The sequence below is a fragment of the Artemia franciscana genome, chromosome 10 (genome assembly GCF_032884065.1).
Source record: "Artemia franciscana chromosome 10, ASM3288406v1, whole genome shotgun sequence".
NCBI classification, from domain to species: domain Eukaryota; kingdom Metazoa; phylum Arthropoda; class Branchiopoda; order Anostraca; family Artemiidae; genus Artemia; species Artemia franciscana.
The window spans coordinates 39248076-39320164 of NC_088872.1; the positions used below are offsets into that span (position 1 = coordinate 39248076).

General features: G+C 35.1%; 1 protein-coding gene across 1 annotated transcript; it reads right to left on the reverse strand.

Annotated features, from left to right (window-relative positions):
* Nucleotides 1–16389: 16389 nt before the first annotated feature.
* Nucleotides 16390–39138, reverse strand: LOC136032176 (protein bowel-like). Its single transcript, XM_065712367.1, has 3 exons — nucleotides 39000–39138; nucleotides 29346–29948; nucleotides 16390–17238 (listed from the first exon to the last, which is right to left on the reverse strand). Exons 2-3 carry the CDS (start codon nucleotides 29921–29923, stop codon nucleotides 16599–16601), a joined length of 1218 nt encoding a protein of 405 aa, XP_065568439.1. The 5' UTR covers nucleotides 29924–29948; nucleotides 39000–39138; the 3' UTR covers nucleotides 16390–16598.
* Nucleotides 39139–72089: the final 32951 nt, after the last annotated feature.

The following is a 72089-nucleotide window of genomic DNA, read 5'->3' on the forward strand; positions in this document are numbered from 1 at the left end:
CTCAAGTCATAGAATCTTAATGAAAATCACGACATCAGATTAAACGTATCAGAGAACTCTACTGTAGAGGTTTTAAGCTCCTATCTGAAAAAACATGTGGGATTTTGAGTTTTTTGCCAGAAGAAAGATCACGGATGCGTGTTTATAATTTTTTTTTTTCCAGAGTGATCAACCACAATCCAGTGAAACAACCACAATCCAGGTTAGTCCAAATACCCCCTCCCTCCCGAGAAAAATAAAAAGCAATTGCCTAGTAGCGCATTTTTCGTGTGTACGTTTCTGTTTTACCTTGCTGTTTCGAGATTGTCCAGTAAATTAAACAAAGAGGCTCGATTCCGCTCGAGATGTAAATCACAAGAGAACGAATTAAGATGATTTGACTCGAAGTAAACAAACACAGTACGCCTAGAATAGATTCAGTTTCAAACCGACAGCTCAAACTAAAAAGATTAGTGAGGCCCGTAATTTTCTGAAAAAAAAAAGAAGAAAAAATCTAACACCGTCTTGCTTTCCAGGACATAAATGCTAATTATACATAACTGTAAGTCACTAATGTAATAAATAATAAAACTCGTATTAAAGTAATAAATAATATTTTAACTAAAATAAAATGACTTGGTTTTAAAAACATATCTGGGCAAGGGAAGGCAAACCAACAGGGGCCTAATTCAGTAAGTGAAATCTTTGTTTTTTTTTACCAAGGAAGGGGATCAGGGGTAATACCTAAGGTTTCGTACTTTGGGGCACCCACGGCCAGCTTATTGGCTTAAACAATCTGATAATGTTACTAAATAGTCCATTAGAGGGAAGAGAAAAGCTGAACCCCCTCACAGGAGGTTGGTTCCATTCTGTAGCCTATAACCTCCTTCAGCTTTTCGTGAGTTTGCGTTCCTGGTGTTTTAAGGCTCATTTACATTAAGAAACTTATTTGTCCATTCAACTACAATATTCGATTATTTCCTGATATAAATTTAAACATTTTCACTGCATTTAATAATAAGCCAACAAGCAGTATTTTTAACCTGTCTAGGAGGTACACATAAATAAATCTATTTACTCGCATTTAAATAGGCTCAGCAAATGACTGAATAAATTAAGAGGCTAATTTTTCGAAATTTTACTATGAGAAAATAGTTCATCTTTAAAAATTATGTAAGTTATGACTTGTAATTGACGCTAGTTGAACTTGTATTCAATTAAACAAGAACTAGGAGGGTGAAACTAATTTTCTTGAAACTGGACTTAGAAAAAGAAGAAACAACTTCTTTACCATTATCTTTTCAAAAAATGTGTATTAAATGTTGAATTCCTTGTTTTGGAATTGAGTAAAACTTTATTTAAAATTAAGTGATCTCAATCTGGGTAAGTACTTTCAGCTGTATCATGTGTATGAGTTACAATAGTGAAACTCAAGTAACTACAAGTTTAAATGCTACTACTTACGATGCCTAAACAGAAGGGTGCCCACTTTCAGAGATCACGCACGCCAAATGGCGTTAGCCAAGTGTGGTGGAAGTATGTCAAGCGTGGCGGAGCTGTGCGGCATACACGGTGTTCTAAAATGTACGCCATGTGGTGAAAAGTGGATATCCCGCCGGCCTAAGCGGGAAATAATCAACAACAAACAAATAAAAATAAAACGAACATCACTGCCAGAATAACAAGTTCTATGCAAATACCAATTTTCGTTCCATTTCAACTTTTATCAAATAGGATTTATAATTAAAACAACCTTCCAAACAATGGAAAATATCTAGTTAAGTTTTGGAAAATAGACCTCTTTGATCCAGCTGAGGCCTGTAGTAAAATAAAACGAAGTTACGTTTTATACAGAAGAGATTGCTATCTTTTCCAACTGAGAAACTGTTTAACTCGTTGTGTAGTGTAATGAACTCTATCAGAATGAAAGGGGTGTAATTTCTTTTGAAATTGATATCCTGAAAATAGAGGGGCGTTTTGATACAATACCGACATCGATTCATCTAGATCAATGACACTAGATGTTTCTTTTATGGAACTGTTGACATGAAGCTCTTAATTGGTCAGGTTTTTTATAGTTGAAAAAAAAGCCTTAATATAAAAAGCTTTGATATATCGAGTAATACACTGCTAAAAATTTTTTTTTCATTTATCTCAGTAAAAAATAAAAATGAAAATCTTAAAACTAAAAACCACCCATAGGTTTTGCATTTTTTTTTTTCAAAACTTGAATCATTTGAATATTAGCATAAATATAGCTAAATTTGTACAAAACTTTGCTAATTTGACTTCTTAAGCCAGACTGAAACATATTACCTCATTTTTTTTCTCACAGCTACACTATTTGAACTACAGTTTTTTGGGAGGTTGTTGTGAAATTTTGGGTGCTAAAAAGTAAAGATAAAGTAAACCATTCACATCGATTTAAAAGCTCTTTTAAAATCATCAATTATTTTCGATGACTCAGTAACAAAAACAAGCTAAATTATTATTAGTTTAACTTGTAAGGACTTGTTATTTTAATTTTTAGGATTTTCAGGATGAATTTTCTGTACTTCTTTGCGCAGTAATATGAAAAATAGAAATATTACTACCATTAAATTCCTATTGATCGAGTGATGAAAATGTTTTTTTTAAGTCTATCTTCATTTTTAGTTACGTTTTTTCTTGAGTTAATCCCCAAACGTATGTATTGCTATCCCTTTACCATTATCATCAGAAATCAAAGTCGATCGATGACAATGATGTGGAACAATATATAATAATTATTGAACTCTGTACACTCTAGCCTATTTGTTATAACTCTTATATATGTCTGCTATCTTTTGTTTAAAAAAAATGGTTTTCTCATAGAAAATGTTTTTATTTTCTTTTTTATTTATTGAGAATCACGGGTGAATTACACAGTGAGTCTTTTACTGTCCTATTTATTACCTTTTAATGTCTTGTTAATAGTGTCCACGCATAAGTCATGCTATTTCGAAACCCCTCTACTATTTTATATGATCTAACTTTACCAAATGAGATATAATTTTGTACTTCGTAGAATTTGCGTTCCATAATAAAAGCTGTATTTCATGGGCATCTCGTAAGATGGCATCTTCATCTCCTTATGATCTTAAAATTTAAGCGACCCTGAGGAGATAGCCAGCAATCTCACTTTTCTACTTTTTTTTTAATCACTCTTTTGCTGACCAAATTGGTTATAGATCAGCATCCTTTGGGCATTTTGCAATATTGTATTACATCTAGTAACTGCAAAAATATTAGCTACTAAAGAATTAAATAACAAGCAAAGACGAGTTTTTTTGTCCCACGAAAAGTTCGAACCTCTACTCTTGGGATATTGCTGTATTTACAATTAAAAATTAATTTAGTTTTTATAAGATGATTTTGTATAATAAATGAGCTACATACTCTAACCCCCAATTCTTTTCAGGGGTGCCGCTTGAGTGGGGCTATTGCCCTCTCCAAGCCCTCTGAAAATAGCAAATAAGCCCTTATTCTACCAAAAATGGGACAATTTTGGGCATAAGTATGCTACATGCAGCTGCCAGGTTTTTCAGAATTTGCGTTTAAAGTTCTAACAGAATATAATCTTACATTTAATTTAACATTACATTAATTTAATTTATACATTTGATTAACATTTAATTTCAGCTCTTGCAATGTTTTTCTTACTATCCTTATGCTTCATTTCATCTTCAATGTATATTCTTTGTTGTTAAATTAAATAAAAAAAACTAATTTTTTTAGCTGAAAGTAAGGAGCGACATTAAAACTTAAAACGAACAGAAATTAATCCGTATATGAAATGAGTTGTCCCCTCCGCAATCCCTCGCTCTTTACGCTAAAGCCTTAAATTGTTTTAAAAAGTAGAATTCTGGCAAAGAGTCAAACTTTAGCTTAAAGAGCGAGGGATTGCGGAGGGGACAACTCATTTCATGTACGGATTAATTTCTGTTCGTTTTAAGTTTTAATGTCGCTCCTTACTTTCAGCTAAAAAATTAGTTTTTTTTATTTAATTTCTGAACGTTTTTGAATTAATGCATGTTTGGTTTTGGCTCTCCGCACATAAATTATTAAAATGAAATTTGAATATTAATTCTTTTTTTGGCTAAATGGCTTTCTCTTAGTTTTGATCCGACAATATTGAGAACTAAGGGGTGGAGAAGGAGGCCTAGTTGCCCTCCAATTTTTCGGTTACTTAAAAAGGCAACTAGAACTTTTAATTTTTAACGAACGTTTTTATTAGTAAAAATATACGTAACTTAAGAAGTAACTTACGTAATAAACTTTCATAACCTTATATTTTTATTATGTATGCGAGGGGGTTTGTACCCTCGTTAATACCTCGCTCTTTACACTAAATCCTAAGTTTTGTCCCAATTCTTTAAGAATGACCCCTGAATCAGAAATGCCGTAGAATAAATAGTTGAAATTACTAAAAATACTTTAGCATAAAGAGCAAGGTATTTATCTCCTCCTAAATACCTCGCTCTTTATGCTAAAGTATTTTTAGAACCCCTCATATGCGTAATAATCTCTGTTCGTTTTAAGTTTCAATGCTACTTCTTCCTTTCATTTGAAAAAACGTTTTCATGTTTATTTTTCACTGTTTTCTTAGAGTAATGCTAGAGAATCCTGCGCCCTTGTCATTGAATTTTTCTTCCCCCATGACAGATTCCTCCAAGGAAAGATCCTCCAACATAGCCTCCTCTCCTCAGCCCCACCCCCAAACAAAATAAAATCCCCCTGAAAACGTCTGTACGCTTCCCAATAACCATTACTGTATGTAAACACTGGTCAAAGTTTGTAACTTGCAGCCCCTCCCCAGGGATTGTGGGGGAGTAAGTCATCGCCAAAGACATAGTTATTATGGTTTTCGACTATGCTGAACAAAATGGCTATCTCAAAATTTTGATCCGTTGACTTTGGGAAAAAAATGAGCGTGGGAGGGGGCCTAGATGGTCTCCAATTTGTTTGGTCACTTAAAAAGGGCACTAGAACTTTTCATTTCCGTCAGAATGAGCCCTCTTGCGTCATTCTAGGACCACTTGGTCGATACGATGACCCCTGGGGAAAAGAAAAAAAAAAAACAAAAAAAAAAAAACAAACAAATAAACACGCACCCGTGATTTGTCTTCTGGCAAAAAATACAAAATTCCACATTTTTGTAGATAGGAGCTTGAAACTTCTACAGTAGGGTTCTCTGATACGCTGAATCTGATGGTGTCATTTTCGTTAAGATCCTACGACTTTTAGGGGGTGTTTCCTCCTATTTTCCTAAATAAAGCAAATTTTCTCAGGCTCGTAACTTTTGATGGGTAGGACTAAACTTGATGAAACTTATATATTTAAAATCAGCATGAAAATGCGATTCTTTTGATGTAGCTATTGATATCAAAATTTAATTTTTAGAGTTTTGGTTACTATTGAGCCGGGTCGCTCCTTACTACAGTTTGTTACCACGAACTGTTTGATATTTAAATAATCTCCACAGAATTCTCAAGTCCTGGAAACATTCTCTTGAACGATTCTTCTTATTACTGTCTTATATTTATTTGGCATGGTATCTAATCCTGAAATACATTTTAAGACTATTTATGGATTCTAAGATTCATGTCGAGAATAGATAAAAAAAAAAGTGTGGGGAATTCGTAATAGAGAAAGCTCAAACTGAACCCTAAGGAAAAGACTTTTTCCTAGAAAAGGAGCACCATTAAGCGTTACCCAGCAAAATAATAAAGATAATTACAAAACCTAAACAGTAATGTTAGATAATAAAGATAATTATTGCAATAATATTAATGACACAAATAATAAAGATAATTATAAAACCTAAACAGTAATGTTAGCAGATTCTTTGTTGAACATCGTTTTGAAGATGGACAATTTTTGCCAAAAGGGCAAAATACTTTTTTTTTTACCAAGCCATTGTTCTGCGTGTTATCCTAGCCCAGTCCAATTTATATTTACTAAGAAAAGGCTTAAAAATGAATAGTCTGCTTAGTCTTTGAAAATTTCAAATTGAACCCGCATAAACCAAGACCTCTAATTAAAATAAAAATGTTTAATAAATCAAAATAAGTCTTGTTTTGAAGTTTTCTGGCTCTTCTGAATGGCTCTGCCTCTGCTGGTTCTGGCTTCACTGTCAGTAGCACTAATTTTGTCCTATACTTTTTGGTATAGATTAGCGATTAGTCCAGAAAGTCTCCTATGACTGCGGAGCCAAAGGCAAAAGTTCAAATTATCTTGGGAGTGAGGGGGTCGTATGAGCCACGAGTTTCTGCAGGATTTAAGAATTTTATAGAAGATAAATCTTGTTCTAATCCCATGTCTACACCTGCTTTGCGTTTGAAGTGCACATGATATTAATTTCTTAAATTTGCGACCTTTGTCCTTGAAGTTAGAACATAGAGTATTTAATATACTTTATGTTTAGTTCTCACTTGTAGCTTCTTTTGTATCACTTAACATAACCCTAAAAGTTAATCATTTAAATATTTAAACATAGACGTAAAAAGGAACTAATTTAGGTTGTAATATATCCCTATCAAGAATAAATTTTTAATTCAATTCAAACCTTCATTATCAATCGCTCTGCACATTTTGTGAACCCAGACTGTTCGACTTAAACTAAATTACTGTCTTTAAACAAATATATTGTTACTACTCTGTTACAAGCTTGAACTTCTGATTTCCAATTAATGTCGTTTCCACGAAACCATAGTACACCAGTAGCCCTCCCTGCTAATGCCAGGATATAATTCACACTATATTTAAAAGTTTGCTGTTTTTTTTGTTTTTTGTTTTTTTTTTCGCTTTTTGTTTTTTGTCGCCCTCATTTCTTGAAACAGATCTCTCCAGTTGTTTTTTTTCTTGCTATGCTTTTTTCCAGAACAAAAGTAGCGAAGAGATGTTGACAATATTACTAAAAATGCATACAAGTTTTGATTATAGACTAGTGTGATCTAGCTTATTATCCAACAAGAGACTCTCTTCACAGAATACGGGAAAAACAAACTTTATCTTGATCGATATATTTATGCGATAGAACAAGTTTAAATAAAAAAACAAGTTTTTTAACTGTAAGTAAGGAGCTACATTAAAACTTAAAACGAACAGAAATTATTCCGTTGATTAAAGACGTTGTCCCCTCCTCAACGTCATGCTCTTTACGCTAAAGTTTGACTCTTTCTTACAACTCTACTTTTTTTTAAATAAAAAAAACTTTAGCGTAAAGAGCGAGGTGTTGAGGAGGGGACAACCTCTTTCATAAACGGAATAATCTCTGTTTCGTTTTAAGTTTCAATGTCGCTCCTTACTTATGGTTAAATAACTTGTTTTTTTATTTCGGCTGACCGCAAATGAATAATTAAAAAAAATTGCATATGAATTTTTTTTTTGGCTAAATAACTTTCTCATAGTTTTGACCGGACGATTTTGATAAAAAAAGAAGGTGGGGGAGGAGGCCTAGTTGCACTCCACTTTTTGCCTACTTAAAAAGACAAATAAAACTTTTGTTTTTTTACGAACGTTTTTATTAGTAATAAATATCCGTAACTTACGAATTAACTTACGTAATGAAATTCTATATTTGTATATTTTTATTACGTATATGAGGGGGTTTTCCCCCTCGTCAATACCTCGCTCTTTACTCTAAAGCTTAAACTTGGTCCAAATTCCTTAAGAATGACCCCTGAATCACAAACGCCGTAGAATAAAGAGTTGAAATTACTAAAAATACTTTAGCATAAAGAGTGAGGTATTGTGGAGGAGACGAACCCCCTTATGTACGTAATAATTTCTGTTCGTTTTAGGGCCTAGTGCTGCTCCTTACTTCCACCAGAAAAAACTTTTTTTATTTTCTCATTGTTCTTTTAATTAATGCTAGAAAATCCTGCGGCCCCTTCATGGAAATTTTATTCCCTCGTAATAAATTCCTCAATGGAAAAATCTACCCCCTCCCCCGACCCCCCTTTAACGTGAAAAAGTCCCCCTGAAATCGTCTGTACACGTCCCTATAACCATTACTATATGTAAATTAAATATTAAAAAAACTAGTTTTTTTAACTGAAAGTAAGGAGCGACATTAAAACTTAAAACGAACAGAAATTACTCCGTGTATGAAAGGGGCTGTTCCCTTCTCAACGCCCCGCTCTATACGCTAAAGTTTGACTCTTTCTCTCAATTCTACTTTATTAAACAGTAAAAAACTTTAGCATAAAGAGCAGGGCGTTGAGAAGGGAGCAGCCCCTTTCATACACGGAGTAATTTCTGTTCGTTTTAAGTTTTAATGTCGCTCCTTACTTTCAGTTAAAAAAACTAGTTTTTTTTTATTTAATTTCTGAACGTTTTTGAAGTAATGCATGTTTGATTTTGGCTCTCCGCACATAAATTATTAACATGAAATTTGCATATTAATTCTTTTTTTGGCTAAATGGCTTTCTCTTAGTTTTGATCAGACTATTTTGAGAAATAAGGGGTGGGGAAGGAGGCCTAGTTGCCCTCCATTTTTTCGGTTACTGAAAAAGAAAACTAGAACTTTTAATTTTTAGTAAAAAATATACGTAACTTAAGAATTAACTTAAGTAACAAACTTCTATATTCTTATATTTTTATTATGTATATGAGATAGTTTGTCCCCTCGTTAATACCTCTCTCTTTACACTAAAGCTTAAGTTTTGTCCCAATTCTTTAAGAATGACCCCTGAATCAGAAAGACCGTCGAATAAATAGTTGAAATTACTAAAGATACTTTAGCATAAACAGCGAGGTATTTAGGAGGAGAATAACCCCTTATATGCGTAATAATCTCTTTTCATTAGTTTTAATGCTACTCCTTACTTTCAATTGAAAAACTTTTTCATGTTTATTTCTTCATTGTTTTTTTTATAGTAATGCTAGAAAATCCTGCGCCCTTTTCATTGAATTTCTCTTCCCCCATGACATATTCCTCCAAGGAAAGATCCTCCCACATAGCCCCCTCCCCTCAACCCCCCAACCAAAAAAATCCCCCTGAAAACGTCTGTACACTTCCCAATAACCATTACTGTATGTAAACAATAGTCAAAGTGTGTAGCTGTCAGCCCCTCCCCCGGGGACTGTGGGGGAGTAGGTCATCCCCAAAGACATAGTTATTATGGTTTTTGACTATGCTGAACAAAATGGCTATCTAAAAATTTTGATCCGTTGACTTTGGGAAACAAATGAGCATGGGAGGGGGCCTAGGTGCCCTCCAATTTTTTGGTCACTTAAAAAAGGCAATAGAACTTTTCATTTCCGTTAGAATGAGCCCTCTTGCGACATTCTAGGACCAATTGGTCGATGCGATGACCCCTGGAAAAAAAACAAATAAACACGCACTCGTGATCTGTCTTCTGGCAAAAAATACGAAATTCCACATTTTTGTAGATAGGAGCTTGAAATTTTTGCTATAGGGTTCTCTGATACGCTGAATGCGATGGTGTGATTTTCGTTAAGATTCTATGACTTTTAGGGGATATTTCCTCCTATTTTCCAAAATAAGGCAAATATTCTCAGGCTCGTAACTTTTGTTGACAAAGACTAAATTTGATTAAACTTGTGTATTTAAAATCAGCATGAAAATCCAGTTCTTTTGATGTATTTTTAGTATCCGTTTTTTGAGTTTCGTTTACTAATGAGCCGGGTCGCTTCTTACTATAGTTCGTTACCGCGATCTATTTGACAATGGTCAAAGCTTGAAACTTGCAGCCCCTCCCCCAGGGAATATGGGGGAGCCAGTCGTCTCCAAAGACACAATTATTAGGTTTTTCGACTATGCTGAACAAAATGGCTATCTCAAAATTTTGATCCTGTAACTTTGGGAAAAACATGAGCGTGGGAGGGGGCCTAGGTGCTCTCCGATTTTTTTGGTCACTTAAAAAGGGCACTAGAACTTTTTATTTCCGTTATAATGAGCCCTCTCACGACATTCTAGGACCAATGGGTTGATATGCTCACCTCTGAAAAAAAAAAAATAAACAACCATCCGTGATTTGTCTTCTGGGAAATGGTCGATATGATCAGCCCTAGGGAAAGAAAAAAAAAATAAAAAAATAAACACGCATCCGTGATCTGTCTTCTGGCAAAAGAATACAAAATTCCACATTTTTGTAGATAGGAGTTTGGAACTTCTACAGTAGGGTTCTCTGATAGGCTGAATCTGATGATGTGACTTTCGTTAAGATTCTTTGACTTTTAGGGGGTATTTCCCCCTATTTTCTAAAATAGAGCAAATTTTCTCAGGCTAGTTACTTTTGATGGGTAAAACTAAACTTATATATTTAGGATCACGTAAAAATGCAATTCTTTTGATGTAACTATTGGTATCAAAATTCCAATTTTTAGAGTTTCTGTTACTATTGAGCCGGGTCACTTCTTATCAAGCAGTTCGTTACCACGAACTGCTTGATGATGGGACCAATTATCGGAAAATCTTCCTTTGCTGTTGCTGCACTTAACCTCAAAGAGTTCACAACATTCGTGAATCAATGTTTTTGAAAACTATATACATTTTATGGAAGGATATTTATTAAGTATTATGTGATAAGCCTCTTTTCTCGTTTGAGGTACGAAACTTCAACTCATTGAGGACGGCGTCAAAATTGTCTTGAGCACACTGTCTTTCTTAGGGTTGATCCGGGACTCTACCACCAACAATGGTGTTTTTAACTAGAAGTTATTAAACCGCACTAATGCATAGACTAAAGGCGTATCCATTTGTTTTGTTTTTCATATAACTGTAAATAGTATCCCAGTATACCTGTAAATTGAAAACTGCAAGGGGCTATCTCAATTACTAAAGTAGGAAAGCAGTTCTTTTCTTCTTCTTTCGTTTCCTTTTTTTCTAACAAATTAATTACCTCTAACACATTACAATATATTATTTTACTGCGAAAGGTAAACTGTAAAAATAACACAATTTCGACAAAGTTCACCCTAAGACTCCCTTTAGTACGTGCATAGTATTAAATGGTTTAGTTAACTGCCTTCTTTTTTGCTTTTACATTTTTTGGCAGGGCTTCCCAAGCAAAAAAGAAAATACACAGATTGTCTCATTGAAATGTGATAAGTTTTTTGAGTCTAGCAGGTCAAAGAAGTCACTAAACCGTTTCACCTCTAAGACTTTTCAATCAAACTTTAGTATTTTCCCTATTGAATAACTAGATGTACAACCTTTATAGCAATAAACCCTCCATGGTATCCACAGTTCGTCAGCTTGGTTGGTACGAACAATGTCAAAAGGTACCGCATTTTAGGTATAGACTCACCATGACAAGGTTGAACAGTTGCGCCCAACTGTCCATTTTAGGAAAATGTCAACCCCTTATTCATCCATTAGAGTACATCTATTATTACAAATTTTGTCTGGTTATTGCTTCTGAATGCTTCTTTTCAACTGGACTTCATAGTCATTGTTAGTGATATTGACTCCGAGTTTATCAAAAGAGTGGAGTACCTCTTTCCCTTTGCGAACTCTTTTGTAAACTTGACGATATTCGATACAAAGAAAAACTTTCGATCTTTGACAGAAAGATCGAAGAAAAGGCAGTATATTTTCATTCTATTTTCTTATTGTTAGGGGAAACACCTGCTTAGCCACAATAGAGTTATTGAGTCATATCCTCCTGTTGTTATCGTTTTTATAAGAGAATTGATTGGGACATAGTAACTAACTTACAAAAGAAAGACGAAATCCAAAAAATAAATACCATGGCTTCAGAAATAGCTGGAAGTTAGTGAGATAACAAACCACAAGCCCTAGTATACGAAAGTATAAAACGCGTTAAAAAAAATTTAACAAGGAAAATTGGGGATTTTTGAAAATGATTTGAAACCCATCAAAAATGAATACAGCTTGAAAACAAGAGTTCATCATATGAATCACCATTGTTGAAAATCCAAAGTTGGAGACTTAAATTCCCTTGCCTTGAACACGGAGTAAAATACTTTTTTTTTCATTTTTGGAAGAAGCACCATTGGAAACGAATCACAATATCTAGTGTCCTTTTCAAGAAAGGAGATTTTGCCACGACAAAGGGCCATTTTGTGCCAGATAACATCAATTCTTTCCCAAAGATAGTCAAAATGTCAAAACACGAAGATTCTATGATAGACAATCGGTGTTTCATGGTCTTAAACCCCAATCCAGAGGTTTTGATCCCCATCTTGAAAAAGAGGAAAAATCACTTTTTTGTAGGGCTACGCGGCAGTGAGCTTCGATATCTCCTTTCTTTCCTCATGGCTACCAGGCATCCATAAGATGTTTAGTTGCTCATTTGAAAGCAATTGCTCATATCTGAGTGTTTTTGTTTTCTTATAAATATATCTGGACAACCTCTTGTACATCCTCACTCTCAGTTCCCTTAGTAAGTGAAATGTTAAAAACACATCAAAGAAGACTTCAGTTATTTATTTTCATTATCGTAAAAATGATTGAATTTTTCACCCAAGACATCAAAAAAAAGAAGAAGATGATAATATACCCATCAGACTCCTATCCCTCTGACATTATTTTATATACCTCTAAGGAAAGTTTAAGGTAGGTAGGAGGTCAGTACCTGTTTTAACAAAAACTCATGGTGGTTTTGGAATGTTCATTTAACCGAAAATTTGACTTTGAAAAAAGTCTTTCTTACGGACAAAAAGAGCGAGGTTGAAACTTAAAACGAACAGAAGTTACTGCTTCGAAAATTATCCAAGATATATACAAAACTAAATCCAATACATTGACTCGTAATCTTTCCCTATATTTATAGAATTTTAAAAACTAGCGCTGTACTTATAATTGAGCTTTCTTGAGTTTTTAATGTCAAAAGTTAGTTATACCATGATCTTTCAAAGTCTATTGAAAGCCTTATATATTAGCATTTTATTTTTTACAGGAAGCTTTTCGGCTTTTAAACCTTGGTCCACACTGATGAGATTTTTATTTTATTTATTTTTTAAGCTAAACGGCTCACGGATGCAGGAAAATCTTAAAAATAGTCACGCAGAGACAGTTCATTGCAGCCCTTGAAGCAGGAAACTTATTTAAACAGTTTAGAAATAGGTTGAATGAGTTCTAGAAGCCAAGAAAATTGCTTAGACGGCTAGCCTGAATTACCCTATGTCAAATGAATATAATAATTATTATCTTTTAGGTTCATTTCCTTGGAGATGTCCTTGAGGAAAGTTTCTTTGAGTGACCCTCGTGCCCTTTTGTCATATTAAATGAAAAGAAAGGGTTTTTTAACTGAAAGGAAGGAGCGACATTAAAACTTATAACGAACAGAAATTATTAAGTATATGAAAAGAGTTGTCCCATCCTCAAAGCCCCGCTCTTTAAACGCCTCGCTCGCCAAAGTTTTTTTTATTGTTTTAAAAAGTAGAGTTATGACAAACAATCAAAGTTTAGAGTAAAAAGCGAGGCTTTGAGGAGGGGGCAACTTCTTTCATATACAGAACAATTTCTGTCCCTTTTAAGTTTTAGTGTCGGTCCTTACTTTCAGTTTAAAATTACCGTTGTTTTTTTTATAGTCCATTGCTGAACGTTTTTCTTCCAGTCTTCACAGAGTTCTGCTCGTTTTCATTTAAAGGCTGAGCCTGGGAGAATCTAAAAATCAAATTTTTAATAAAATTAAACTAAATTAACAAATTAAACAAATTCAACTAATTAAACAAAAACTATTGTTAACTAAAAGTAAGGAGCAACATTAAAAACTTAAAACTAACAGAAACTATTATGTATATGAGGAAGTTCGCCCCCCCCTCCAATACCTCGAACTTTACTCTTTAATTCTTTTTCTCTTTTGAAATTACTAAAGATACTTTACCGTAAAGGGCATGGTATTGACGAGGCGGCGAACTAACTCATATACGTATTAATTTCTGTTCGGTTTAAGTTTTAAAATTGCTCCTTACATTTACTTGAAAAACCTTGTTCTTTTTTTAAATTTCTGATTGCTGTTTAAATAATACTGGGAAAATTAGCACCCTCTTCACGGGTTTATACTTTTCAAACAGTTCGTGGTAACGAACTGTAGTAAGGAGCGACCCGGCTCAATAGTGGCCGAAACTCTAAAAAATAGAATTTGTGATATCACTATTTACATCAAAACACTCGCTTTTTTAAGCTGATTCTAAATATATAAGTTTCATCACGTTTAGTTTTACCCACCAAAAGTTACGAGCCTGAGAAAATTTGCCTTATCTTAGAAATTAGGGGGAAAACCCCTAAACGTCATAGAATCTTAACGAAAATCACACCATCAGATTCAGCGTATCAGAAAACCTTTAAGTAAAAGTTTCAAGCTCTTATCTACAAAAATGTGGAATTTTGTATTTTTATCCGAGAAGACAGATCATGGATGCGTGTTTATTTTATTTTTTTTCCAGAGGCGAAAATATCAACCCTGGAAAAAGAAATAAACACACAATCGTGATCTTTCTTCTGGCAAACAAATACAAAATTCTACATTTTTGCAGATAGGAGCTTGAAACCTCTACAGTAGGGGTTCTCTGATACGCTGAATATGATGGTGTCATTTTTATTAAGATTCTATGAATTCTAAGGGATGTTTCCCCCTTTTTCTGTAAATAAGACAAATTTTCACAGGCTCGTAACTTTTGATGGGTAGCCTGAAGCTAAACTTGAGGAAAATTGCATATTTAAAATCAGCATAAAAATCCTATCTTTTTGATGTATCTATTGGTATCAAAATTCTGTGTTTTAGATTTTCGGTTACTATTGAGCCGGGTTGCTCCTTACTTACAGTTTGTCACCATGAACTGTTTGATATTTAGGCTTGAGTAGTCTTGGTAGAGCTTATCAAATTTGTTATCCAGTCTAATTCCCTTTTATTTTCTATTTTTCCTTTGTTTTGATTTTGTCTCAGAAACTATTTAGTTGTTATTGCTTAAATTCGAGAATTTTTTCATAGGCACCTTTCTTTTGACATTATTTAATGTTTTTAATAGCACCTTTTGATAACCGTAAGCGATTCTTCTATGTCCGGTTTCCTCAAAATTCAGAATCAAAGTTCTTTCAAAAATGCCCGATTTCCGTTGCTTTATTTGTTTTGCCGTTTCGTAGCAAGAATGTTTCACGAATAGCTTTAGATATGTTTTTACCTTGACTTTTTCTTAAGATTAAATAAAAAAAAGTTTTTTAACGGAAAGTAAGGAGCACCATTAAAACTTAAAACGAACAAAAATTACTTCGTATATGAAAGGGGGCTGCTTCCTCATCAACGTTCCGCTCTTTATGCTAAAGTTTGACTCTTCAATGCATGTTTTGATTTTGGCACTCCGCAGATGAATAATTGAAACGAAATTTGCATATTTATATTTTTTTGGCTAAATGGCTTTCTCATAGTTTTGATCGAATGATTTTGAGGAAAAAAGGAGCGGGGGAGGAGGCCTAGTTGCCTTCCGATTTTTGGTTACTTAAAAAGGCAACTAGAACTTTTAATTTTTTACGAATGTTTTTATTAGTAAAAGATATACGTAACTTAAAAATAAAACGTAACTTCAGTATTCTCATGTTTTAATTGCATATATGAGGGGGGTTCATTTACAACCGATTAAAGAGTCATTTACAACCTCGTGAAAACTCAACCTCATGAGTGATCTAAATGACCAGCGGCACATCAGATACCTTGAACCACGAATTCAGGAATACAAAAAATACTTTCTACTGTTTAGTGGAAGAGGGGCACTTGGCGCCATAAACCCTTCCTTTTGACTGCACCACTTTAATCATTGCGTAGCTGGTGGAAAATCTCTAGGAAGTAGCTCCACTCCTGACTCAAGAGCCCTTATAAACACGTACTTTTTGGTTTCATAATTGCTAAGAATATACCTTTTTCGGGTTAAATCTTTGCGGTCCAACCGAGTCATAATTAAATCTATCAAGGCATATAAAATTAAGTAAAAATCGTCTTATTTTTTTATGACCTATAAGTATTCAGATACAGTGAACACATTAAAAATAACTCTTTAAAAAAAAAGCCTTTAAGATAGATGAGTTAGCTGTCTAAGCAAGGACGAACTGATGGATTAGAGAACAGGCCTATACATAGACAATTGCAGTCAAATATCCATAAGATGTCTCGGTAAACCTTGGTCAGCGCATCCAGCACACCATTTGGAGAGCAATAGCCCTCCCTCGCGAAAGTACAAAACATCAAAAACATAGTATCCTATGAAAATTATTACTTTTTTGAGTTGGTTAAAACTTTCTGCAGTATTGCTGATGCATGAAAGATGTTAGCCCTAGTCCCCCTACACCCCCCCCCAAAAAAAGGGGAAAGACCGAAACAGCAACTCAGTTATTATTGTGTAAATTCTGATACGGTTTCTTTACTTAGCTTACCATTGCTAAACCAAAGACCAATATGAACATTTAAGCATGCATTTCGGTGTTCAAGCTTTTTTTTAAACAGCGACAATTCTTTTAATTAAACATGTATATACAAAGAAACATAATTGCACAGGAGATCTCATCTTATAACATACTCCTTTTCATTTCAAATAAATCATCTTTTTGAAAATTAAATTGCGTCATATCACAGGAATCAAACATATGTTCACCAAGAGATCATGTGCCAGTTTTATTTTCTCATTATATCTTCTATTGAAAATCCTGAGCTCTTTTTACTGCTATTCACTGGTTTTGGTGGAGTACTAGTTGATGAGGTACTTGGCTGAATGCCAAAAGGAATCACCATTTGGTTAACAAAATCAAAACTACTATTATACACAGGTAAGTCAACAGTACTACATCCTGGCAACATTGTCTGCACTGTTTCAGTTTCACGTTTTTTAATATCAGTGTTTTCAGGTGACGTTGAAGTTACATCAATGTCAATTTCAGGATCTTCATCAAGATCAAAGTCTAAATCAGATTCTTCATCATAATCATCAGCTCTGAGAGACATATTTTCATCACGTCGAGTTTCGTCTAGATGATGGTCACTATCCCCAACTGAATGAGTAAGAGTATGTCGTCGTAAGTCGCAATTGCGCCTGAAAACTTTGCCACAAGTTCCACATTCATATGGCTTATGATCGGTGTGAGTCAATAAATGAGTTTTGAGATTTGAACGCTGATTAAATGAACGGGAGCACACCGGGCACTTATGAGGAGATTCCTCTAAATGAAGGATCCGATGAACTGCAAGTGTCCTCGATTGGCAAAATCCTTTTCCACAGTCCGAGCACTTAAATGGCTTCTCTTTTGAATGAATATACCTGAAAAAAGGGACTGTTAAACCATGAAACCAGGAGACAGTGTGACGCACTAAATTTTAAAACCAGAACCAATTGTAGGTTTTACCGCAAGCGCATTGGTTCTGGTTATTTTATTAGGTTTTACTCCCCAATAACAAATGGTAATGAGATATTGCAGTCACAAGAAATTTTATGATAATATCAAATTGTGTCTCTAGCTTAAATGATTTCTGCAACATCTAAAATAGCCATCATTGAATTTCATACACAAATTGGTACGGAACAACAAACATTAGTGAAGGTTAAGTAGGTCAGTCTTTCTTAGACCATTGATTTTGATCTTATGTCTTCTCTCATCCCTTTAGTTTAACATTCTCCTCATACCTATGCATCATTCTGAAGCGATGCATCAGTATTCGTTGGACCTTTCCTCTTCTTTTTTTGAGGAGGGAGGGGTACAGTCTCCCATGAGAGAGGAGGGATTTAGTTGAAGCATTGTGACGTTTGACCTTGAGCAAAGATTGTTTCTACTTTTATTGATTAAAAATAAAACGTTTCCTAAAAATAAGTTTTTCATTGAAAATCAAGGAGCGAAATTCAAACCTAAAAGGAGCAGAAATAAAGTCACATAATGATTAGAATTTATAACTAACAGAAATGGCTACGAACGAATAAATTAAAAACAAATCTGATATAGATCAAGACGAATAATCATCACGGGAAACACTAACTTAATATGTCCTGGGATGGATGTATACATAAATCCTAAGCCAACTTCAATTAAAATTAAGGGTTAAGTCAAACCTGCAACGAACAGAAACAATTACAAGTAAGAGTAGGGATTGCCCCCCCCCGTCAGTCTTCAGAAGGATAGAGCGTTACTCATAGTAATTTCTGCTCGTTTTTTGTTTTATTTTTCATTCATAGTACTTCCTGTCGGTTTTAACTCATTTTAGGTTCTACTATGGTTATTTTCTTTGAAGAACTTGCTTTTCGGAAAACTTTTTTTTTAAATTAGCTTCTGTTCATTTTTATTCTTAATTTTCGTAAGTGTTATTTTTGGTAGGAATATTTAAATAGTTGTAGAAACTTTTTCAAAGACTTTTCAGTATTTCTGCTTAAGAACTAAAATGTTTGAAAATAATTTGACTAGTTACAAAAGTTAGAAATTCTATAAAAATGTCAAATTTGCCACAACTCTATACAGTAACTTTCTAATAGTATTTCTATTATAGAGTTTGGGATGCATGTATGCTATTTTGGTACCCCAGGTATACGTAGGGTATTTAATTTACCTTTGCTCCCTTTTCGAAGTTAAACTTAAGGTCCACTCGGCCCCTCAACATTCTTTGCAAGATTTAATTCGAACCCGTAAAATCGTTTCCAATATATTGCTGCTATGCTATTTCAATAGCCTAGGCACAGGGCCGTGTGCAATGGGGGGGGGGGGGGAGTCTGATATTCTGAATATCTATGAATTTATGGGCATTTCTTATTCAAATTATTAAATAAATTTAGTTTTCAACCCCAACCCCTCTAAAAGAGAGGAAAATTCCTGCAGACATGCCGAGCTAAGCAGGTTATATGTACTGTATTTCGATTAGATTCAATATTTCACCATGAATATAATTTTAGCTTCGCAACGGCCAATAGTACAAAATATTTAGCCAGATAGGAGACATAATTCTTTTTGAACCCCCCTAATCTCCTCTCCCTGAACATAAAATTGTAAAAACCCTTGCCTCCGTCCCCCAGCACCTAAAAAGTTTCAAATCAATCCCTCACCCAAGCCATGAGTGGGATAGTACAGATACATCGATAATAAAAATGCACACAGTATCTTTCGATTTGTGTTACAACTTCACTGAATAGATTCTAATGACACAGGGGCCTATACTGCCAGGAATTCAAGCACAGTAGAAAACAATTTTCTGCTCCTACCCCCTCCCTAAAGCTGGAATTTAATATTCATCCCCACAATATCTGAAAGTTTTAACTTGATTCTCTAAGTTATTCCCATGACATTGCACACACGGTGTTTCGTAACCTCACAACATATGGTATCTTTTGATTTATATCGCTGTTGCTTAAACGTGAATAAGTTTCGAGTACTAATGTCGTTTAGAATATAAAATGTAAAGCATAAAGATTATTTGGGTTTAGACCCGAACATCACATTAACTTCTGCGGCTATTCCACCCAGTTGTACCACGCTTGAAAATCTAAGGTCCCATCACTGCGTTAATTTAAAAAGCATTGTGAAGAACTTCTTTTTTTTTATCAAAGGGCTATTTAAAACAGACACTTTTAAAGTAAGTATGCTCGATCTAATTGTCCAATCTGAGTTCTTATTGGGGTTTCAAGACGATTCAGAGCTTCTATTTTTCTCAAAATCCATTATTCAGTTAATATCAACTTTCTAAAATGCAGCTTATATTAAATCAACTTATACTGAAGTCTAAAAGGAACTTTTCCACCAGAAACGACTATTTACCTATAACAACAGAAAAATCCAAAACGTATTTTTCAGTTATTTTGCTTTAACGTAAAATTTACAACGGATAACATGCCCTCTTTCGAATTACCTAATCGTTGCTCGCTTTGTACGAGGGAACTAGCAACAAAATGAAAACTTATTGCACTAAACATTAGGAGAATTATACCGATAATTTTAAACGATGCCTATCAAACAATAGTCCCTTAAAGTAGCTCTCAAAGTTCAATTTTTTTTAAACAATCAATGTCTCCATAGGATATGTTAACTATGAAAAAAAAACCAAACAAAAAAACATAAGGAGCCAACAAATCAAGAAATGTATAACCTAGAACCGGCAGTCCCATGCGTGTGAATTTATCTCTAAGGGTCTGATGTGTTTCAGGGAGGTAGGCTACAAGTTCGTTAATATTTCTAAATAGGTAAATCATATAAAAGCCGGACATTTCTGAGGGAAGGGGGACAAAATCTCCAACCGTATGGACATATCTGACTATTATAGTCTTGCTGGTACAGGATTCATAACGCCAACATTTGAGGACTGTAGGTAAAGCAAACCGAAAGAAAATTATTTTATTAGTAGCAATAATAACCGTCATCTTTAAATTTGTTTCTTTTGGCGTGACCTGACATGTATGGCTCGTCTTTATGGCTCGACATGTATGGCTACCGAAGTACTTAAATATACTTATGAAAAAGTGAGCGTTACTGGCTAAACCCAAGTCGATCCTTGACTGCATCGTAAGTTTAGCAATAAAAAAAATCTCAGAAATCTTTTGGCATGTGCTTGAAAAGTTTTATCTTTCTTTATCTTTAACCAGTCTGGGTATTAGCAGTCTGAAATTCAACTAATGTAGGGTTTACACAACTAACACAACAGGGCGTCAGCAAGTCCTTATGCAAATATGTAACTTTTTGAAATACCCTGCATTGCAATGACATAAGAGAGTGCTTCGCACGCGTTATAGAATATACCCCAAGGGTAGTTGTTTAAAACAAAAAATACCAAGCTGTTGAATTCCTTACACTGTTGGCATCTGGCATTCTACACTCTTTTCATCTGCAATTAAGCGAAGTATTTTTAACAGACGAAAACTGGGAATGGTAACACCTGCAACTCGAGTTGCATTTACTCAGGGCTTAATAATAGTCTTGAAATGAACTGACCACTGCGTAAGTATTTTACAATGCGGATCTTTCAATTAGTACTTTGAGTAGCAAACAAACTAGTTTTTTTGAAAAGAAAACAAATTCTTGGTAATCTGGGTTGAAAATTCGGGAAAGTACTTTCTAAAGTACGTTGATTTCTTTCTGTTTGGCAGTAAGCTAACTCAAGAAACTCCATGTGAGTATATGTAGTCAACTGTAAGTAAACTAATCAAGGTTGTCTTTATCCGCTTGCTTTTTTTATTTTATTTAGAAAGAGACCAGTAACTGCCTCACAGTATATTTGTAGAAGAGTTATGAAACATGTTGTGCTCTACCTTAAGAAATTCACAGACTAACACCTGCTCAATGTTTTTTTCTTGAATGAAGAATAAGCCAAACGAATTTCTAATATCAATATGATAATCTAAACACAACGAAATTCTCAACATCCAACTTTCCTTCAATTCTGACTCAGACTTGATTTTTTTTTTTTTTTTTTTTTTTTGTACTGTATGCATAACTATTAGACGAAGAAGCAGTTCATTTCGTCTTAAAGTAACTGACCTCTGCAAAGAGATCGTGGTTTCAGCGGTAGCTGCAATCTAGTAAAGGACGAACTTCAGTCAACTTCGTTCGTAGGCTAACCCAAAATTAATTATTTTGAAACTAAATTGAATCGAAATAAAAATTCACCATTGGCATGGCCGTGGAAAAAAAAACTTTGTATATGAGACTTGCAGTACCCTGGCTTGAACAACAAGTAAAAGTACTTTTTTGCATGGGAAGTTAGAAAATAGAGCGGTAATATACAACTTAGCCTGGAATCATATTTTGAATACCGGTAACCAGTGCCCAAACATTCAGGTAAACCTGTAAGCAAACTGGTGCAGGTAACATTCAAGATCTTAGGATCTCTGAAAAGGAATTTTTTTTTTTTTGCCTAATTTTCTTCGCATTCGATCGTAATTTGAGGAAAAAGACGTAGCAAACTCCCTCGTGGGATTACACCTGAATTAAAACATAAATTTAGAGAGTAAGCAGGATGTCAAATTCTGTAATCACAAAGAGCCGATTGTTTAATTTTCCGATAGCGGCCTTTTTCAGATATCCTACTGATCTTATTTACCTAGTTTCTCGATAATCCACTCCCGATTAGAAGCAATCGTCACACAACAGTTTACGCTACCTTTTACAGTTAAGTACATAACTATGTTGACGGCTCTTTTCATCTTGATTGCTCAATAAATGACTTCATTTAGATTTTGCTTTGAACTTACCGACAAATAAGACATATACCTTTCTAAATATTGATAAATAAATGCGCCTTTCAAATCGGTCGAAAACTTTATTTACAAAATGCAAACATTTATTTATATTGAAAACATAAATTGAAAAATTGTATTTATTACTTGTTTACCATATCAATTATCATATCATTTTCTTTCCGAATCATCAAAAACAATATGGAGATACAATCCATCATGTTCTGTCGTAGAAATTTGTATAATTATTTTTGACTGATGAAGGGCCTTACACAATTAGATAAATTTATTTTCCGACAGCGCATCAAACGTTAGTAGTTCATATATATTATCAGGAGTTTTATGTTTCCTCTCTCCCTCTTTCACAAAACCTATCTTAATCTCCCTCCTCCATCTCTTACCTCCTCCCTCTTTTCATTCTATGAAATCGTGCATAAAGTTCATAAAAAGTAAAACTTAAGGTATTTGGGAAAGAGGAAATAGTGAAAAAATTGCCGTTGCATTTCTGATTGAGAAAAAGTAACTGTGGTTACACTTGCTATACACTTAATATCAAGCAGTTCGTGGTAACGAACTGTAGTAAGGAGCGACCCGGCTCAATAGTAAACAAAACTCTAAAAAACGGAATTCCGATGCTAAAAGATATATAAAAAAAATCGGATTTTTATGCTGATTTCAAATGTATAAGTTTTATCAAATTTAGTCTTTGTCATCAAAAGTTACGAGCCTGAAAAAATTTGCCTTATTTTGGAAAATAGGGGGAAACACCCCCTAAAAGTCATAGGATCGTAACGAAAATCACACCATCGCATTCAGCGTATCAGAGAACCCTGTAGAAAAAATTTAAAGGTTCAATCTACAAAAATGTGGGATTTCATATTTTTTGCCAGAAGACAGATCACGGGTGCGTGTTTATTTGTTTGTTTTTTTGTTTTTTTTTTCTTTTTCCCAGGGGTCATCGTATCGATCATGTGCTCCTAGAGTGTTACAAGAGGGCTCATTGTAACGGAAATGAAAAGTTCTAGTGCCCTTTTTAAGTGACCGAAAAAATTGGAGGGCACCTAGGCCCCCTCCCACGCTCATTTTTTCTCAAAGTCAACGGATCAAAATTTTGAGATAGCCATTTTGTTCCGCATAGTCGAAAACCATAATAACTATGTCTTTGGGGATGACTTACCCCCCACAGTCCCTGGGGGAGGGGCTGCAAGTTACTAACTTCAACCAATGTTTACATACAGTAATGGTTATTGGGAAGTGTACCGAAGTTTTCAGGGGGATTTGGAGGGGGCTATATGGGAGGATCTTTCCTTGGAGGAATATTTCATGGGGGAAGAGAAATTCAATGAAAAGGGCGCAGGATATTCTAGCGTTACTATTAAAAAAAAAACAATGAAAATATAAACATGAAAAAGTTTTTTCAATTGAAAGTAAGGAGAAGCATTAAAACAAAACGAACAGAGATTATTACGCATATGAGGGGTTCTAAAAATACTTTAGCATAAAGAGCGAGGTATTTAGAAGGAGATAAATACTTCGTTCTTTATGCTAAATTATATTTAGTAATTTCAACTATTTATTCTACGACCTTTCTGATTCAGGGGTCATTCTTAAAGAATTGGGACAAAACTTAAGACTTAGTGTGAAGGGCGAGGTATTAACGAGGGGACAAACCCCCTCATATATATATAATCAAAAATATAAGAATATAAAAGTTTGTTACGTAAGTTAATTCTTAAGTTACGTATAATTTTTAATATTAAAAACGTTCGTTAAAAATTAAAAGTTCTAGTTGCCTTTATAAGTAACCGAAAAATTGGAGGGCAACTAGGCCTCCTTCCCCACCCCTTATTTCTCAAAATCGTCTGATCAAAACTAAGAGAAAGCCATTTAGCCAAAAAAAGAATTAAAATGCAAATTTCATTTTAATAATTTATGTACGGAGAGCCAAAATCAGACATTCATTAATCCAAAAACTTTCAGAAATTAAATAAAAAAAACAGGTTTTTTGAAATGAAAGTAAGGAGCGACATTAAAACTTAAAACGAACAGAAATTACTCCTTATATGAAAGGGGCTTTTCCTCCTCGACACCCCGCTCCTTGCGCTAAAGTTTGATTCTTTCTCGCAACTCTACTTTTTAAACAATTAAAAACTTTATCGTAAAGAGAGGGGTGTCGAGGAGGAAAAGCCCCTTTCATATAAGGAGTAATTTCTGTTCGTTTTAAGTTTTAATGTCGCTCTTTACTTTCATTTCAAAAAACTTGTTTTTTTATTTAATTTATAGCAGAAAAAATAATTTGTATATTTGCATCCTTGGGTTTCTTGAACTCTTTAACTCGTTGTCAATACAAAAAAAATAATCTTCTAGTCCACGTATTTTCAAGACATTTTTTTGTTCACGACATTTCAGAGTTGGTAAATCAAAAGGCGTTATTCTGCTTAAAATAAATTTTGTAGGAGCGGTAAGGCTGTATCCGGAGGGTTAAGGGGTTTAACTCCCCCTCCCCCGAAAAAATGTTGGTCCGACAGGTAAAACCGTAACGAATTGAATATAATCAAGCTTATCAAACGGTTTTTGAAGTTTTGTCCTGACCCCCCCCCCTACCCCGCCAAAAATAAAATCCTGGATACGTTCTTGAGGACTGAAAAAAAAATGCTGGAGTTTTTGACTGTTATTAAGAACCATTTAATTATGCAACGAAGGTTTTTACATTCATCCAAGATGCAGTAGAACAACATAGATTTTGCATCATTAGATCCTTCGATCAGCAATTTCCCTATATACCATACATTTGCATTCAAGCTTCTTGATATTAATAAAAGAGAAAAAGTGATCAAATAAAACAGAAATGACTTAACTTGAAGGGTTCTAGGTTTTTACCCCCCCCCCCCCAAGGAAAATATCCCTCGGAAAATACTCCCAGGAAATACCACCCCATGGAAAATACACCCCCCCACACACACATAAAATACCCTCCTGGTAAATACCATCGGAAAATGCCCCCCGTGGTAAAATAAGGCTCTCCAAATTTGAGAATTTTATTTGAGTTTTGCTTTTTTTTTATTTTCCAAAGGGGGAAGGAATTTTGGTACTTGTGTATTATATACAACTCACTCAGGTTTACGCTACGTAAAAATCGAGAACAAACCGGTTTCTTCGTTAGTTTCTTTCGGCTTAGCGTGAGACAAGACAAATAAAAGTGACAGAATAGATGGAAAATATGTATTTTGGGCTATATATTTGCAGAGAAGGGGGGAGTAAAGTAACTTGGACAGTTTGAAGTCAGAAAACAATTCTTAGGTCATAATATGCAGAATAATTGTACTTAACACATTTTGCAAGTATACCCGCTATCCTTTACCCCCTTCCCCCTTATGAGCAAATATATAGCCCAAATTTGTTTCTAAAGCAACAAAGAAACTAACAAAGAAACCGGTTTGTTTTCCAGTTTTACACATCGTAAAATTGAGTGAGTGGTGTATAATGCACAAGTATTGGAACTTTTCATGGAGGGAGAGCTGGATTTATCGGCATTATTTAAAAAACGATCATAAATTAAATTAAAAAATAAAATGACATCATTAATATACAATCCTAAAGAGGGCTTATGACAGAATTGCCTCTCACTCACTTGAACTATCTGTCTTGGCTTTTCCTACAGTTAGCCATGGCTTGACGCCTGCAACCACTTGATTTTAATTCCAAATCAAAGGACTCAGTCCAGGCCTTCGGTCTCGACCTTTCCGATATTTTAAGTAATGAGTATTCAGCCCTATGATGGAAATGATAGAATAAATCCTTTCGAAAAGTAATGCATGCTACGGGAGATATGCATAAAGTCAAATTAATAAAGTGGTATATGTTTTAAGCGATGACACTACAACCCTATGAGGGAAATTATGCAATAAAGCCTTTAGAAAAGCCTCGTTTAACATGCATAAAGTCAAAACTAATAAAGTTGTATTTATTGCAAGCGATGATATGACAACCCTATGATGGAAATGATACAATAAAGCCTTTTGAAAGCAATGCTTAGTTTCAGGGTATGCATAAAGCCGAAATTAAATAAGTCGCATATATTTTAATTAATGATACGACAACCCTCTGAGGAAAATGATATAATAAAGCCTTAATTGGTGACTGAAAATCAAAAAATTAATAAAAAGCACTTTTGCATGCAACAAACTTAGCTAGTAGGTATATTCAGAGCGTCTTAGTTGTTGACAGAATATCAAAAATCTAATAAAAGCACTTTTGACTGCAATAAACTGAGGGAGTTGATAAATTCCAAGGGTAATATTTGCTGGCTGAGCACCGAAAGATTAATAAAAGCACTTTTGACTGTGACAAAATCAGCTACTTGTTAAATTCTAAATCATTTAATTGGTGACTGGGTATAAGAAATTAATATAGTTTCTGGCAGAGTACCAAAACAACTAATAAAAACACTTTTGACAACAAAAAACTCAGCTGGTTGGTAAATTCCGAGTGTTTTATCTACCGAAAGCGTAAAAAAAAATTTGATCATAACACTTTTGAATACAACAAACTCAGCTACTTAATAAATTTAATTCTTCTAAATATCAAATTTTGTTAAAAATTGGTCACCCGTTCTTAGGTTAAAAATACCTCAATTCTTCTAATTTTTCCAAATTAACAATCCCTAGCTCCCCCAAAGAGAACGGATCCGTTCCAATTATGTCAATTTCGTATCTATAACTTTTGCTTATTCTTCCCATCAAGTTTCATCCCGATCTCTCCACTCTACGCGTTTTTCAAGATTTCTGGTTTCCAACTATTCTGGTTTCCTCTCCCTCAACCCTCTATGTCACCAGATCCAATTCAAATTGAAAATGGAGCATCTAAGACATAAGATTCTTCTATATATCAAGTTTCATTAAGATTCGATCATCCATTCGCAAGAAACCTCGATTTTCACGTTTTCATAGAATTCCGGTTTCCCCCTCGGACTCCCCCAAATGTCGCCAGATCTGGTCGGGACTTAAAATGAAAGTTTTAACGCACAAGATCCTTCAAAATGCTAAATTTTACTAAGATCTGGTCACCCGTTCGTAAGTTACAAATACCTCATTTTTTTCAAATAATTCGAATTACCCCCCCCCCTAACTCAAACAAAGAGAGCGGATCTGGTCCGGTTATGTCAGTCACGTATCTTGGACTTATTCTTCTCATTGCTTCCCACCTTCCCACCAATGCTTATTCTTCCCACCAAGTTTCATCTTGATCTATCCGCTTTAAGCGTTTTTCAAGATTTCCGGTCCCCCCCCCCCAATGACACTGGATCCAGTCGGGATTTAAAATAAGAGTTCTGAGTTACGAGGTCCTTCTAAATATGAAATTTCATTAAGATCCAATCACTCCTTCGTAAGTTAAAAATACCTAATTTTTCTATTTTTAGAATTAAAGCTCTCCCCCAAACTCCCCCAAAGAGAGCGGATCCGTTCCGGTTATGTCAATCACATATCTAGGATTTGTGCTTATTTTTCCCACCAAGTTTCATCCCTATCCCTCCACTCTAAGCATTTTCCAAGATTTTAGCCCCCCCACCTCCACTTCCCCCCAGTTTCACCGGATCCGGTCGGGGTTTCAGATAAGAGCTTTGAGACACCATATCCTTCCAAACATCAAATTTTATTAAGACCCGATCACTCCTTCGTAAGTTAAAAATACCTCTTTTTTCTAATTTTTCAGAATTAATCCTCCCCCCAACTCCCACAAAGAGAGCGGATCCATTCCGGTTATGTCAATCACGTACCTAGGACTTGTGCTTATTTTCCCCACCAAGTTTCATCCCAATCCCTCCATTCTAAGCGTTTTCAAGGATTTTAGGTCCCCCCACTTCCCCCCCAGTGTCAGCAGATCCAGTCATGACTTCAAATAAGAGCTCTGAGACACCATATCCTTCTAAGCATCAAATTTGATTAAGATCCGATCACTCCTTCGTAAGTTAAAAATACCTCATTTTTTTCTAATTTTTCTGATTTGACCTTCCCCCCACTCCTTCCCCATAGATGGTCGGATCGGGGAAACGACAATTTTTAGTTTAATCTGATCCGGTCCCTGGTACGCCTGCCAAATTTCATCGTCCTAGCTTACCTGGAAGTGCCTAAAGTAGCAAAACCGGGACAGACGGACCGACTGAATTTGCGATGGCTATATGTCACTTGGTAGATACCGAGTGGCATAAAAACATTTTAAGATGACATCTGGAAATAAATGAGGGGGTCTGATATTGAATAATGAAAATGGTTATTAGAGAAAGTAGCATCCAGGACATTACAAAATTTTCAATTGTAAGTTTGGAAAAAAAAAACAATATTCGAAAGAATAAGAGGGTTTTCATTTTCTTGTGAGGGTAATATAATAATCGTAATTTAAAAGTGTTTTGAAAGAAAATTCAAGAAAACCTCACAATAAAGATAGGATCAATCTAGAGTCATATCCAAATTGGTAACCTAGTGATTCATCATAGTGATTTTTTTTTATATAAAGTGATGTTTTTCCTGGTATGGATTTCTAGCCTTGACACGTGTTTTTTAAGCACGAAACTAAAATAATGTTACTCCAAATCATTCTGAAAGGCAAAATAACAAAAATACAGCAGGAGACATACACAAAGCTGAAATATGCTTGAAAGATCATAAGGAGCAGAACAATTGAAGCCAGCTTCATTATATTTCAATTTTAGTTGGAAGTTTTCAGGCAAGTTCAAACGCTAGAATCTGTTTCACGGAGGGGACTTGAAGATAGCCAAGTTTAATTGAAAATATGAGATATTATTAGAGTAATCAAAAGAATATTGGTCCTTTTACAAGATATAAGAGGAGGGCATGATTTGAAAGATCATCTCTTACTACACACGCCCCTTCTATATTCTTTTGCTAATCCCAAAGTTGACGACCCGAAAACCTAAGCTAAAGGACTGGCAAGCAACAAAATTAACTCAGAATTAGTGTTATTCGAAATTTTGCTTTCAGATCAATCGTATGAAGACCAATCTTAACTAAAAAAAATTTCAAGTCTTTTTATTTGAAGTCTTAATCAGTCACGTCAATGGGGGGAGTGGTACTTTACTTTCCCAACTAGATTTGTTTAGATGGGAAAATCAAAATTCCCCCCTTTATTTTGAAAAATTATCCCCCCGACAGTTATCAAGAATTGATGCCACTGGCCTTAAAAAGGATTTAAGTTTATAAGCTTACCTATGATCACGTAAATGGTCTTGTCGTCTGAAAGCTTTTCCGCAAATATCGCAAGAATAGGGCCTCTCATCTGTATGCGTCCTTTCATGAATAAGTAAGTTATATGACTTAGTAAACTGTCGATTACAGAACTTACATATAAACTGTTTCTTAGGTCTTGGCGCCCTAGCAGGGACACCAACGTTTGAGGCATTGTTAGTCATAGCATTCATTGCCGCTGCTCTTAGCAGTCTTCTATCAAAATGTTGTGGCATTATAGAAAAGTTGCTTGGATCATAGCTATGAAAGGATCCTGGTGGGAACATAGGGAAATGCTTCCCCATAAAAACGGCTTGGTCTATCATTGATATATGTTCATCCTTATCCCTGATTGACCTACCAACAATGTCAAGCCTTGAATAGGATGAAGAGGGGCTTTGCTCTGAACTAGTATCACTGGGTCGATTTGGTACCACCGGCTTGAAGGCTGAAGCTTCTCTTGCGGAATGAGAGGGTAGAATGTTTTGAAAGCTTAAATGTGGATTTTGCTGCAAATTAGAAGGAGTGCTTGAGCAGCCTGGTTGATTGTAATCAGCCATCTTTGCAGAGAATTTCCTGGTATACCTAAAAATCAGAGTTGAATTTTACAATGAAGATTTTGTGATCTAAATGAAGGTATAATAAAATAACAAGAAAAACCAATGACTATGTGCAGGCATACACAACAATATAGTCAAAATTGTCGGGCGAGGGGACTTTTTTTTATTCAGAAATATTATTTCTTAAGTCCTCCGTAGGGGCAATAATTAAGGAACAATGTGGCCTCTATGTGTTATTATTTTCTTTTTCATTACTACTAATGAAGGGCTGGTTGTAAAAACTTAGGAGAGGGCTCATTTGATGAAAACTGAAAATTAATGTTAAGTTTTTTAACTTTTTCTTCTTATTAGCTTTTGAATTAAAAATGGAATAGTTTTGGGCAAGTCAAGTCTTGGCTAATTGTAGAAAAAGCCAAGACAGATAGTCCAATTAAGTGGGCATCAAGTCATGGCTAATTTTCTCCCCTTCATTGCCATCATTACCTTATCCCACTTATGCTACACCGCTGTTTTAAGTACCAGAAGTGATTAGACCAAAGTAAAAATTCCTACATTTTTTCACCGAAAAATTGATTTTTTGGTATCTTTCTTATATTATTTTCTATATGATGTCACGATGTCGAGCTACATTCCTAGTTAAAATAGTTATTCAATCTTTAAAGGGTTGGGAGCTATGTCAGCAAAATTCCGATTCTAACAAAATTTAAATAAATTACTTTTAAAAACACTGCCATAATTCCAAGATTCATAGAAAAATTAGCTTTGCATGATCTATGCTGAACCAGCGAAAATTTCAAAGACTATCGGAAGTAAAAATATTTTAGCAAGTTAATGAATATAATAAACGAGCAAAATTTGGGGAGAAATTGCAAAATTTAACACATGAAAGTATCAAAGAAAATTGAGACTAAAGCATAAATGCCAATGCTAACACTCTTTAATATTTAATGAAAAAGAATCTGTTAATGCACGATGTTTTTGCCATTGACGTGTTTTACATTATCAAACAGTTCGTGGTAACGAACTGTAGTAAGGAGGAACCCGGCTCAATAGTAACCAAAACTCTATAAAACGGAATTTTGATACCAATAGTTACATCAAAAGAATCGCATTTTAATGCTGATTTTAAATATATAAGTTTCATCAAGTTTAGACTTACCCATCAAAAGTTACGAGCCTGAGAAAATCTGCCCTATTTTAGAAAATAGGGTGAAACACCCCCCAAAAGTCATTGAATTTTAATGAAAATCACACCATCAGATTCAGCGTATCAGAGAACCCTATGGTACAAGTTCCAAAATCCTATCTACAAAAATGTGGAATTATTTATTTTTTGCCAGAAGACGAATCACGGATGCGTTTTTTTTTTTTTTTTTTTTTTTTTTTTTTTTTTTTTTTTTTTTTTTTCAGGGGTGATCGTATCGACCCAGTAGTCCTAGAATTTTGCAAGTGGGCTCATTCGAACGGAAATCTAGTGCCCTTTTTAAGTGACCAAAAAAATCAGAGGGCACCTAGGCCCCCTCCCACCCTCATTTTTTTCCCAAAGTAGTCGGATCAAAATTCTGAGATATCCATTTTATTCAGCATAGTCGAAAAACCTTGTAACTATGTCTTTGAGGACGACTTACTCCCCCACAGTCCCCGTGGGAGGGGCTGCAAGTTGCAAATTTTGACCAGTGTTTGCATATATTAATGGTTATTGGGAAATGTAGACGTTTTCAGGGGGATTTTTTGGTTGGGAGGGGGGTGAGAAGAGGGGGATATTTGGGGGAAATTTTCCATGGAGGAATTTGTCATGGGGGAAGAAGATTTCCATAAAGGGGCGCAGCATTTTCTAGCATTATTTAAAAAAACAATGAGAAAATAAATATGAAAAAGATTTTTCAACTGGAAGTATGGAGTAGCATTAAAACTTAAAACGAACAGAAAATATTACGCATCTAAGGGGTTCACCTCCTCCTAATACCTCACTCTTTACGCTAAAGGATTTTTAGTAATTTCAACTATTTATTCTACGGCCTTTGTGATTCAGGGGACAAAATTTAAGCTTTAATGCAAAGAGTTATTGACGAGGTATTGACGAGTGGGCGAACCTTCTCATATACGTAATAAAAACATATGAACATAGAAGTTTGTTACGTTAGCTAATTCGTAAGTTACGTATATCTTTTACTAATGAAAACGTTCGTAAAAACTAAAAGTTCTAGTTGCCTTTTTAAGTATCCAAAAAATTGGAGAGCAACTGGGCCTCCTTCCCCTCCTTTTTTTTGCAAAATCATTCGATCAAAACTATGGGAAAGCCATTTAGCCAAATAAATAAATATGCAAATTTCGCTTTAATTATTCATTTGCAGAGAGCCGAAATAAAAAACATGGATTAACTAAAAAACGTTCAGAAATTAAATAAAAAATAAGTTTTTTTATCTGAAAGTAAGGAGCGACATTAAAACTTAAAACGAACAGAAATTACCCCGTATATGAAAGGGGCTGCTCCTTCTTCAACGCCCTGCTCTTTACGCTAAAGTTTTTACTGTTTTCAAAAAGTAGAGTTGAGAGAAAGAGTCAAACTTTAGCGTAAAGAGCAGGGCGTTGAAGAAGGAGCAGCCCCTTTCATATACGGGGTAATTTCTGTTCGTTTTAAGTTTTAATGTCGCTCCTTACTTTCAGTTAAAAAAACTTGTTTTTTTTATTTAATTTTTTGAAGAGATACTAGTCTATATTGCACAGTAGGGCCGGGCCGTATTATACTTTGAATTTCTTCATACAAATATAAAATTAGCTTTTGTAGCTAATCTTTTATATCTTTCTAATCTTTTAGCTTTTGTAGCTAGATATTTTATAGTTTCATAATTATGTTTATATTATTGGACAATTTGTATTCATAATTTGACTGTAATTTAACAAATATCCGCAGCGTAAAATTATTCTGTAGTATACTTACATGAATGGAGGTAGAAATATCCCCTTTGAGGTTGTTCACGGGAACCCTCCCGTGAAAAATTTTACAAAATATAACCTAAAACTAAAGGGGGCAAGCTTCGCTAATTACGCTAAAGTTTGATTCTTTGCATCAACTCTACCTTTTAAAAGACCTTTTAAAGCAATAGAATCTTAAGCGAGCGATGCGTTGAGGATGGGGCAGCTCCTTCCATACAAGGAATAATTTCTGTTTGTTTTAAGTTTTAATGTCGGTCCTTACTTCCAGTTAAAAGAAACTTGTTTTATTTTATTTTATTTAGCCCTGAGAAGAACCTGAAACCTGAAAAGAACCTGAACATGAAAAGGATAGTAACGATTTTTTTTCTTTTTTTTTAGAGATCAAACAGTTCGTGGTAACGAAAGCTCAATTATGAGTACAGCGCTAGTTTTGAAAATTCTATCAAACAGTTCGTGGTAACGAAAGCTCAATTATCAGTACAGCGCTAGTTTTGAAAATTCTATCAAACAGTTCGTGGTAACGAACTGTAGTAAGGAGCGACCCGGCTCAATAGTAACCAAAACTCTAAAAAATGGAATTTTTATATCAATAGCTACATCAAAAGAATTGCAATTTAATGCTGATTTGAAATATATAAGTTTCATCAAGTTTAGTCTTACCAATCAAAAGTTACGAGCCTGAGAAAATTTGCCTTATTTAAGAAAATAGGCGGAAACACCCCCTAAAAGTCGTAGAATCTTAAAGAAAATGACACCATCAGATTCAGCGTATCAGAGAACCCAACTGTAGAAGTTTCAAGCTTCTATCTACAAAAATGTGGAATTTTGTATTTTTTAGCCAGAAGACAAATCACGGGTGCGTGTTTATTTGTTTTTTGGTTTTTTTTTCCAGGGGTCATCGTATCGACCAAGTGGTCCTAGAGCGTCGCAAGAGGGCTCATTCTAACGGAAAGGAAAAGTTCTAGTGCCCTTTTTAAGTGACCAAAAAAATTGGAGGGCATCTAGGCCCCCTCCCATGCTCATTTTTTTCCCAAAGTCAACAAATCAAAATTTTGAGATAGCCATTTTGTTTAACATAGTCGGAAACCATAATAACTATGTCTTCGGGGATGACTTACTCCCCCACAATCCCTGGGGGAGGGGCTGCAAGTTACAAACTTTGACCAGTGTTTACATATAATAATGGTTATTGGGAAGTGTACAGACGTTTTCAGGGGGATTTTATTTTGTTTGGGGGTGGGGCTGAGGGGAGGGGGCTATGTTGGAGGATCTTTCCTTGGAGGAATCTGTCATGGGGGAAGAAAAATTCAATGAAAAGGGCGCAGGATTTTCTAGCATTACTATACGAAAACAATGAAAAATATACATGAAAAAGTTTTTTCAAATGAAAGGAAGGAGTAGCATTGAAACTTAAAACGAACAGAGATTATTACGCATATGAGGGGTTCTAAAAATACTTTAGCATAAAGAGCGAGGTATTTAGGAGGAGATAAATACCTCGCTCTTTATGCTAAAGTATTTTTAGTAATATCAACTATTTATTCTACGGCCTTTCTGATTCAGGGGTCATTCTTAAAGAATTGGGACAAAACTTACGATTTAGTGTAAAGATCGAGGTATTAACGAGGGTACAAACCCCCTCGTATACATAATAAAAATATAAGATTATGAAAGTTTGTTACGTAAGTTAATTCTTAAGTTACGTGTATTTTTTACTAATAAAAACGTTCGTTAAAAATTAAAAGTTCTAGTTGCCTTTTTAAGTAACCAAAAAATTGGAGGGCAACTCCACCCCTTATTTCTCAAAATAATCTGATCAAAGCTAAGAGAAAGCCATTTAGCCAAAAAAAGAATTAATATACAAATTTCATTTTAATAATTTATGTGTGGAGAGCCAAAACCAAACATGCATTAATTCAAAAACGAACAGAAATTACTCCGTATATGAAATGGATTGTCCCCTCCGCAATCCCTCGCTCTTTACACTAAAGTTTGACTCTTTGCCACAATTCTACTTTTTAAAGCAATTAAAAGCTTTAGCGTAAAGAGCGAGGGATTGCGGAGGGGACAACCCATTTCATATACGGAGTAATTTCTGTTCGTTTTAAGTTTTAATGTCGCTCCTTACTTTCAGCTAAAAAAATTAGTTTTTTTTTATTTAATGATTGTACTGAACCGATGGTAGTTAATCGTAAGAGGACTCATTCAAACGGAAATCTGGATTTCTGGTGCCCCTATCTAAATAACAAAAGAAGTCAAGGTCAAACAAAGTAACATTTTTAGATATCTTGAATATTATTTCCACTATAGTTTTACACAAAATATAAAAGTGTTAAAACGCTCCAACTAATTAAAACGTTGTCTTTAAAATAGTATTTGACTAGCTTTATCCGAGAACAGCTTAATGCTCAAATTCTAGTTTTCGAATTCAATACAAAGGTTGTTTTTTTTTTCCAAAACTTCAGACAGTTTCTAAGAAATTTCCCAATTAGACTATAATAGAACACGAGGTCTTCGGTCAAAACCTGGCGCCACTGATAAAAGAAAATCTGTTTGACCATTTCTAAGTAAAATCTCATAAAAATAATGGGTCTAGGCACGTAAACAGGATCATTTTTGGGGAAGTGGGGAATGGAAGTAATAAAAACCAATCTCATTTGATAATTTTAATACGAAGGGCCAGAGATTAAGAAATATTTAGGATTTCTAGGATGCCGGCCCTGACCCTCCCCTACCTTTTTATGTTTACAGTAAGTTATTGTGTTTAATGGAAGGTCATAGGCCTATTATTAAAATATGTGTCCTAGTATACGTTGCGGACCAACGTTGCATAATGTATATATAATTTACAACAGTAAAAATGAAAACAATTTTGTAAATATTTTTGTACTTAAACTGCATGCTGTATTCGCCTTAATAGATCGCTGCTTTAATTTAAAACTTACTATAGGCATTATAGGAGTCGAGTTTTTTGGGGGTGGATGAGTGTTTTGGGATTCAGTGGTTTTTCCTTTCACAATTTATAAACTTCTCTATCGGATTCAAAGCCTTGGAATCGTGGTTGATTCAATCGGCTGAACGAAGTTCAGCCGATAGTAATTGAAAATTTAGAAACGCTTTTAGAAAAATTGTATAAATTTTCTAACAATATCCATATGGATATCATCTTTTCAATTTCTCCCCATTTTTAATAAAAGTGTAGCAATAAAGACTAGTTCGATTTCCTTTTTCAAAAATGGGTAGGGGGTTTGTTGAGCATCAGAAACTAAAGCAAATGCATAAAAATAATTTATTTTAGAATCTATGCTCAATCGGAATCAAAGAGGCCATTCAATCTGTGACCAGAGCTGCACTTTAAGAGGTGTAGGTCATTAGTCTAATTGGATTAGCTTTGGTGATAAGAAAGGGGTACATGAACAAAATTTTTGTGCTCTACCAATTGTGTAGTAAAAATAGTAGCCTATAGTTATTATATGGTTTAAGGTTAGTTTAAAAATGATGTCGTTCAGAAAATCATGCCAAAGTTATTGTCGAAATTACGCCTAGATTTCATCTCTAACATGTTGACAGTTCTAAAATAAATACCAAAAATATTTTGCTCAGCTGTTCTCAAAGGAAGGATCAGCAGGGCAATGCAAGTTCAGTTACCCTCTAGTTACCTTAACTTACATTGACCTGATGATTCCTCCTATGGGAAGTTAGGAAACAGTCTTCAGATGACCTTGAGGTGGATGGCAATGGTTTGTCACTAAATTTTACATGCTAAATATATCTACTTTTACGGAGTGGGCACTCCTGTGGGTACCCACATGGCTAAAACCCTAATCATACCTGCAGAATATTCAAGCACAATAGAATAGACACCTTAAATAGATTAGACCCCTAATTTTAGATAATTTTGCATTTATTTGCTGTTTTATTGATTTCAATATAGAATAAGAGCACGTGACAAAAAAATAATGTCAAGGCGAAAATAAAGTCTAATAATACGAAAATATTGCCAACATTATAACTGAGGTTACAAATTGGGACATGTAATGACATGGATACCAATTAGGGAGGTAAGGAGCAATTACCTCCACCTAAATTTAAAAAAATAGTTTTTCAGTATTTTCATTCTAAAACGTCGAGAAAATCAAAATTACCCTTTTTTGAATTTTCAAAAGAACTGTTTCTTTCCACCTCAAAAAAAAAATCCTCCTATATTTTCACGAATTAAGGCCCCTGCACGTTGTCTAGCTCAAAATGGAGCGGAACAAAGGTTTTTCTCCACCTCAAAAAGCTAGATTTCATCTCTAACATGTTGACAGTTCTAAAATAAATACCAAAAATATTTTGCTCAGCTGTTCTCAAAGGAAGGATCAGCAGGGCAATGCAAGTTCAGTTACCCTCTAGTTACCTTAACTTACATTGACCTGATGATTCCTCCTATGGGAAGTTAGGAAACAGTCTTCAGATGACCTTGAGGTGGATGGCAATGGTTTGTCACTAAATTTTACATGCTAAATATATCTACTTTTACGGAGTGGGCACTCCTGTGGGTACCCACATGGCTAAAACCCTAATCATACCTGCAGAATATTCAAGCACAATAGAATAGACACCTTAAATAGATTAGACCCCTAATTTTAGATAATTTTGCATTTATTTGCTGTTTTATTGATTTCAATATAGAATAAGAGCACGTGACAAAAAAATAATGTCAAGGCGAAAATAAAGTCTAATAATACGAAAATATTGCCAACATTATAACTGAGGTTACAAATTGGGACATGTAATGACATGGATACCAATTAGGGAGGTAAGGAGCAATTACCTCCACCTAAATTTAAAAAAATAGTTTTTCAGTATTTTCATTCTAAAACGTCGAGAAAATCAAAATTACCCTTTTTTGAATTTTCAAAAGAACTGTTTCTTTCCACCTCAAAAAAAAATCCTCCTATATTTTCACGAATTAAGGCCCCTGCACGTTGTCTAGCTTAAAATGGAGCGGAACAAAGGTTTTTCTCCACCTCAAAAAGCTGCTGTATTAAGTGAATGGCAGTTTAAGAATGCATTTACAGCCAAAGTCAAAGCACAGGAAGGTCTTTTAAATTTCGACCTCTACCCCTTCCATTTTGTAAAGTTTTAAAGGTTCAATGAAGACAGAGACAGATACCTATAAACTGTCTCAACTTAGATTTGTTTTAAGTTTGGCTTAGGGTTTACTTACTTAAGCTCTTGGAAAGTTTTTTCTCTAAAATTGAGTCAGACTCTGGGCGAAGGGTTTTTCCCCTATCTTAATTTGAGCTTTAGATACGTTCCTGGAAGTTGCAAGAGTCTATAACAAAAGATTTCTAAGTACGTGAGAAGTGAGAGGAGAAGGGGCGGAAATAGGGGCTTCAAAACTGCTCCAACATTTGTACCAATTGAAAATCTCTCTAGGAGGGGGGGGGTCAAATGCTACCAGGAGCTCTGCTTTTACTAAAATTTAAATTTCTCATTTATTAATCTTTATGCAGTTTTTTTTTAAATATCTTGTTGCTTCCAAAGAGAGTCATTGCCCTCCTGTCGGCCTCACGGTTAATAGGTCTTAATTTTGGATCAAATTTGTCCCAGGAAGTTTCACTCACGTCGTGAGCTAGCCTAGTAAAAAGCCTCTGTTCTGAACTTGTTTAACTGACTTATGAAATCGGTGCATGTTAGCTTTTAGCATCAAGAATGTTTGAAGGTGTAAGAAAAGACCAGCTAGGGTAAGTTGTCACGAAATCTTTATGATTTTATGAATTGAAATTAATATTTTTTATTACTTAAGCTGCTTCTTCTAAAATAAACTAATTTGTTTAAACATTTGTTTAAACAGCTTATAAACACACAACAAAGCAGCACAAAAGGTCACGAGTGATTATTAGTCAACTAGGGTAAAATGAGTTTTTTTAAAAGCTAAAGAAATAACTACAAATTATGAAATTAAATTATTGTTCAATATCTGACCAATAGCCAGCAAAACTATTTCCTAGTAATTAGAATTCGTTCCAAAAATCGAAAGCAATTAAATCTAATAAGCTAGCAATAAAAAGAAGCGAAACACAAGCACAAGGAATGAAAAACAACCCAATAGATGGCAACCAATCCCAGCAAAATAAACAAATTACTACACCTTGTCACGCGACAGTTTGAACAATCAAATCAATCCCTTGTCAAACAAGAGGGGACTCGAAAAAGGTCCTCTATTAAAAAGCGCCACTAAATCTTTTCCATTTGATGTCTCGGTAGTCAACAACTAGGCTCCTTGGTAGCTACCAAGAGCTCCAAACGGCAGCAGGAAGCTGCTCTTCTTGTCTTATGAATACCCTTGGGGTAAGGTGGTCGCCAAGAAGAATTTTCTGAGGCTAAGATGGCTTGCGGGTAAATGTGACTCGCTTCTGTATTGTCTTGCATCTTTTCAACTGCACCTCTTATAGCCACAAGGTATAATATTTTTAAAATTTTTTGCCGTCACTACCAGTTTTCAACAGTAAGAACCTGTTTAAGTCATATTTGAAAATAATTAGCTGCAAATATGTTTTTTCTCTGGTAAAAGGCTCAAAAGAAATTAATTTCTTAAAAGTTTCCACATTTGCCACGATGAAGATCCAACATCTTTGACGTGATAAGGACCCAAGAGAATATCTCAGCGGCAATAACTGAACAGGCGTTATGTGACGCCTTTGTTGATCATTGGATATGAAGCCTGAATTATTAATTGCAACAAGCTCTATCGACTGGTTTATTCCCCTTTTACATAGTTTATTCAGTTTGCAAGATACAAGTTTATGGTTTTTAGAAAGAGTTGGAAAATGGAGTTTCAACCGCTTTTTAATAATAGGCAAAACATTCGAATTTTTTTTTTTTTTTAGCTCTTCCACTTCCCAGTAAGAATATTTTCTTGCAACATAACGCCTTTAAAAATTTAGTACACTAGTGTTTTCTTCCGTGGGCTAACTGTTTAGTTCCACATTTTTCTCAGACAGAATTTAGCGTTTTTGGAGATCTAAATAAGAACTTTATAAATTCGGAACTGATCAACTAATTATTTGTGAAAATAGAATATAAAAAAATATGAGGCATTTATATTTGAGAATTAAGAAACGCGTTGAGAATAATATTGAGAATCTTGTTTAGGATATTTTATGCTCATTCTGATATTCTGCGCATAAAAATTACCCAGCATTTAGAATTTTTATCAGACAAAAAAAAAATGTTTTCTTCCCTTTTAGTTGTTTATAATTACTGAAGTTTTTCGCTTCATTGATAGATTAAATAAAAAAAAAAAATTTTAGCTGAAAGTAAGGAGCGACATTAAAACTTAAAACGAACAGAAATTACTCCGTATATAAAATGGGTTGTCCCCTCTGCAATCCCTCGCTCTTTACGCTAAAGCTTTTAATTGTTTTAAAAAGTAGAATTGTGGCAAAGAGTCCAACTTTAGAGTAAAGAGCGAGGGATTGCGGAGGGGACAACCCATTTTATATACAGAGTAATTTCTGTTCGTTTTAAGTTTTAGTGTCGCTCCTTACTTTCAGCTAAAAAAATTAATTATTTTTTTTATTTAATTTCTGAACGATTTTGAATTAATGCATGTTTGGTTTTGGCTCTCCACACATAAATTATTAAAATGAAATTTGTATATTAATTCTTTTTTTGGCTAAATGGCTTTCTCTTAGTTTTGATCAGACGATTTTGAGAAATAAGGGGTGGAGAAGGAGACCTAGTTGCTCACCAATTTTTCGGTTGCTTAAAAAGGCAACTAGAACTTTTAATTTTTAACGAACGTTTTTATTAGTAAAAAATATACGTAACATATAAATTAGCAACTTACGTAACAAACTTTCATAATCTTATATTTTTATTATGTATACAAGGGGGTTTGCATCCTCGTTAATACCTCGCTCTTTAAACTAAATCTTAAGTTTTGTCCCAATTCTTTAAGAATGACCCCTAAATCAGAAAGGCCGTAGAATAAATAGTTGAAATTACTAAACATACTTTAGCATAAAGAGCGAGGTATTTATCTCCTCCTAAATACCTCGCTCTTTATGCTAAAGTATTTTTAGAACCCCTCATATGCTTAATAATCTCTGTTCGTTTTAAGTTTCAATGCTACTCCTTCCTTTCATTTGAAAAAACGTTTTCATGTTTATTTTTCATTGTTTTCTTATAGTAATGCTAGGAAATCATGCGCCCTTTTCCTTGAATATTTCTTCCCCCATGACAGATTCCTCCAAGGAAAGATCCTCCAACATAGCCCCCTCCGCTCAAACCCACCCCCCAAACAAAATAAAATCCCCCTGAAAACGTCTGTACACTTCCCAATAACCAATAGGCCTACTATATGTAAACACTGGTCAAAGTTTGTAACTTGCAGCCCCTTCCCCAGGGATTGTGGGGGAGTAAATCATCCCCAAATACATAGTTCTTATGGTTTTCGACTATGCTGAACAAAATGGCTATCTCAAAATTCTGATCCGTTGACTTCGGAAAAAATGAGCGTGGGAGGGGGCCTAGAAGCCCTCCAATTTTTTTGGTCACTTAAAAAGGGCACTAGAACTTTTCATTTCCGTTAGAATGAGCCCTCTTGCGACATTCTAGGACCACTTGGTCGATACGATTACCCCTGGGGAAAAGAAAAAAACAACAAAAAAACAAACATACAAATAAACACGCACCCGTGATTTGTCTTCTGGCAAAAAATACAAAATTCCACATTTTTGTAGATAGGAACTGAAACTTCTACAGTAGGGTTCTCTGATACGCTGAATCTGACGGTGTGATTTTCGTTAAGATTCTATGACTTTTAGGGGGTGTTTCCCCCTATTTTCTTAAATAGGGCAAATTTTCTCAGGCTCGTAACTTTTGATGGGTAAGACTAAACTTGATGAAACTTATAAATTTAACATCAGCATTAAAATGCAATTCTTTTGATGTAGCTATTGATATCAAAATTCAATTTTTTAGAGTTTTGGTTACTATTGAGCCGGGTCGCTCCTTACTACAGTTCGTTACCACGAACTGTTTGATTCATCTGTAAAATTCCCTCTTCATTCTAGATTCATCCAGGTACTCCATGCAAAATAAAACCTAAATATGCTTGAAAATTCCGGTTTTTACCAAAAATTGAAATAAAAACAGACTAAACTTAATGTAATTTATATATTTGAAATCAGCATAATAAGCCGATTCCTTTTATATATTTTTTGGTATCAAAATTTTGTTTTTTAGAGTTTCGGTTAGCATTGAGCTAGGTCACACCTTACTGAAAGTTCGTTATCGCAAACTGTTTGACCAGGCACTTAAACAGGAACATGTTAATTAAGTACCGCTTAATTGCGCCATCTCTCACTCAGTATCTTCTTTTTCTGTTCTTTTTGGACCGTATTGACCTTTGTTGGTGAATTGATAAAGAAGTAAGGGGTTTTTTTCGATTTGGAAAGCAGATTCAGAATCACTATCCACATGTTTCCGTGAACGAGACCCAGACAGGAATAATTTCCAATTCGGATTTTTACGACTTGAAAATGCTTTCCTCTGTTTTAGAAGTTGAATCCCGACAGGTAGCAGAAAGTGGAGCTGGAAACCACATTTCTGGCGTAATTTCCAAACAGGTCATAAAACGTGAAACAACATAGCTACATTTGTGAAAGAAAATTGTTGTGGCACAAATAAAGAGGGCATCCCGTTCCAATGCGCAGGTTAGTTAGATATTTTTATATCTATTAGATATTTTAATGGGCAGATAAGTTTAGTAAGTTAGATAGCAGAACTATTCCACCTGTTTTTGTGCTCCAAGCATCGTCTTCGCTTTCCCATTTACTTTTTCCAGCTGTTTCCGAAATAAGCAACCAGGCAGGACAGTATTGCCGGGAATTTCAAGAAAATCGCAATGATTTAATTAAGGTTTTAAATCCCTTTCGCAGTAATGTGAAATTTCATATATCCAATTAATAAGAAGTTTGAAGAGTTCATCTCTTTGACAGAAAAAATAACGTAATGAATTGCTTGCCTTTGATGATGTTTTTCTTGTATTGTGAGGTCGTAACTTTAACTGGCCCAATAGTCTCCTTCGCCCCTTTTCCTCTATATGCTTCTTCTCTGTTTTCTTTTTCAAAAGTTTTAATTTTGAGCCGTTTTGTTTTGTAATATGACAAGTAAATTATAAACAAAGGAAAACATAATGTAGGCAAAAATAAATTAGAATAAATAAGAATAGATGCTAAGATGTTATAAACTAGACTAACCAATAGATAAATGAATACCGAACTTTTAATTATTTGATTTTGTTACTGGGTTTGGACAAAACAATCATGAGTGATTAATGATACGACAGGTAGTTTTTATTACAGTCTGGAAATATTTTTGGCCCAATTTTAATACCCCAGATCATTCTTGAATATTTAATAATTTGGTTTCTTCTCTCTCTAAAACAGTCAACCTTTGCGAGAAAGAAATGCAAGGTTAACAAATTTCAAGATTGGAATTTTCAAAAATACGAATGCTCGTACTTTAAATTTTATTAGTAATATTAAACCTAATATTTTGATATTATTATTTAAGTATAAATCTAGAAATTCTTAAAATGTTGTACGTACGGCATAAATCTGGGTGACCCATCCATTTCGAGCTACTATTAATCCAAAACCAAAGTTACATCACAGTGTCAAATTTAGAAACCAACTGTCGAAATTTAAAATTATTTCTCAGGCCTCCCGATTTGTTTCAATCTTTTTGTCTTACACAATTGCACCCCTCTATCCCATCTTAAACAGCTTTACTACATCTGGTTAGCCGCAATTCAATTTAAGCGACCAATTTTTATGGCTATCCGTATAATAAAATTGGTGGACATTGAGGTAATAGGGTGGTTATAATGGTAGACCTAAATCTTTTTTGTTTCGATCCAGTTGTCACCCTGCCGGCTTCTCCTGCTTTTTATTGGGCTGATGGTAAGGGTGATATGTATTCAATGAAGCGAACTTTTAGGAGAAATGAAGATGTTAATAAATATATTGCCCCCGCACTTTTCCACCCTCTGCCAATGCAGTATCCAGGGGGGAGGGCTACCGGGTTTGAACCCCAAATTTTTTTCCGGCTCGTTTAAAATTTGCAAAAACATAAATAAACAAAATTTTGATGTGCTTTGTAAAGTTCTCCTTGTAAATCCCTCTAAAAACTAAACTCCCCCTCCCCAAGCAAAAATCCTGGATACGGCCTTGGCCTTTTCTTTTTAATGAAAAATGCCGTGATTTATCAAGAACCACTCATTCTTTTGCTGCTTAGATTTTTCTAGATGCTGGATGTGTTCCCAGAAGTTTGCCATGAAAATTGTATTAGTGACAACCACAACTAGTAAAAAATATGAGAAAGCTTACCAATAATTTCTAATGTTATCCGAGGAGCCTTTTTAGAAAAAAAAAATACGGCAAAATACATGCAAGATCAGACGTGCGTACATCAGGATAGTTTTGGCAAGCCCTTCCCTCCAAAAATCTTCCGGTTCTTATTTACATGTTATGAATATATGTATCTCTCAGAGGCAGCCCTAGAACGTTGCTTATAGTAAAGAGCCATAAGGCTTCAGTGCATTATAATTATTTTTTCTTCCTAAAGTTACTTCATATGCCAGGGGTCGTCATATAAACTTTAGAGGGGGCTCATTCGATTGGAAATTGAAACTTCTAGTAGACATATTAAGAATCACAAGTGATTCAATGGGAAGCAGCCCACTTCCAATGACCTTCCCCCAAAGACATACGATCAAAATTATGAAGTAGCCAATATATTTGCCAAAATCAAATATGTTGTTCAAAATTGTCCAAAAGAAATAATTATAACTCTGGGGTTGAAAAAAAAAAAAAAAAAAACAGAGCCACCGGGACAAGAGCTATAAACAGTGCAAGTTGTCCATTGTTTACTTATAAGGTTTTTTATTGGGAAAGGGGGGCAGGTTCGATCATGGGTCTCCATAAAGTCTAAGGGTATTAAAGTGAATCTTTAAGGAAATATTGGAGGGGATGTCAAACAAAACCAAATTACAAAATTTGCATACTTGCTGTCAAAAGGGCAAATCAACAATATCTAAAGAACCGATGAGTGTATTAAATTGAAACTTTCACGGTGTCTTGAGGGGAAAGATGTGAAAGTGACCAGAGGGCAACTTCTTAGCCCTTTTTATATGCTCTTCTCCTCAACAATGATTGAAATCTTGAAAAAACCATTATGTTCAAAAAAGTTGAAAGTCTATTAGCTATGCTTCTTGTTACGTCATGCCCTCCTCTTCAGCCCCAGGGCAAGAATTATAATAAAGTATTTAATTTGCCCATTGTTTATATACAGGATTTATCATTGGCTAAAGGGGGAATTTTTGGTTCTGGGTGTGTCTGAAAAGACAAGGGGTTTTTAGGTGAAACTTTGGGGAATTTCGGAGGGCATGATGAACTAAATAAAAAGACGCTATGCATCTGCAATATTTTAAGACCGGCTGGGGATATTAAATTGAAACTTTCGGGGAATGTTGTAATATGTTCACAGGGTAACCAGCTTCACCCCCCCCCTTCCATGCCTTCTTAGTTTCACTTTCAGAAGACATCTGATACAAATTTTGAAACAGCCATCTTGTTCAAAAGAGTCTTAAAGTTCAAATAGCTATGTCTCCGTCGATAGCAGCCAGCAACCCTCCCCACGCCCTTTTCCTCCCAAATACATCTTGTCAAAATTTTGAAATAGACATTCTTTCCCAAATGGTCCAATAAGCGAATAATCATAACTCTGGGTTGACATAGCCCCCACAGCCCCCAGAGTAAGTGCTGCAGGTCATGCAATGTTGGAAAAATATTTAAAGGAAATAAAAACATATTATTTGCATGTTGGTTGTCAAAAGAGCGTATCAGCAATATCTAAGAAACCGCTGAGGGTATTAAGTAGAAACTTTCAGGGTATGTTAAGGTGGATGTTGAAAAGTGTTTGGACAGCCAATTCCCGTGTCCTTTTATCTTTCACCCCCCCCCAAAAAAAAAAAAAAAACATGCTAAAGAATTAAAATAGCCATCTTGTTCAAAATATTCTAAAGGTCCAATAACTATGCCTCTGCGGATGACGTAACCCCTCAGAGTCCCCGGGGCAAGAGCATATCAGGTGCCAATTGTTTGTATATAAGGTTTATTATTGTAAAAAAGGGCTTTTGGAACCAGGGCCTCCAAGGCTTACGGCATTAAGGTGACACTTTCAGGAAATGCTTAGAAGAAAAAAAATCATACCACACTACATTCAGGATGGGTCTTCAAAAGGGTTCATCAACATAATCTGAGCATCGTCTGAGGGCATTAAGTTGAAACTGCTAGTTTTTGCTGAGAGAAAGTGGAAAACAGATTAGCGGCAAACAAACCCATAGCCCTTTTTAGATGTTCACCTCAACGATGCTAGAAATTTTGTAAAGTCCTTTTTGTTCAAAATAGTCAAAAGGTTTAAAAATTATGCTTTAACGGATGCCAAGTCCTCCACAGCCCCGAGGCAGGGATTGTAAGTTATGCAATTTACCCATTATTTACTTGCAGGATTTTTCTTTGGAAAAGGGAGGCATATTTGATCCTGAGCGTGTTCAAAATTGCTGAAGGTATTGATGTAAAATCTCATAAAATGTTGAGGGGTATTGTCGAACTAAATCAAAAGACACTATATGCATCGAGGCTATCCAAAGAAGGCGTATCTACAATATCTTAGAAACGGGTAATGGTCTTAACTTGAAACTTTCCAGGTTACTACTACTTATACTACTGCAGTGAGTGCAACCGCGACTGCTTTTGACTACGACTACTTGTGACTGCGACTTAGATTACTTGCGGCGGTGACTACTTACAACTGTTACTACTGACAACGGCGGCTACTCGCGAATGTCTTGACTGTGATCGCAATGGCTTGTGCCTGTGACTACTTTTATCAACGACTACTTTCAGGAAATATTGAGGGGCATATTGAGTAAAATCAAAACACACTCTGTGCGTGCTGAATCTCAAAAGAGTGTATCAGCAGCATCTCAGGTACGACTGAAGGCATCAAATTGAAACTTTCAAGATCACTACTGCCACGACTAACATTTTGAATGTAAGTGCAACTAGTTCACGCTGTGACTGCTACAACTTTCATCGTCATTAAGTTGAAACTTTCAGGAAATTTCGATTGGGATGTTGAACTAAATTAAAAGACAAAATAACAGATTTAATTAAATTCTTAATCTAAAAGACCAGGATATATATCCTGGTTATCAAAATGGCATATCTGCAATATCTTCGGAATAGTTAAAGATGTTTAATTGAAGGTTTCAAGAATGTGTGGAACATTCAAGTATTAATAGGACATATGTCCTTTTAATACTTGTATTTGTATAGTTTCTTCGTTTATTTGAAACTTCCCCTGAACGTTTCAATTAGTTACAGTAACTGTAAGAGTAGTATTAAAAGTATATATAAAATGTCTTCTGGCTAGTTCAAAATCAGTCACAACATACCCTGAGAGGTCTAGCTTAAACATTTAAGCCGTCTATGTGATATTGCTTTGTCACTCTGTTGACAATCTGCATGATCATAGTTTATTTTGATTTAGTTCAACGTTCGCCTAAATATTCATTGAAAGCTTCACCTTAATACCCCTAGCTTGTGTAGTAGCAATGGCTGTGGTAGCAGTAGTAGCATTAGTAGCAGTATGTACATAGCACATTTGTTTTGTTTTCAATATCCCCTTCAACGGATGACGAAATGTTCAACTTAATACCATCAATCGGTCCTGAAGTATTGCTGATACGTCCTCTTAACAACTTATGTGGGTCTAGTGTTTTTAGATTCATTTCAATACAGTTTCAATATTGCCCTAAATCTTCACTTTAATACCCGTTGGTGTATTAGCAGTAGTAATAGCACCAGTAGTTATAGTAGTAGCAGGAGAGGCATTAGGAGTAGAGTTGATAGTAGTAGTCATAGCTTTAGTTGTACTAGCAGCAAGAAGTAGTTGTAGGAGTAGAAGCAGTTGTATCATGATAAAAATATTATCTTTTGGTTAGTTCAACATTCCCCACAACAAGCCTTCTAAGTTTTAGTTTCACGCACAAAGCTGTTCCTAAGATATTGCTGATATCCCCTTTTGACAACCTGTATACGGATCGCAGTTTGTCATCTGTACAACAGAAATTTTCAGAAATATTCTCTGAAAATTTCACATTCATACCCCTAGGTATAGCTGTAATAGCAGTCACAGCAGTAGTATAACTCCTCAACTTAGTAGCCTACAATTTGCCATTGCTATTACATAGTCGAATTGCCCTTTTGATAATCCTTATATTCATATACTTCTGGACATTTTCATCTTAATGCTCTCAATCTTACAAGTAGTTGCGATAGAAAAAGTAGTTAGGGCAATAGTAATAGCAGTTGTAAAGCTTGTAAATGTTGCAGTAGTAGTAGTATTAGTAGTACTGTGCAAATACAGTCTTTTGGTCTATTGGTCAGTTTCGATGGTAGTAGAACTATTTGCAGTGTTAGTATTGTATTAATAGTAGCATTAGAAGTAATGGTTTTAATAGCGGTAGTAGCAAGTGCATATTACATTTTGATCAGTTGAAAATCACTTTCATGATACCCCGGAAGTTTCAGAAGGTAAGCCATCCCAAAATACAATTGATGTGCGCTTTTGACACCCTTTTCACCTTAATCCTCCAAGTCTTACAAGTTGTTGGAATTGAATTAGTAGTTGGAGTAGTTTAGCAGCAGTAATAGCATAAGTAAAAGTAACAGTGGTATTAGTGTTTATGGTGACATACATACATTACATTTTTGCCAATTGATCTTCCCCTTTAAGTATTCTCCGAAAGATTCAACTTAATTCCTAAATCGATTCTTGAGATGTGCCCTTTCGACAATCTGCATACGAGTAGTGTAATTTGAGGTTCGAATTCCCCCTTTCACCTTCGTGCGTGTAGCCTTAATTGTACTAGTGTCATAATAGTAGTGGTAGTAGTAGGAAGAGTAAAAGCGGTAATAGTGTCTTATCATTAGTAGTAACAGTAGTAGCAGCAGTATTAATAGCAGTAGCAGCAGGTATATTTTGCTCTTTGGTCAGCTGAACATCCCACTCATCAATAACTGTCTCAACAATTTGTATACACATAGTATATTTTGATTTAGTTCAACTTTCCCCCTCAATATCTCCTCAGATCTTTTTTTTCAATATCCTCGGCCTTAGTAGTATTCGCTACAGAAATATAAGTTTTGGTGATAGTAGTGGTAGTAGTAATAGTAGTTGTAGTAGCTGTAGAAGCAGTAGTAGCTGTAGCAGTAGTACCATGCAAATATAGCCTTTTGGTCAATTTATCATTTTCCTTATGATTTCCTGAAAGTTCCAAATTAGTATACTCAGTCATTCCTGAGTTAAATCCTTTCGAAAACCCATATACACATAACATGTTTTTATTCAGTTCAACACTCCCCTCAGCATTTCCTGAAAGACTCATATTAATTCTCATTCTATTTTGGGAAAGTAGAAGTAAAACATGCATACCTTTTTTGAGTAACATATTCAATACGCAGATAATGAAAAAAATTACCTAACTTACAGCCCACGCCCTGAGGCCTCGGTAGGGGAAGGGGATTGACATTGGCAGCACTATTGCGTTGCCTATGACAGGTCATTAAATGTAGGCTATACTTTTTATCTCGCTTAAACTTCCCACAAAATAAGTGCAACTTAGTCAAGTAACTAAGAATCCCCATGAGTGTGTTGTTACCAGTATCTTTGAGATTTCACTCAAAAGAGGTTAAATTTTTTCATGAAAATAAATTAAAGCTAAAAACATTTTTTTCCTCGGGTGGTCTCTTTCCAAAAATTGGTTTTTAGTTTCCACTTTCAATGGGGGCTGGAAGGGAGGTAAATAAGAAGGAAATTGTAAATCTTGGTTAAAGGTTTTCGACCATGGATAACACCATACTACCCTAATTATGGTTCCCAGCTCTTCCACTCCAGAAATGGAACCGAAAAGTGACATTTTTGGTGCCACGTGGCACCGTGAAGTTATTAAAACGAATTTATAAGAGGCACGTAGACAAAAGGCGTTAGTTTTTAAATAACTTATTAAACATCTCTCTGTGGTCTTTCAGTATCCTTTTCATCCTGATTGAAAAAATGCTAGAAACTAACAAGGAGATGCATGCTAACCATGCAAAAAAATCAATTTTCTTTGTTTTTCAAGATCGTGGGCTTAGTACTTCCAGTTGAAAGTTTTAGATAGTGACAAATCTATTGGCTATCGTAGAGCATGCATTTCCTGGCATTTTGATCCAGTTTGGGAAAAGTTGCTTTGAGGGAAAAATGACAGAAGCCAACCCCTTGCTGTGGGACAATCCTTGTTGTAACCTAGAAAGGTCAGCATCCTCTGATGACCTTATAAACAACCTTGGCATTCAGTGTATCATAGAATTTATTCCCAGCTGACGATTTATTTTACAAATAAACACGGAACTCACTGCGGCATTCAGGTCAAAGTGTAAGACTTGATCTTAATATTGTAGATCCATTCCACAGAATGAGGGGGGGGGGGGGGTCAAAACCTGTTAAGGATTAAGACTATAAAAATCGAATGACTCCCCAGCCCTTTGATTCTTTTTTAGCAAAAATCAATGTTTTGCAATACAAAATGACAGAAAGCACTACCTTAATGTGGCGTGATCTCTGAGTCTAGTTAAGGCAGCAGTAGATATTACAATTTCTTATCAAAGAAGCCCTCTCCCAACATTTTATAACCGCTGGTTTGATACAATCTCACTCGGTAAAAAAGGACACGTCAGTGCTTCCCACAAAAGAAGTACTTTCCTAGTTTTTCAAGGTGAGACACAGTCAGGGTGGAAAACATGGTCCACAAGTACAATTGTCATTAAAAAATGAAATACACACGTATCGCTATTTTGTTTCAGTGTGCTTGCGGAGTGTCAATATACATGGTGGATATTAGAAACTATACCAGAAGTGCCAAATCCGAACCAGAATGATCTTGAAATGGTTTTTGAACGGATGAAAATGATCGCTTGGCATCACTTTCAACTAATCAACGGTCTTTTCCAATGCGTAAAGTTAATGAAAGGGAAAGTGGTACTTTATGCTTTTAGTTAAAGTGACACTGACAGCCAATGAAAGCCGCTCTTTGTCAAGTAAAATCAGATTTTCACAGTCTTTCTAGCTCAAATTTGGCACTTAAAGTGCAATTTCTAAGATCACTGGTTCAGACCCGAAATACATGAGTGTTCCGCGAACGAGAAATGCTGGACTGTAATTCTCCTTTAATGGGTTTTAGATCATCAGCTATTGCCCCAACCATGATCCCAGAGTTGGAGTTAGCTTAAAATTTAATGGTAAGAAGATTGGAGCTGGAGTTGCAAAAAACTGACGGATTGGATTTTGAAATTTACTTCAACTTTAAGTGTTTCAGTAATTTTGAAAGTATTTCCCTTTTGTTCATTCACTGAAAAAAAATGATTTTGGGTGCTAGATTATTTTTAGTGATCATCGTAAATTGTTAACAGCTATTATAAAAAATTGCCACCAATTGAAATATGCTGATATTGACATTGATATTTATAGATGTTTATCGATCAATTTGAAGAATTACTTGAGAACTCAAATTTAAACGATTTTTTGGAGTTGAAGCCACGAGGCGCCAACGTATGAAAACATAGGGGGGTGGGCAAAGGTTTTTTTTTATAATTGTTTAATGAAGATACAGTTTTTTTTATAGCGGGGGCAATAAAGGCTCAGGGATGATTGCCCCTGTGCCCCTTCCTTTCCCCTTATCAAACTGACGCTACTGGCTGGAGTACACTTACTGCCAGCCGAGTCAGCGTTGAAATAGACAACAGTAAGCCTGAAACCCCCTTCAGGTAGGCACCAGATTAGAAAAATCTCCAAAAAATCTTATTTGGCATCAAGGGCGTACCCAGAATTGCTTGGAGGTGGTGGGGGGGTACAGAGAAACATAAAAACACATCAAAAAATTCTTTAAGCATTTTGTTATGTTTTTACGGGTTGAAACAAAATTTCTGAGGTTAGGAGGGTTTTAAACCCGGTAACCTTCCCCCCCCCCTGGATGCGGCCTTGTCTGAAATGATTTTACTTTGTTTTAACTGTACGAATGTTTCTCTCTTTTTAGATTTTGTTCTTAGGAATTTAAATGTTTGATTTCAGCTTAAATTTAAAGGAAAATATAAGCATTTAGACAGAAGTTTCCACAAATAGTAGTTTTGTGTAAGAAATTAAGATTTTATAAGCTCAAATTGACTGATCTGTCGGGACTCAATTTCTTTCGAATGTTTAACTTGACACAGGGACATACGAATCATCTGTTCGGATAAAAAAGAAAAAGAAAAACTCTTTGGTCTGCTTTTTGTGCTCCATTTGGGGTAATATTATTTTTTGTATGTCTTTGGTAATATTATTTTTTGTATGTCTTTTGTAATACTATTTTTTGTATGTCCCTATGGCCCACCTTTGGAAACTTGCTCAGTCCGTAGCTTGTTTTCAAGAGTCCAATGTCCATAATTTTTTATCAGGATCTTCTGGGACCAGGGAATAACGGAAATAAGTTCCAAATCAATCAGGCACAGAAGAAGATTAGTTAAACTATTTATAAGACCCTAACTGTCTCTCTTGCTCTCCTTAAGGATTTGGAAGTTCTCTTGAATTAGGAAACGATCCCCAATAATTTCAAGGCGACAAAACAGAAAAGGCCATCCGTTATGCCCCTTTTTTGGCAAATTAATATTTGATCTCTTATTTGTTGTGTGTGCATTGGGGTCTACATAGCCCAATAATTTAAGGAAATAAGTCCTATTTACGAGATAACCCTCTAACCTGTACCTTACTTTTTTTACATTTGGGTACACTTGGCTCAAGATTTACGACATAAACTTGTCAACGATCAGAGATAAATAGTTTCTTGACTACTTTTGAGCCCCCAGCTCTTTTTCCCATGTAGACTCGGGGTCATCTTAACCCAGAAGACGGTCCCTGAATTTTTAAAGCCGATCGAACAGCCAAGACCAAAAATTGACTGCAAGCGTGCCTTAAGGAATTTTTTTTTTTTTTTTTTTTGGGGGGGGGGGTAAAATAAAAAAATCTTTTAAAGATGCACCAAAAATTATTTGTATGAATCTTGCTACATTTTTACGAGTCGGAAAAAATTTCAGGGAGGATTTAAATCCCGTAAGCTCCCCCTTCCCAAATGAATATGTCCTATTCTCCTCTTTTTTTCACTTTCCATTAACAATGGGTTATTTGCTGAATTTGAGGCCCTTGTCCCAGGGGTTGAGGGGTAACGTTATCCCCACAGGCAAGTTTACTTCATATTTGAATTATTCTAACCAAAATTACCACATGAAAATCCTGACCTTATATCATAGGGGGCTACAGGAGGTGCCCAGGTACAAAAAGGGAATAGAAAAAGGGCACCTTAAAAAGAAAACTAGAAGTTTCAATTTCTAATCCTATGATCATGTCAAAAATCCATGGACACATTGTCCATACAAAGTGACCGGGAAAAAACATAAGTAAAAAAATACAAGAACATAAATGGTAGAAGGGACATCGATTGCTCTTTACTAAATCAACACAACTGTGTTATTTCTAATACTTGTTAGAGGTGATTAGAATAAACAGAATTACCCTGAGATTAAAATCCTGAGGGCTCTGTTTCCCACCTAGGAATGCATCGGTGCTTATAGTACATCGTTAATAACATTACTGAGCTAACCACCCTTTAAAGCTTTTTTTTTAACCATACTCCAAAATAAGAAGTAGGTAAGCCTCGGATCGAACTGACTTCTCATAAACGACTTCCTGCTTGTCCCTAGACTGCGACGACAGATCTGTTTAAAGCAGCCCAGTGTAGAGTAAAAGACCTTAGGTCGGAGTTCGATCAATAACTTCACCTTTTCAGTGCAGTTAAGTAACCATGATGAGCATTACCAAGACTAGACTAAACCAAAACATACCATACAGTGATTGGGGCATCGTAAGGGACTAAACAATCCTCAGGCGGGTTTTGAAGCACCAAAACAGTGCTATTTGTAGTGGCAAAGGTGCTGATGTCTACATATAGAGCCATGTTTTATATACTTGCTTAAATGTCCAAGACCCAGAAGACACAAAGGAAGTGTATCAGAGGGGATCTGACTAGTTCAATCTGTCTCTGTCCTATGGATTTGAGCCTATGGATTGATTCGACACTTACGTAATCCCTAATGGATCATCTTATTTGGATCTATTCCTTATAGACCATCCTGACGTTTTTGGCAGAATACCTATGCAAGCAATCACGTTGCTGTTATGGCCCGAAGTAATCTTCTCATTCCACTGCTGATCAAGCATGATTGGTTATTCGACAATACAGTAGAGGAGATAACGAACTTTGAAGTGCTTTTTCTGTGCAGAATTGGAAATTCTTTCCCAAGGAAGTTCCTGACAAGGGCTGCAGAGGCAAATCAATGAGCCATATATAGTCCTATCAACAATCATCTACCATCTAAGTGGATACAGATATCAAGCAAACCCTGATTCAACGTTGACTGTTACCTTACATAAGAGGGAATAAAACTGATTCCAATCCACGAAACCGCTTATTCAATGCAAGGAAATCTTTGCCCCAAACTCCAAAACCTTTCGTAAAGAGTTTGTACAGAATTATAATGGAAGCAATGCCGTTGTCAAAGGACATCATTCCCTCCATACAAATTGACGATTTTATGACCCAAGATTTTCAGGCAAAAGCTGAAGTTGTTGCTAAGGCCTATACCAAGTTTTCAACTCTCAATGCCGACGGCAAGGAAGTTTCCAACTTCCCCCAGCTCATGGAAACCGTCTGCGGCCGTGTCAACCATGCTGATTTGGAAGTCAAGGGGATACACAGGGACTTAACAAGCTCAAATCATTTAATGATTGGATCATTTAATTAGGACAAAAGGGTGTCCTCGAATTCTGTAGCATCAAAATTTACCGTCAAGTGTGAAGAAGTTATGAGACACACAGTCCACCTCGTGTATGGAGCAAAGATCACCTTCTGGCCAAACTAAATGTGATACTTTAAATAGAGCAGCAGAGCCAGTAAATAAAACCTTCAGAGACCAATTCAGATATAAATTCCTAAAAATTGTCTTTAAGTTCTATCCACATATCAACTATTTTCCTTAAAATATTAATAAAGTGTTATCCGGAAAGTAATTTTCTACCATAGGATAACGTCAGCTTTTTTTGTTTTAGCACCACTCTTCCCTTTCACTTGAAAAAGTTTTTTTCTGCTAATTCCTGTTATTTCTCTGTGTCATATCAAGGTTTGTCTTAAATGTGAAAGGGGCTGTCAGCCCATTATATCTGTTGTTTATGTTCACTATGAATTGTTGTATATTGACGTAAAACAGAAATTTATATGTATATGACCTAAGACTATGTTAGGTTAAAGTTTCTGCGAGAGGCAGCAAAACAATTTTTTTTTTACAAGGATTGCCCGTTTTCTCTTCCTCCGATAAACTATATAAGCCTATGGGCTCAAATATGGGTTAACCAGTGATTATGTACCATTTACCTTAAGGAATTTTTCTCATTTTGAAAAAAGGGAATCAGCAAAATCCTTTTGTTTTAGGCAAGACGATATACACGTCAAACCTCTACCGAAACCTAGGATCTACCCGAAAATTCGGTTTCGAGTTGCAGATATATCTCCGCTGACATCGATGTTACCGCAAATGTCCGAAATCTGGATCCTGTCGACGTTCACCGGTGAATGTCCAAAATTCTTTTTTCTCTGCTTTGATTCAATTAGCTTTGCGAGTCAGCTTTTTCAGTCTTAAGCAACCTATGATGGTAAAAGTTTAAGTTAGGTTAGATTATGTAAATTTAGGTTGCGTTAGATTAGATTAGGTTAAACTTCGCTATAAATATCAGAAATGGGTTAAAAAACTAAGCTAACCTAACTTAATCAAACATAATCTAATCTAACCTGTAATCATCAAACCTTGCGTTAAACTGAAAAAGTTGACTAGTAACGCTGACTGAATCCGAGGAGATAAAAACGTATTTTGGACATTCACCGGCGAATGTCAACATTCGCCAATTTTGGACATTCATAGCAACATCGACGTGGGGAGTCCAACAGCAAAGTCTGATTTTTCCAATCTGCTACTGATTATGAGATTGAAACCTAAACTACAGGGTTAGAAACAAGTTTCACTGGTTTTCTGAAGATTTATGCTACTATCAACATACTAGAAATACAGAGCTAGCATCTACGTTAAGCAGAAAATGGGGCGCCAGAACATGTAAAGGGAACTGACTTCGGAACAGCTATTGACAAAGTTGCGCATCTTCCCGTTCTAAAAATTAAAAAAATCATTATTTTGTAATTTTCTCGAAAACTTGAAATGATGCAGATACTAGTTTTTGGCAGAGTACAGCAGACACAGACTGCGCTCCTGATTGATAAAAATTTGCTCATATTTAATTGCTTCCCGGTCAATGAGTGATATTTAGCCAAAAAGAAGCCGGTTAAATAACGGAACCGTGAATTTATTCTTAGGTGTTAATTTTATATACTTCACAAGAGTATGGAACCGTCCTAGATTCAATAAGCTTCTACAGCTTCAAAGCAAAAAATAAGAAAGAAAAGAAAGGCAATTTTATCCCTTGAAATGAAACGAACGTGTGGGGATTCCTTTAATAAAATCTACCTTAACAAACTACTCTTTCAGGTCACCAACATTTTGTTAAGGTCATTACCCATTGTGATGCATCACAAATGTTAGTGACTTTATTTTCTTTCCAGCGAGGTTCATCCCTATTGTATATATTATATTTTTTTATACTTTAAATGATTTTAAATTTAAACTTTTTTTAGTTACTTTTTTTATAATTTTATATTTTTCCTTTTTTCAATTTTTTTTTACTATTTGTATCCAAGTTTTATACTATTTTATAGCTTAAATGATAGTTTCCAACTACCATTTTCACCTCGTAGTAGAAATTTGTCTTGATTTTAAGTGTATTCCTAAAAATTACGTTTCAGGTTCAAGAGTACAAATCCTGCGCATAAGAAACTATTAAAAAAAAACTATGCTGTAGATGTTTCAAAGGCTAAAAAACCATTAATATAAGCTGAAAAGCCAAATAAAGCGAGTTTTATAAGAAAAAATAGGCCGGAGTTTGCCCAGAATCTGGCATTAATTTTTCCGCTTCGGAGACTTTTTTACGATTTCGGGGTTTCTCAGCGGTACTCTTTTGAGCTCTTGACATCCACCGAAGGTCTGAAGCAGTCTAAAACATCTCATTTTCGAGGAGGGTAAAACTCGGAAAAAAATACCTAAAGATCCAATATATATGAAGAATATGGAACATTTAGAAACAATCATAAACATCTTGATATTTAAGGAAGAGGGGGATCTAAAAGTCCCTCCTGGTGATACGCATGACCTGTACAAGAGACTCTACAATAACAAGATAAGATACTATTTACTACATGATCTATGACGAGAAATATCGAAATCATATAGTACTGGGGCTCTTTTTTTCAGGTCAGAAGCAATCGAGCGTTTTTTTTTTTTTTTTTTTTTTTTTTTTTTTTTTTTTTTTTTTTTTTTTTTTTTTTGCACAAATCGGGTAACCATTGTTTGTTGGTAGAGTAAAGGATAAATAAAGCAATAATAGTAATATAAAACCAATATAAATACCTTAGACAATCTTACTTTTTTGTGAAGGACTAAAATCCAAAACTTCTTATACACCCCCATTTTCTTGCTTAATCCCATCCTGCATATTGCAACATAAAATTTCAGTTTTTCTCAGTTTATGGTCTATGTGTTATGTTACTAAGAAAAGGACCCCGTTCCAAGGTACCACCCTCTAAGTGATGTTTAAGGAAGCCTTTGTCTTAAGATTGATTCCAGGGTGCAAAAGGGATTGTGGGTCTGTGCAACATGCTGATCTTTTGCTGAGTATACTCGTAATTATACCATATTCGGTTCATTGCATCACATAAGACTCAAATTTCTCACTGGGCTTACAGCACGCATTCTTTGTGTCTCAAATATTCTGAATTCCAAACCATCTAGTTTTTAATAGACGTAATAGGCTCATTAAAAACTCTAGATTAAGCATACATCAAAAGAACCGACAGAGCTGACTTACAGAGGCGACATTCGCCCTAATTTATTTATTCAGTTGTTTTAACATAGTTTAAGAAAAGTAGGAGAATTGAGAAGGAAGTAAAACTTAAGAAAGAATCAAAAGTGAAAAAAGGACAACTAAATATGAAGACTCTGTCTTGATGGTTACTTAACGTGTTATTATTTACTTATTAATTGATGTTATTGAGTAAAACAACAGTAAAAAATTATGACAGAGGATAGTATTCTTTAATTCGCCGTAACTAGTACAGTAGTATGGATCCACGAAAATTTAGAGAAGGGTAAAATATTTTTTTTCCAAAATCTAGTGGGGGGGATCAATTTTTCGCTTTTTGAATCTTCCCAAATTTATTAAAGTAAGGCATTTTTCAATGAAAACACCATAAGAAAAGGTGATTTTTGAAATCGAGAGGGCAATTGCCTATCCTTACCTTCCAGCTGTGCCATTGGACAAGTGTTAGTGGGATAGGGGTAGAGAAGAGTAAATACCTTTAAGATTGCCCCATTCTCTTTTAGGCTAGTTTTAGATCAAAGAGAAATTTATAGGGATACAAATCAAGGCAATTCAGGCTAAAGCAGAGGCGCCATTTGGGCCAAATCTTGGGGTGGGCATGGGGCATTTGACAGAACTTGAGACTTTTATTATGAATTTAACCTTCTTTCAAAGTTTACAATGATTAATAGCAAATAGCGTAATTGCCCCAAGGGTCGTCAGGTAATTACGCTCTTTTGGCTAATAGGCGTGCTGTTAGTTCAAATCATTTGAACAGAATGGATCATGTTGGACATAATGGACAATTATGGCCGGAAAAGGGCCTTTGTGGTGTAGGCTTGGGCCCCCTGGAAAATCTGGGGTGGGCATTTGCCCACCCCTGACCCCTCCAAATGGCGCCTCTGGGCTAAAGCAGCACAGGGAAAATAGATCAGGCTCCAACATCACTAAGGCCCAAAAAAAAGAACCAAACTGATTATCGGGAAGGCAGATTTGAATTTTCCTTTTATTATTAATATTATTTATGCCAAGGAAACAACCGCATAGTATTGAACATTTAAGAACCAATGGAAAATTCTTCAAACTAGTATCAATTGAAACTGAAGTACGCCTAAAAAAGGTCATTTCTTTCTTTTGTTAAAGCTGAAACATTAAAAAAGGTGGTATTTCATCATTAAAAGTGAATATGAAAGGCGTATTCAGAAATTTCAGAAGTATAAGGAGAAATATTGTCATTTAAAATAAAGCCCGACGAAGCAGAAGGATTTTTTTTTAATTTGTAGTAATTTCAATTTAGGGAAATTTACAATTTTAGTGCAGGAACTTCGTTTTTAAGATTTCAATGCCAATATAGAATCGTTTTTTACTACAAATTGTTCTTTTCAAACTTCTTTCAAAATAAAGTTTTTCAAATAAAAGTTAAGAGCTACAATAAACCTAAGACGGAACAAAAAAATCAAAAAGTAATTAAAGCGTAAAACAAGCGCAAATCTCTGTCGACTAATAAATGAAACTAAAAACGAACAGGGATTATAGGTATAATCATGTGGGCTCAACGTAACTTTTTTTTAGACTAGGACACTTCATGTCGAAAAAATTGTGGCTAAAACTTCAAAAGGGGCTCATTTGATTGGAAATTGAAAGTTTTAGTGCTCATTTTAATAGTAGAGTGTGATTGGAAGGTATCCAGGTCCCCCCTCCACCCTTCATTTCCCCAAGCACATCTGAGCAAAATTAAATGTAGCCAGTTTGTTTAGATTTGTTGCAAGGTCCAGTAATCGTGTCTTGAGGATCACCCCCCCCCTGACAGCCCTCAGGGCAACGGTTGTGAGTTATGCCCCGGGGCATATAAGGTTCCCATTGAAAGAGTGGTCGTGTAAACTTCGACAGGGCTCATTTGGTTGGAAATTAGAAGCTCTAGTGCCCTTTTGAAGAGTCAAAGTGATCATAGGGTAACTCCCCCCCTCTCAGGCAATATTTTCCCTAAATGCATCCGATAGAAAGTTTTGAGATAGCCTCTTGTTCAAAATATAGTCCAAAGATCACGAAACAAGGCCTTAAGGATTGACATTACCCCCCAGAGTCTAGGAGCAAGAGCTGTAAGCTATGCCTCAAGGCATATAAGGTTTTTTTATGAGGCTCACCTCATCAAAAACCTTGTTTTTTTCCGAGAGTATCAAGCGAGAGTCTCTCGCCTGTTTGCCGCTTGTTTGCCTGCAAGTCCAGCGACTTGTCGGTCAACCAATTTTGTGTTATCGTAACTGTCTGAGCTTATTAATTGGGTCGCTCGCCAGAGAGTCTAGGCGGGCGGTCCCTGTTAGGCTTAGGTCGCTTCTTCGCCTTTGAGTCCGAGCAAACTCAGTCTCCTGTTTTTTATACTAGTCCAGTGGATATTGTCCAGCAGCTAAATACTATAAACATTACTATACTTTTATTACTATACTGTACTATAAACATTCTCAGTTGCTCAATTGCCTGCAAGTCCTGTGAACATGGCCAGTCATAAATCTTAGAAAACATTTTATTTGGGTCCTCCCATTGCCTACAAATGGCTTATAGAACTGATCGGACTATTTGAATTATCCTTAGACTTATCAGCAAGTGGAATAAAATCATTTTTATACAATCCTGAAAAAGGGTTATGCCAGCTTGGCCTCTCACTCAGACTATCTGTCTAGGATTTTTCTCCAATTAAATAAAAAAAAAGTTTTTTTAATTGAAAGTAATGGGCGACGTTAAAACTTAAGACGAAAAAATTGTTACGTATATGAAAGGGGCTGTCTCCTTCTCAACGCCTTACTCTTTAAGCAAACGTTTTTATTGTTTTAAAAAGTAGAGTTGTGAGAAAGAGTCAAACTTTAGCGTAAAGGGCAAATATCATAACTTACAGGCCTCTCAAATATATAATTATTTGATCTTTCAACTACACTGAACAAAATGATTATCTCAAATTTTAATCAGATAAATTTGGTGAAAAGAATGGGCGTGTAAGGGGCCCAGTTACCCCCTAATCTCTTTGGTCACTTATAAAAGGGTACTAGAACTTTTAATGTCTATTCGTCTGCACCCTCTTCTGATCTTCTAGGACCATTATTTAAATACAATCACCCCTGGAAAAAAACAACAAATAAACACGCATCTGTGATCTGTCTTCTGGCAAAAAGAGCAAAACTCCAGATTTTTGCAGATATGAGCTTGAAACTTCTTCAGTAGGGCTCTCTGGTACGCTGAACCTGACGGTGTGATTTTCATTAAAATCCCTTTAATTTTAGGGGTATCCCCCAATTTGAAAAATGAGGCAAATATTCTCAGGCTCGTAGCTTTTGATGGGTAGCACTAAACTTGATGAATCTCATATATTTGGAATCAGCATAATAAGCTGATTCTTTTGATGAATCCATTAGTTTTTTTTTCATAACAGTCCACCAAGTCGATTTTAATTAAAAAATCAACGGACGGCTGAAATATAAAATAAGAGGGCTAGTTGCCCTCCTCTAAGGTCGTGTGAACTTTAGAGGATGTTCATTTCGTTAGGAATGTAAAGTTCAAGTTCTATTTTAAGAGTCAAAGGGGGTGGAGGGTAACTAGCCCCCCCCCTTCCCTGACAACCTCTTTTTCCCAAACGCATCCAATCGAAATTTTGAGATAGTCATTATGTTCACAATATTCCAAAAATCATTTAATAATACCTTCAGGTTGGACATAGCCCCCCCCCCCCAGAGCCCAGAGGCAAGGGTTGTAAGTTATGCCCCAGAGTATATAAGGTTTTTATGGAAGGGGCGGTTGTATAAACTTCGGATCGGATGGGACTCATTTGATTGGAGGTCGGACGTTTTTTGCTCTTTTCAAACAGTTCGTGGTAACGAACTGTAGTAAGGGGCGACCTGGCTCCATAGTACCCTAAACTCTAAAAAACGAAATTTTGATACCAATATATAGATAACAAAAATTGAATTTTTATGCTGATTTTACATACATTACTTTCATCATGTTTAGTCACACCCCTCAAAAGCTAAGAGCCTGAGGAAATTTGCCTTATTTGAAAAAGGGGAAACACCCCCTAAAAGTCATATAATCTTAACGAAAATCACACATCAGATTCAGCGTATCAGAGAACCTTATTGTAGAGGTTCCAAGCTCCTATCTACAAAAACGTCGATTTTTTTTTATTTTTTTGCCAGAAGAAATATCACGGATGCGTGTTCATTTGTTTTTTGTTGTTGTTTTTTTGTTGTTTTTCCCCCAGGAGTGATATAATCGACCCAATGGTCCTAGAATGTCGCGAGAGGGCTCGTTCCAACGTAAATTAAAAGTTATAGTGCCTTTTTTAACTGGGAGGCCCCTCGCATGCTCATTTTCCCTTAAAGTCATCGGGCTAAAATTTTGTTTAGCATAGTCAAAAATCTAATAAATATATCTTTGAGGACGACTAGATCCCCCATAGTACCTGGGGGAGGGCTGCAAGTTATGAATTTTGCCCATTGTTTACACATAGTATTGGTTATTGACGAAGTATACTGACATTTTCAGGGGTTATTTTTCCGATGGTGGGGGAGGGGGCCGGAGGTTACGTGAGAAGATTACTCTATGGAGCAATTTATCATGGGGGAAGAGAATTTCACTGAAGCGGGTGCTGGATTTTCCAGCATTATTTAAAAAACAATGAGAAATTAAATACACAACAAGTTTTTTCAACTGAAAGTAAGGAGCAACATTAAAATTCAAAACGAACAGAAACTATTACGCATATGAGGGGGTTTGTCCCCTCCTCAATACCTCGCTCCTTACGCTAAAGTTGTTTTTAGTAGTTACAAAAGAGATATTTATTCTAATTAAATGGCCTTTGTGATTCTGGGGTCATTCTTAAAGAGTTGGAACAAAATTCGAACTTTAGTGCAAAGAGCGAGATATTGACGAGGGGTGAACCCCCTCATATACGTTATTGGAATATACGAATATAGAAGTTCGTTATGTATTTTTTTCACTTACGGTGAGCCAAATCAAAACCTACATTAGTTCATAAACGTTCAGAAATTAAATAAAAAAAACAAACAAGTTTTTTTTCAACTGAAAGTAAGAAGCACACTAAAACTTAAACGAACAGAAACTATTCCGTATATGAATATACGCTAAGTTTACCCGCTATTTACGCTAAAGTTTGGCTCTTTCTCACAACTCTACTTTTTAAAACAATAAAAAACTTTAGTGTAAAGAGCGGGGCGTTGAGGAAGGGACAGCCCCTTTCATATATAGAATAATTGCTGTTCATTTTAAGTTCTAATGTCGCTCCTTATTTTCAGTTAAAAAAAAACCTGTTCTTTTTATATTTAATTAAGAGTCAAAAGCGAATGGAGGGCAACCAAGCCTATCATTCCTCAAAACACATTCGATAAAAATTTTAAGGCAGCAATTTTTTCAGCATTGTTGAAAGGTCCGCTAATTATGTCTTTGGGGATGTCAACCTCCCCATAGTCTTCAGGCAAAGGCTGTAAGTTAGGCAATTTATTCATTGCTTACATATAGCATATGTTGTTGGGAAAGGTATGCAGTTGTAACTTTACTTTTCAAAAAGACGAAGGGGATTCAGGTGAACCTTTCAGAGAATTTTGAAGGGAGTACTGAACTAAATGAAAATACGGATTGTATTTTCGGATTGTCAAATAGGGTGTCTATACGGATTGTCGAAAGGGTTTAACTCAGGAATGACTGATTATATTAATTCGGAACTTTCAGGAAATGATAAGGGAGATGATCAAAAAGGAATATTTGCACGCTACCTCTACTGCTAGAACTACCATCACTGCTACTGCTATCACTACTACTACCACACTACTAAATTTACAATATTCACTGGAAATTTGATCTAAATCAAAAGACGCTATGTGCATGAACATTGTCCAAAGAGCGGATCTAAAAAATTGATTTGTGTATTAAGTTAAAAGTGCTTAAAAGTGAAAATCATCTGACCAAATGGCAATATGTGGACGCTACTACTAATAATTGAATAGAAAAACACATTTTTTCAACTGGAAGTAAGGATCGACATTAAAACTTAAAACGAACAGAAATTATTCCGCATGTGAAAGAGGCTGTCCCCTCCTCAACGTCCCGCTCTTTCCGCTAAAGTTTATTTCTTTGTCACAGTACTACTTTAAAAAAAAACTTAAGCGTGAAGAGCGGACATTGAGGAGGGGACAGCCCTTTCATATACGGAATAATTTCTGTTCGTTTTTGGTTTTAATGTCTCACCTTACTTTCACTTGAAAAAAATTGTTTTGTGTTTCTTATTTAATTTCTGAACGTTTTTGAATTTATGTATGTTTTGATTTTGGCTCACTGTACATGAATAATTAAAACGAAATTTGCATATTTTTTTTTTGCTCATAATTTCGATCGGACGATTTTGATAAGAACGGGGCGAGGGAGGAGGCCTAGTTGCCCTCCAGTTTTTGGTTGCTTAAAAATGCAACTAGAACTTTTAATTTTTTTTACGGTTGTTTTTATTAGTAATAAATATACGCAACTTAAGAATTAACTTACGTAACGAACTTCTATATTTGTGTTTTTTGTTACGTATATGAGGGGGTTCGTCCCCTCGTCAACACCTCGTTCTTTACACTTAAGCTTGAATTTTGTCCCAATTCCTTAAGAATGACCCCTGAATCACAAAGGCCGTAGGATGAATAGTTGAAATTACTAAAAATACTTTAGCGCAAAAAGTGAGGTATTGAGGAGGAGACGAACAACCTTATATACGTAGTTTTTAACGTAATTCTGTTCGTTTTAAGTTTTAATGCTGCTCCTTACTTCCAGTTGAAAAAAACTTTTTTTTATTATTTATTTACTCTTTATTTTTTTTTAATAATACTAGAAAACCCTGTGTCCCCTTCACAGAAATTCTCTTCCCTCATTATAAATTCCTCCATGGAAAAATCTTCCCACGTAACCGCCTCCACTTGACCCCCCAACGTGAAAAAGTCCCCCTGGAAACGTCTGTACACTTCCCAATAACCATTACTATATATAAACAATGGTCAAAGTTTGTAACTTGCAGTCCCTCTCCCGGGGACTTAAGTCGTCCCCAAAGACATAGTTATTAGGCTTTTCGACCATGCTGAACAAAATGGCTAACTCAAAATTTTGACCCGGTGACTTTGGGGAAAAATGAGCATGGGAGGAGGCTAGGTGCCCTCCATTTTCTCGGTCACTTAAAAATGGCACTAAAACTTTTAATTTCTGTTAGAAAGAGCCCTCTCGCGACATTCTAAGACTACTGTGTCACCCCTGGAAAAAAAAAACAAATAAACACGCACCCGTGATCTGTCTTCTGGCAACAAATGCAAAATTGCACATTTTTGTAGATAAGACCTTGAAACCTCTACGATAGGGTTCTCTCATACGCTGAGTCTGATGGTGTGATTTTCGTTAATATTCTATGATTTTTAGGGTGTGTCTCCCTCTGTTTTCTATTAATAAGGCAAATTTTCTCAGGCTCGTAACTTTTGATGGGTAAGACTAAACTTGATGAAACTTGTATATTTAAAACCGGCATAAAAATACAATTATTTTGATGAAACTATTGGTATCAAAATTCCGTTTTCAGACTTTCGGTTACTATGGGTCTCTCCTTGCTACGGTTCGTTGCCACGAACTGTTTAATACTATCACTGGCATGTACGCAGGGGGGAGGCCTTCGGGCCAGCCCCCCCGAAATTTTTCGAAATGTTTAATTTCCCCATGGTTTCTTGGGATTTCTGGCAAAAGTAGGAAAATTTTAAAGAATCTAGATACATGTATGAAGTTTTTTTGGGGATTTGCAGCATGCAATTATCTGATCAAGTTACTGCCCAATTATTAACCCATTTTCTGTCTAGCTTTTTACCCTCTTTGAAGTAATTAGCGATTGTACTGTTATCTTGTTTTGTAAAAAGAGTTTGCTTTCCACAGCAAAATAGAATTATCCTTGATATTATGGCGTTTTCAGGATAAAGTACAGCTTTTAATGGATCAATTTTGGAAACTATTATTTTTCATTATCGACGTTTTTGCAATAGAAGAACTACCCCCACAGCACCCATATTGCACTATTAACCCTAAAATTTCCCTTTCAGTGGGATATAATAGATTAATCACTGGTTCTAAATCGCTATGAATATAACCTGAGTCTAAAACGTACTTTTGAGGCCTCAGTCTCCTTCCCCCATCCGCTACAATGCTACTGATTAAAGTTAATCTGTATTTTCCGATATACGTGCTTTTTGCATTTATTTAGTTACTATGAAAAAAGTGCTACTTTATATCTTCTGTTTTGAAGGTTTTCAAACCCCCCCCCCCGAAATAAATTTCTGCGTACGTGCCTGTACTATCACTATTACATTTACTACTACCACTACTACTACTTCTACTGTTTCAGCTACTACCTCCATTGCAACTACTTGTAAGGCTAAGAGCATTGATTTGAAAATTCCAAGAAGTATATGAACATACCACTGGTGGATCCAGGGGGCAGGGGGGACCCTGGTCCCCCTAATATTTTTTCTGGTATCTTCTTATCCTGTTTTTACTCTTTTTTAGAATAAATTTTGTCAGTTCGGTCAATTATTGGCACCTTTTTCACATTCGTCCCCCCCAAGATTTTTCTCGTTGGCACCCTTTTCAAAATGGGCCTCCCCCAAGATACGACTCTAGATACACCCCTGGAAAATACAGGTTATCAAAAAGACATATTAGAAATGTCATAGAAATGTCAAGAGTGAAAAGATTTAAGGTGTATTTTGTTTTCAGTAAAGTTCATTTTTTGGTCTTGACAAGGCATGGGGTTAGTCAGTCCTACTCATATTCATTTTTTCTCATATGAGTTTGACTCGGTTATTTATTGTATTTTCTGTACGTTTTGGGTTTCATTTATTCATTGACAGTGACTTGTGGCACTTTTGTGTTTGGAATTTTATTTGACTTTTTTTCTGCTCATTTTTGGTCTAATGGAGCTCTTTACTTTTGCTTGAAAATTTATTTTGTGGAAAAAGGTTTTAAAATTATTATCTGTTCTTTTTTCATTGACATAGTCTTTTTTATTGAAAAAAATTATATCTTTTCGTTTTTTGCATAAGGGTCCAAAAAACTACTACCTATGCCTTCTAATGACCAAACGTCATTTGCGCAAAGACTTGATTCTACCATTTATTTGTAATTCTTCTAATTATTGTTGGATTAAACAATATTACACTGAATAGTATTTAAAATACCTGAATAATTATATTTCATGTATGCAGACCTAGCCTTGGGATATGCGACTTTAAACTGCGCTCTGGTATGCAATTATTAAAAAAATAAATAAGTTGTATAATATCAAATATATCCAATTATATCCAAATTAAATTATCAAATATATCCAAATATTTATCCAATTATTTAGACAATTGAATTAAAATGTGTTTAACTGTTTTGTACCATTAAACCTTACTTTTGCATAAATGCCAAATACTATTAAAATATCACTCTGGTCTAAATATAAGACAAATTTTTCTGAAAGATCTTCTAGTATGACCCACCCCCTCCAAGGAAAGAAGTCACTTGGGATTTTCCTGCTCATGTCTCCCCCATGTTCAAACTGAGAAGTTCCCTAAAAAATAACTAATCAATTAATTGAAATTAATTAAGTTAATTTCCATTTATATAATTTCTATCTAATTGTTTAGTGCTTTCACCGAAGTAGCTGTATTAGTAACAGTACCCTAAGTGGTCTGTTGCGACATTTGTAGGTTAATATTGGTGTTTTTTTTTATGTTTTTAGTCTATTTTAGTTTTTTAATCTTTGTTTCTCTTACGCTGAAGATGCTGCGTTTTTATACAAGCGAAATATCCGCATCGTTTTTTTTGTTTTGTCTTTTCGCTACTGGCCGAAGTCTCGTTTTGTCTGTTTTCTTCATTGAATTTTTCTGTTTGTTCCTTTGTCATAGCTGGCCAGTTCGGCTTAAGATACTTTATTCTGCATGGGACACAGGAGAAGTTGATCATTCTTGGCACTTACTGCATGCTGCTAAGTATCAAACAGTTCGTGGTAACGAACTGTAGTAAGGAGCCACCCGGCTCAATAGTAATCAAAACTCTAAAAAATGGAATTTTGATACTAAAAGCTACATCAAAAGAATCAAATTTTAATGCTGATTCTAAATATATAAGTTTCATCAAGTTTAGTCTTACCCATCAAAAGTTACGAGCCTGAGTAAATTTGCCCTATTTAAGAAAATAGTGGGAAACACCCCCTAAAAGTCATAGAATCTTAACGAAAATCACACCATCAAATTCAGCGTATCAGAGAATTCTACTGTAGAAGTTTCAAGCTCCTATCTACAAAAATGTGGAATTTTGTATTTTTTGCCAGAAGGCAGATCACGGATGCGTGTTTATTCGTTTGTTTGTTTTGTTTTTTTTTGTTTTTTTTGTTGTTCGTCTTGTTTTTTTTTTCCCAGAAGTGATCGTATCGACCCAGTAGTCCTAGAATCTTGCTAGAAGGCTCATTTTAACGCAATTGAAAAGTTCAAGTGCCCTTTTTAAGTGACCAAAAAATTGGACGGCACCTAGGCCCCCTCCCACGCTAATTATTTTCCCTAAGTCAACGGATCAAAATTCTGAGATAGCCATTTTGTTCAGCATAGTCGAAAAACCTTTTAACTATGTCTTTGGGGATGACTTACTCCCCCACAGTCCCCTTGGGAGAGGCTACAAGTTACAAACTTTGACCAGTGCTCACATATAGTAACGGTTATTGGGAAGTGTACAGACGTTTTCAGGGGGATTTTTTGGTTGGGGGAGGGGTTGAGAAGAGGGGATATGTTGGGGGAACTTTCCATGGAGGAATTTGTCATGGGGGAAGAAAATTTCCATAAACGAAGCTCAGGATTTCTAGCATTATTTAAAAAAACAATGAAAAAATAAATATGAAAAAGTTTTTCCAACTGGAAGTAAAGAGCAGCATTAAAAATTAAAACGAACAGAAATTATTACGCATATGAGGTTCTCACCTCCTCCTAATACCTCGCTCTTTACGCTAAAGTAATTTTAGTAATTTCAGCTATTTATTCTACGGCTTTTGTGATTCATTGGTCATTCTTAATGAATTAGGACAAAATTTAAGCATTAGTGTAAAGAGCGAGGTACTGACGAGGGGGTGAACCCCCCCCCATATATGCAATAAAAACATGAGAATACAAAAGATCGTTGCGTAAGCTAATTTATAAGTTACGTATATCTTTTACTAATAAAAACATTCGTAAAAAATTAAAAGTTCTAGTAGCCTTTTTAAGTAGCCAAGAAATCAGAGGGCAACTAGGCTTCCTCCCCCGATCATTTTTTTTTCTCAAAATCAATCGATCAAAACTATGAGAAAGCCATTTAGCAAAAAAGAAAAACGTTAATTTTGTTTTAATTATTCCTCTGCGGAGAGCCAAAATCAAAACATGCATGTATTCAAAAACGTTCAGAAATTAAATAAAAAACAAGTTTTTTTAACGGACAGTAAGGAGCGACATTAAAGCTTAAAACGAACAGAAATTACTTCGTATAGGAAAGGGGCTGCTTCCTCATCAACGCCCCGCTCTTTACGGTAAAGTTTTTTACTGTTTTAAAAAGTAGAGTTGAGAGAAAGAGTCAAACTTTAGCGTGAAGAGCAGCGAGGAAGCAGCCCCTTTCATATACGAAGTAATTTCTGTTCGTTTTAATGTCACTCCTTACTTTCAGCTAAAAAAAAACTTGCTTTTTTTATTTAATTTATAACAATAACAAAATGGATTGTATAAAAATAATACGAAAACTTAATATTGATATAATCGGTGACAGTAGTTAATTTACTACCAATTTTCAAAAAAAGGAACAGGCTAAGAAGTGAACTCCCAGTTATAAACACAAACTTTTTTTTTATTTGCCCTCTCAGTTCTTGTAGATAAAACCGAGCTGGTTCCAGGACAAATATAGTTTGTTTCATTTAGTTAATTCTTGGTATTACAATATACGGTGCTGGAAAATAGTTTTTATCTTGTTATTGATAAGAACACTAAGAGAGGGAAAACCCACTATTTAAACATCCTGATTTCTGTGTGACGCTATGAATGCTGGTTTAAACATGTGTTTATTCTGTAACGCTTAATGAAGTTATGGTGTGCAAAAGACTTGAAAAGCAGCATGTCATTGATGAAACCTTATATCCTTTTTGCATTTTGATCGCCATCTAATCTTAAGCATGTGAAAACGTCATCTATCTTTTACGTAGCTATGGGCAGCTAAACTATCGTGATTTGCATTCTCAATGTAGAATATGTATGAAAAATCTAAAAATATTATAAAGTTGATGGACATTACTTTTTCTCAATCATTTTAAGAATAAAAAATGAGCTTTCAATTTGTTTTTTTCTTTGAGGGGGGGGATATTTTGCCAATGAAGATAGCACGGGTGAAGTGGCAATGCTGTGCAATAAAAATAGATAAACAGAAGCTGCACATCGTCACGTCCATTACAAAAGGGTGTATTTCATATTTTCATAATTTTTACAAGGGAGGGAAATTAAAGTTTTGCGCTTTTTCCAAGAATAGTTTTTTCAAGAATAACGTTTTGTTCGGAGATCCAATAAAAAAAAAACTATGAAACTATAGCATGTAGTAAAATAGTTTGGTTTGAATTTGATATACAAATTCAAGACAAATGACATAAATATGAGTTGGTCTTAAAACATTTCTTATATGATATATATATATATATATATATATATATATATATATATATATATATATATATATATATATATATATATATATATATATATATATAATAATAATAATAAGTTGTTAGTTTGCGTGTCTGTCTGTCTGCCCACGTATGACGTCTGAATTATTTCACCCTATACCAATTCAAAAACGAATGTATTCTAGCCGAGTTGGTAAAGCGTTATCTTCCAGGTTCTAGGTCCGAGAGGTTCCAAGTTCGAACCTTGGCTTTAGCATTAATACAAAAGAAGAAAAAAAAACTAAAAAAGGTAAAAACTACAAAAAAAACTAAAAAGAAAATATTTAAAAACTAAAAAAGGCTAAAAAACTAAAAAAAAGTAAAAAAAGGTAAAAAACTAAAAACTAAAAAAGAAAAAAAACTAAAAAATAAAGGAGAAAAAGAAAACTAAAAAAATATATAAATATAAGTTTTTGTTTGTATGTCAGTCTGTCTGTCCGCATATGACGTCTGAATTATTTCATCATATACCAATTCAAAAACGAATGTATTCAAACCGAGTTGGTAAAGCGTTATGTTCCAGGTTCTAGGTCTAAGAGGTTCCAGGTTCAAACCTTGGCTTTAGCATTAATACAAAAGAAGAAAAAAAAATAAAAAAGGTAAAAACTACAAAAAAACTAAAAAGAAAATACTAAAAAAAACTAAAAAAGCTAAAAAACTAAAAAAAAACTAAAAAAAGGTAAAAAACTAAAAACTAAAAAGAAAAAAAAACTAAAAAATAAAGGAGAAATGTAAAACTAAAAAAAAATAAAAAAAAAAAAAACTAAACAAGGTAAAAACTACAAAAAAACTAAAAAGAAAAAAAAACTAAAAAAGCTAAAAAAAGGTAAAAACCAAAAAAAAAACAAAAAAGAAAAAAAAAGAAAAAAACTAAAAAATTATTTCATCATATACCAATTCAAAACGAATGTATATACAGACCGGGACACCGGGATACAAATGAGACCGGGACACCAGGACACAGGGAATATAAATGACGACCGGGACACTCAAAGAGAAATTACAGACTGGGACACCGGGACACAAATAACGACTTACTCGCACGGGGGGGCTTGGGGGGGCGAAGCGCCCCCACCAACTAGGTGTTGGGGTGGCGCGAAGCGCCACCCCAACAGCTAGTGATATAATAAAGTAAGTAAACATTTATTTTTATCCCAACCGTGGGTTGTTTTCCCTACCCATCCTATTTAGTAAACAGACCCGTTCAAATACAACCATGGATGAGGGCTGTTTAGAGAAAGC

Bases quoted from the DNA above. Each gene is read 5' to 3' on its own strand.
- LOC136032176 (XM_065712367.1), bottom strand. From the start codon at position 29,923: ATGGCTGATTACAATCAACCAGGCTGCTCAAGCACTCCTTCTAATTTG. The intron at 17,239-29,345 runs GTAAGCTTATAA...CCCTTTTTTCAG, and splicing joins GACCATTTACGTGATCATAG to GTATATTCATTCAAAAGAGA.